At 42.4% G+C, this 72,089-nt stretch overlaps 4 protein-coding genes across 5 annotated transcripts in view; all 4 read left to right on the top strand.

The window, feature by feature from the left end:
• LOC311060219 (melanopsin-A-like) overlaps positions 1–237 on the top strand; it is a gene marked incomplete at both ends in the record, with an annotated part of 34,638 nt that extends 34,401 nt beyond the window's left edge. The window contains one exon of the mRNA XM_084078352.1: positions 1–237. This exon is cut by the window's left edge and continues 6 nt beyond it. Within this exon, the coding sequence (XP_083934478.1) occupies positions 1–237 (237 nt within the window).
• Positions 238–7,239: 7,002 nt separating this feature from the next.
• ldb3b (LIM domain binding 3b) lies at positions 7,240–24,985 on the top strand. Of its 2 annotated transcripts, XM_084079218.1 has the most exons (10): positions 7,240–7,379; positions 7,575–7,963; positions 13,676–13,827; positions 14,574–14,652; positions 19,186–19,208; positions 20,588–20,785; positions 21,727–21,750; positions 23,230–23,399; positions 23,821–23,857; positions 24,279–24,985. In XM_084079218.1, exons 2-10 carry the CDS (start codon positions 7,868–7,870, stop codon positions 24,373–24,375), a joined length of 876 nt encoding a protein of 291 aa, XP_083935344.1. In that variant the 5' UTR covers positions 7,240–7,379; positions 7,575–7,867; the 3' UTR covers positions 24,376–24,985. The 2 variants fall into 2 exon arrangements, with proteins under 2 accessions (XP_083935344.1, XP_083935345.1); XM_084079219.1 differs by lacking the exon at positions 21,727–21,750.
• Positions 24,986–31,315: 6,330 nt separating this feature from the next.
• LOC311059569 (uncharacterized protein) lies at positions 31,316–38,876 on the top strand (the record flags this gene model as incomplete). The annotated part of the gene is made up of 6 exons (XM_084077577.1): positions 31,316–31,538; positions 31,683–31,766; positions 32,666–32,797; positions 33,429–33,717; positions 33,846–33,915; positions 38,820–38,876. Exons 1-6 carry the CDS (start codon positions 31,331–31,333, stop codon positions 38,874–38,876), a joined length of 840 nt encoding a protein of 279 aa, XP_083933703.1. The 5' UTR covers positions 31,316–31,330.
• A 356-nt stretch (positions 38,877–39,232) lies between these two features.
• Positions 39,233–52,474, top strand: sncgb (synuclein, gamma b (breast cancer-specific protein 1); the record flags this gene model as incomplete). Its single annotated transcript, XM_084078465.1, has 5 exons — positions 39,233–39,353; positions 45,825–45,866; positions 46,081–46,205; positions 50,983–51,024; positions 52,366–52,474. 5 exons carry the CDS (start codon positions 39,233–39,235, stop codon positions 52,372–52,374), a joined length of 339 nt encoding a protein of 112 aa, XP_083934591.1. The 3' UTR covers positions 52,375–52,474.
• Positions 52,475–72,089: the final 19,615 nt, after the last annotated feature.

The following is a 72,089-nucleotide window of genomic DNA, read 5'->3' as shown; positions in this document are numbered from 1 at the left end:
AACGTGATGGAGGAGAGGGGGTCAGCGATCACCATGATGTCGTCGTCCTCCTCCATCATCGTCACCTCCATGTCCAGCCCCTCCCCCTCGCACAGTCAGCCCTGTTTCTGTGCCAAACGAGACGTCATCGGACCCCCCAAAACCGGCCGGACCTCCGTCTCCGTCGTGAAGGAACCCCTGGAGATAGTCCAGCTGGAGGCGCCGTTGACGCACCTCATCACCAGACACAATCCTTAAGACCAACCTTGATTCTCAACCTTTTTTTAATTCAAGGACCCCCAGTTTGATATCCGTTAGGCCACGGACCCCCCATTTGATGAAAAGCTTGTATCTACTGTAAAATACTTTATTTAACTCTGAGAGTGTACGAAAGGAACCAAATGGACCCGTAAGGGGCAGTGCCCACAGAGAACGCCTTTTGAGCTGAGTAGCGTTTTGGATATGTCCATAGCGCTCACACACAGTGTGGATATCATGTCCATAGCGCTCACACACAGTGTGGATATCATGTCCATAGCGCTCACACACAGTGTGGATATCATGTCCATAGCGCTCACACACAGTGTGGATATCATGTCCATAGCGCTCACACACAGTGTGGATATCATGTCCATAGCGCTCACACACAGTGTGGATATCATGTCCATAGCGCTCACACACAGTGTGGATATCATGTCCATAGCGCTCACACACAGTGTGGATATCATGTCCATAGCGCTCACACACACAGTGTGGATATCATGTCCATAGCGCTCACACACAGTGTGGATATTATGTCCATAGCGCTCACACACAGTGTGGATATTATGTCCATAGCGCTCACACACAGTGTGGATATCATGTCCATAGCACTCACACACAGTGTGGATATCATGTCCATAGCGCTCACACACAGTGTGGATATCATGTCCATAGCGCTCACACACAGCATAATATAACTGTTCCATTGTTCCAACCTAACAACCATTGAGATGCTCAGGGCCGGATTAACCCTACGTGGTGCCCGTTGCTTCGACCCGGAAAATTGCTTCACCAGCAGGTGCTGCCGACGAGCTTCACCGTTTTAACGCTTCCTCAGCAGCCACTGTTTAAATATTTCAGCGCTCTTTACCCGATATTACAGTCTTCTTTCACTCTTGCCCTGCCGTTTGGTGCCATATTAAATAGCTTAGCTGAAACAACGGTAAACGAGGGCTTCTCGCTGAGACGCGATGCCTGGCGCTGGGAAGAGGAACGTACCAGCTCCGCTTTATCGTAGAAGTGCATGGCATTACTGGTGCTGCCAGCTCAAAAGGCGCTCTATCTGGACATGGCCCCTAGGGGTCCATTTGGTTCCTTTTGTCCACAATCAGAGTTACAGTGCCATAAGGGCCCATTTGGGCCCCTGGTGTTGCCCGGACGAAACGCGGAGAGCCAGTGCTTAAGACTGCGTGCTCGTGTGTGTGCGTGCCCACGTGTGTGCGTGCGTATTCTCATGACCTTTCCTTTTCCACCGCAAACCTGGACTTTGCTCCTTTTTTGTCTTTTTTTTGTACCAAAACTGTGAACGTTGTGTGTGTGCGTTTGTATATATCTGTGCGAGTGTGCGCATGTGTAATGATGAATATGTGAGTCTTAAAAAAAAAGAGAAAAAGAAAAAAGTGTAAAGTAGGGATTAAGTGGTTGACATTTTCCAACCTGATCGATTGTTGGACAGAACAAACGAAGCCTGTGAAACTAAACAAACGCAATGTGAACGATCGATGGCGTTGTGTTCTGCAGATGTCGTGTGTCCTCACTGACTGTGGCTCTCTCCGCATTTGAGGATGTGTGAATAGGAATCCAGTTGAGATGTTTGGGTCTGTGGTTCTCAAACTTGTTCATGTCATTAAGGACCCCCAAATTGATGTGCATTTGGCCACAGACCCCCATCTAAAGTGTGTGTCAGGGAAGGTACTCCCATAAATATTTTGAAAATAGCCGCTGTACAAGCTCACAACGTGTCACGATGCGACGCATTGTGAACTTGTAGGTCTGCTTTTTTAATATAGTACAAAATAGGGTTATAGAGGTTTTATAGATTTTGATGAGATCCATTTTGCTGGTGACACCCTGGTACCCCTTCAAGGACCCCCGGGGGTCCCAGGACCCCACTTTGAGAAGCAGTGTTGTCCACACAGAGGACGTGACAGGACAGGTCAGACAGCTCTGTCTGAGTTCCCTCCCTCTGACTCAATGACTTTTCCATTCCTGGTCAGAGTGCAGGGTGGCTGTTAGATACATCAGCATACTTGTACTGTAAATGGGTCACCTCGATGACCTCTTACCAATATCTGTGTGTGTGTGTGTGTGTGTGTGTGTGTGTGTGTGTGTGTGTGTGTGTGTGCGTGTGCGTGTGCGTGTGTGTGTGTGTGAGTGTGTGTACAGGGTCACAGGTTGTTGTTTGATTAGTCCAAAGGGCAGCGTTAAGTGGTTTACTCTTAATGCAGCCCTGGCCCACTGCCCTAAACACACAATGTCACTCTGATAAGCTGTGTGTGTGTGTGTGTGTGTGTGTGTGTGTGTGTGTGTGTGTGTGTGTGTGTGTGTGTGTGTATGCGTGCATGTCTATGAATGTATGCCAGTGCTTATAGCATTTCTTTTAGCATTTTGTTCATGTGTGTGTAACTACTGTTACACTTGTTGCTCCATGTTGTTGTCCTGTATGATACAGGCTGCGGACAAAATAACCCAGTTTACGTAGCGTGAGGCGCAGTGAAAGAAAATCGAGTTTTGGATCGGCTGGTTCGCCAGCCACCACCACAGCTTCAAAACATTACGCACACGTCTGGATAACTACATGACACGTGGATTGAACCACTTTGTAGAAACAATTCCTCGACACTTTAAGGAAAATTCAGACCGTTTGTGATTTTTATAAATGCTTAAACGTATGCTTTGTTGTATGATGGTGTGTGCTAAAAAAAAAAGGTCATCTACTACAAGGCTATTTTTGGCACACGACACGATCATACAGTATAATGACGTTTAAATGGGGCTTAAAGACGCCATGAAATGTTTTTCACACTTTTAGAGCATATCTGAGGTCATGATGGAGATATGTTTAACAGCAGATGACAAAAATGTAAAGAAAATTATGTCAAAAGTCCAAACTTAATGACATCCTGTCAAACAAAAATGTAATGTGTGATCATGGTTTCATTCCCCCGTGTGATTCCCATAGCTCATGTTCTAGTAGGTAGACTGTGATTAGCTGAGACACAGCCAGCCTCTGTTTGACGAGGATTTTCACATTAAAGGTAGCAAAAAAAAAAAGCCATTTCATGACATCTTTAAAACTGTTTACTCGTCGCAAATCTTTGGTCTGAGCACACCCGTGAAGCTCCAATTGTTGTTTTCCTGTGCATTGTTGTTCCCTCTCTGAGACATAAACCACTTAAACCCCCAGCATCCAAATTCTATAGGGAAAAGACCTTCGCGGAAAATAGCAGATCGACAAGCTTGTCGATCTGCTATTTTCAGCAAAGATATTTAATGTAGTGTGAAAACAGAAAAGACAAGCCTTGAGGGACTCTGCTCCACAGCGAATGGGGTTTAAGTGGTGAAAGACTGCTGCGTCCTCGACTATGATTGTATTCAGATGTTGGAAGAATCAAAATGTGACTCTATACATACTGTATGTTTATGTTGTAAAGAATGATGCACAAACTGATTTGAAGTCTTATAAGCGAAGGCAGTTCACCTCTGATTTTTTTACTTGCTTGTACGCAGTGTGTCGTGCACCGAAAATAGACGGATCTGTAAGCTCACAATGTGTCGTAGCATGACGCGTTGTGAGCTTGTAGATTTGGTATTTTTGGTACGCAACATCGCCGAGCAACCAAGTACAAATCGGACTAGGGCCGAAACAGAGCCACCGTGTTGCCCGTTGTCGTGCAATACTGTATACAATGATGAAGATTGTGTGTGAAGAACAAGGGTTAATGTTAGTTTTACGATCAAATCAATGATAAATAAGTGAATAACTGAATATATATAAAAACAAATTATGGTATAATGATGCCAGTATGGCACAAAAAAAAACTATTTCAAATAGACATGATGTTCTAATAAGATGGTTTAATGTTGATTTTGTTATGGATGTTTCTTTGGTGTTTTTATTTATTTTTCTAAATAAAAGTATTAATTAATGCTCTACTGTCTCTTTGTGTCTCTTGATGGCCAATACATATATTCTGCAAAATAACTTCTAAATCAATTATTGATTTTGGACCATCAAATATATTACATATTCTTGAACTATTTTGCCATTCAATTTTCTTCTAAATAATTTCCATTTGATAGTGAGACTAATCCGTAATAAACAATAAGAAATGAAATAAACAATAGTATAGGACACTGTATAAGTGGAAATGGAGGTGAAGTTAACATTTTCATTCATTCACCAACAGAAACAGCATATAATAGAGACTTAGAGACTATGGACATTGAAGAGCACGCAAACATCTCCATCCTGCATAATAAGCACTGTTGAGGTTGTCCTTGAGAGAGACGTCTGGAGAGTCTTGAAAGAAGAATGTTCTAATGAAAAGAAAAGCTTCTGCAGGAGTGTTTTGAACCTGTGTTCCAGCCACCCAGGCATCCATTCCTGGAATCCTGGAATTTACGTAAGCAGCAAAGTTCCATAAACACAAACAAACACATTGTGCTGTAAACCACTTACCATAAGCCCTATACTTTGTGGTGTGATGCATATGGAAAATAGCAGATCTACAAGCTCACGTGTTGCATGGCTATAAGTTTGTAGATCTGCTTTTTTTTCCTGCCTAAATTGACATGCAGCTTAAAATTGTAAAATGTGACTGAAAACACTGACCAGCACAACAGATGACAGCTACAACATGCTGAAATGACGTGGTGAAATGGTATCGTTCATCACATATCTGATGGAGAATAATCTGGTGATGACGAACAATCCAGTGATGAAGAATAATCTGGTGTTCTGGACATAGGCCTGCTGTCATGACTATGGCCCCCTCTAGAGGCTAAGGGTCAGTATTGATGCACGTGGGTGGGTCAATGTGTAAGGGGTTTGCACTGTGCAGCATTCTTGTTCCTCTGCATGCCTGTTTGTGCGTGAGTGCTTGTGTGCGTGTGCATGCATGCCAGAGAGAGAGAGAGAGAGACAGAAACGCCAAGCAGCCATGTCCCTGTATGAGTATGCCTGTTTTAATAGTTTAAAATCTGTCTTTCTCTCTATCTCTATCTCTCCCTCTATCTTTTGCCTTGTCAGTCTGTCAGTCTGTCTGTCTGTCTGTCTGTCTGTCTGTCTGTCTGTCTGTCACCGAGTGCCTCAGATGAAGGTAATAGAACAGGATATTTTCCGTCTCTGTCACAGAGCTCTGTGAGGTCACTCTACATTACTGCATTACTGTGTGTGTGTGTGTGTGTGTGTGTGTGTGTGTGTGTGTGTGTGTGTGTGTGTGTGTGTGTGTGTGTGTGTGTGTGTGTGTGTGTGTGTGTGTGTGTGTACACACTATAAGCATGTGCATATGTTTGTGTGTGAGGCGTGATACTCAGAGTTTATGTGAATGGGTAACCCATTATGGATTTATGGTGTCTGTGAAAAACAATTTGAGATTGTTTAATAGTGGACTTTCCAAGGCCGATACTGATGTTTTTCTTCTTTTTTTTTTAAAGATATCCATTCATTCTCTGTTGTCAGGGTTCATTCCGTAGGGGGCGCTGTGGGCGAAAAGCAGCAAATATGGTTCTAGGAAGGGATCATGGAAAAGTGCCAGGAAGTGACGTACTAGGAACAGCTATAAAAGGTCCAGGAAGTGAGGTGTACGGGGGTTCCATTTTGGTTGTGAAAGAGTATTTGGTGTGGTTTGAAAAAAACTTTAAAGCCTACACTGTAATCCAAATCAGAACTTAAAATCATTGAATATTGTGGATGATAAACTTTAAGACCTGGAAGCTTGGTCGAAATTAAGAAGATGTGGTGGTGGATAGAACTGAAACAGCTGAAAGGAACACAGCTGAATTTTTGAGTTTTTTTTTTTTTGTCGGATATTACTGGATTACTTTGGAATATATTTTCATTGGAATCATTCAAATTACTTTAAAGGAACATTACTTTTTAGCAACAGGGGTCTCCCTGTCTCTCCAGCTCTTTAGTAAACAGAAAATGTTCAGGTGGGGATACCAATTTTATCCAATCAGACTGAGACCGAAAGAAAAACTCCCGCACACTGTATGTCTGACAAACAAGTGCAATTGGAAGTGATGCCCCAAATAAATTAGCAGATAAAATTGGAACTGGCACACTATCAAATTGAAGCTGATAAATGGGTACTCTCTCCTGAAATTGGCAACTCACCTGAAATTGTATTTTCTGTTTATAGAAGAGCTGGAGAAACTGAACAAACAATCCACAGCAATAATTGGGCTACTACCAGAATATAGAGCTTTAACTTTTAACAAAATACTTTTTGTTCCAACCAAAACATATCACTTACCCTACCTTTAATATAAGGCCCACATGGCTTTGGCATCCAGGGTTGAGGGTTTTATTTCCTGCCTGGTGAATTTTTTTACGAACACACAATGTTCCAACTCCAAGCACATTTCAAAGTGCTGTGGAATTATCTAGACAGCCATGTGCACATACTGTATACTGCATTCAGACAGATAGAAAGCACCTACAAACACACGCTCCGTAGCATGTGTGTCTGTACATATAGCCTTGCACGTGTACATACACGCACTGACGCACACACATCAACACCAGGGCATGCACGCACTGTATACACTGTTGGCACCTGGGTGTGTGTGTGTTTTGAGGGTGGGCTGGGGGGGTCATCATCTTACTAGAGGGTCAACTTACAGTAATGTGTTGTTTCCTCACCCAGGGATATCTAAAAGAGAGAGAGAGAGAGAGAGATGGAAGAAAAGGTGGAGAGGGAGAGAGAGAGAGATAAAGGGACTGAACAATGGAAAGTGACGTGAACACTCTGAGAGACTGATTACGAAGAAATGGTGGTGACACAATCTGACCGCAGAGAGAGAGAGAGAGAGAGAGAGGGTGAGAGAGAGAGAATGTGTTGCAGTAAGAGGGGTCTATATTGGCGGCATGAATCGGCACCGAGGCATTCTGGGGCCTCGTGTTACTGGCCTTATAAGGGCCAGGGGCCATGGGTCTCCGCTCGCCACTCGGCTATTCTTAGTGTGTGTCCCTCACCCTCAGCGCCCTGCCACTGTGCATACAGTAGCTAACTCCTCTTCTGCTTATTCACTAGCAACTTTTAACTGCTGGTGCTTTTTTTCCCGTTTGTTTGTTTGTTTGGTTGGTTGCACTGAGCTCTCTGCTCAGAAGTTCCTGCAGGAGTTCCTCAGGGGTAAGAGTTTGAGTTCAGAGGTTCTTGCATGGGTCTGGGAGGGAGTAAGGGATAGACATGGATATTTGAGGTTGTTTGGGACTGTGTTGTGGTGAGGACTGACTGGCCACTCTTCAGTCCAGTTTGGCTCTGTGACGGCTTACTCACGCTCTTTGTGTGTGTGTGCGTGTGTGCGTGTGTGTGTGTGTGTTACAGCTAAGAGGTTCCACGGGCATCTAACCCACCCCCCATCGCCACCCTACCAAAGATACCCCCCCACCCAACCAACCCCACCCCACCCCAACCCCGGGTGTTTGTCCTGAGCGCTGGGAGCAGACGGTCGAGAGAAGGTTGCACGCGGTACTGAGGAGGTCGAAAACAGCCGTCGGCAAAGGGAACAGCGGAGTAACAGGCAGTAACAGGGAACGGGGAACGGGAAGCAGCAGGAGAACATATAGAATTTGAAGGGAATTGCCGGAGGAGTGCGGTTGGTTTGCTAATAGCTGAAGATGGCCGCGTACACAGTGACTCTGAACGGCCCCGCGCCATGGGGCTTCAGACTACAGGGAGGAAAGGACTTTAACATGCCCCTCACCATCTCCAGGGTAAGGACCACACAGCTACATATTTATATGTCAATATTTCACATTTCATACAATATTTAAAACATGGTCAAAATCATGTTTTGGACACATGCACCTGTAATGTGTGCTAGTGTGGTGTGTGTGTGTGTGTGTGTGTGTGTGTGTGTGTGTGTGTGTGTCTATCCATATGCATGTGTGAGGGCGTGTCTGCATGAGGATATAATTATATATAAACGTATATGAGTGTCTGTGAGTGTGATTACGGTATGTGTGAGTTGCATTGCGGTTATGTAATGTTATAATACCTGGTGACGTGTGTCGTCATCAGGTGTAACACTATAGGAGGAGAGTTGAGGTGGAATGCGGGCTTACTTTTAGTACAAAAACTCATTCTACAAAGTTTACCCTGTTGCTTTTACTCAAGTCACAGAAAGAGTACCTGTACGGAAATGTACTCATGCACTGTGAGGTAATTCAAAGCTTGTTAAAAAAATACTGGGGTACTTTGCAGTATATTCTCTCCCATACCTCCCTCTCCTTCCTTCTCTACCCCCCCCCCCCCCCCCCCTCTCTCTCTCTCTCTCTCTCTCTCTCTCTCTCTCTCTCTCTCCTGGCTGGTCTGATGGCATATTTACGGCATTTCCTTTAAATAGCGTGGGAGGAAAGCTAGATAGACAGGGATTGAGAGATGGGGAGAGAGGGGGGGACGGGGGGTAATGACAGCTTGTGTTACCTTTGGTAAGCTTTATTCCCTTCAGTTGTGCTCAGTTTCAGTCCTCTGGACCGGTTCCTGGACGGTTATTTAACCACTTGAACCCCCAGCGTGCCTATCTTCTGGGGGGAACATTAGGCCAGAAATAGCCGATCTACAAGCTCGAAACGCGTTTTGAGCTTGTAGATCGGCTATTTTTTTGCCGAAGATATTTGGTGTAGACGGAAGAAAGTGATCAAAGAACAGTTGTAACTCAAATCCGGTTGTTGAGACTATACAGAGTTTAAGTGGTTGATGTTGATGCAAAGTTTCATCATGGCTGAATGGATGGATGGATCTACAGTATGGATAGACATATTTATGAATGGATGGATAGTTGGATGAATGAGTGGATGAACAAATAGCTGGATGATGGATGGATAGAGGAACCTACAGATAGGAGGAGTTCATGGCTGACTAGACAATAGACAGATGGATCGATGGGTGGGTGGATGACTGCTGTGGCCCAAAGAGTAATGGATGAGTGGGAAAAAGTTGGAGAGACAGACAGACAGACAGACAGACAGACAGTGTGATCTTGACGTGGTCAGTCTGCAGCTGTGTGACATAATCCTGCTGGTACGCTCACACAGTAAAACACCTCAGGTGTTGTTTATTTAACTCTGAGTTTGTTTAATTCCTCCGTGTTTGTTCAGCTCTCGAGTTCAATCGTTTCAGCGTTCCACTGACGTTGCTCCACTTCCTCATTGTTGTTCACATACATACTGTATGGATGACACAATGTTCATTGTTGTTTATGGCTTCATATTTGTGTGTGTGCGTGTGTGTGTGTGTGTGTGTGTGTGTGTGTGTGTTTGTGTGTGTGTGTGTGTGTGTGTGTGTGTGTGTGTGTGCGCGTTTATGCGTGCTTCAGTGTTTATCAGTGAGCTAGCGTGTGTGACATTGGTGTCATGCTGGGCTGTCAATTCGGGCCTCCCCGACATCTATTAGTTTATAGTTTTGTCATCCAGCAAGGGCCTCAGGGCTTTGATCCGTTTCCAATATGACATCGTATTGTTGGATCTGCTGCGTTTATCCTCTCGGCTCTGACAGGCACACAATAAAACATGGATGCTTTAGATGTGACAATTCAGGGTGACATTACAGTTTGACACTATGCCCTGGCGTCGTTTTGGATTTCAACATACATCATTTTCCAGGACCTAATAATGGACTTTGGAAAGAAGAGGAGTGAAGTCACTAAATTCCTCACATCTTGTTAGCCGGACTCGTGATTATTGCAATGGGGAAGCTAGTCTTACTATGTAATGGACTGAAGCAGAGCGTATATGTTCCTTGGTGTCATGTTGGGTAACTGCAGTGAAGTAACCTAGAATATTTGGCTCATTTGTTGAAGCTAGCTGTCAGGCAGTTTGCAGATGTCAGGGAATATGTATACGACTCGCGTTAATGATACAGTGTGCTTGTCATTCATCATGTTTTCCAACGCGTCCCCAAAGCAATATGCGAAGATTGGTCTTGAAGTATATGATTCATGCGAAAAGGTGTGTGTGTGTGTGTGTGTGTGTGTGTGTGTGTGTGTGTGTGTGTGTGTGTGTGTGTGTGTGTGTGTGTGTGTGTGTGTGCGCGTGTGCCTGTGTGTGTGTGTGTGTGTGCGCACGTGCACACGTGTGTGCGTGTGTGATTTCTCTTGAGTCGACAGCCTTGTGTCAGTGATACATTTACACACAATCCCGAAACATCCGTCTCCACACTTCATGACACAACCAAGCGCGCACGATCACATGCGTGCCCAGTGCTCACCCACACAAAGAAACTCATACATATTTTATGTGCAGTACAAGTAAATAGTATAATGAATGGACAAGCAAAACACCAATTTGAGGTGAGCAAAAAAGCCTCTTTTTTTATCCATAAAAATAACTATAGGGAGACTGAGGAATTGATGGGTGATGCAGGTGAAGAGAGGCACATATTGGAGGCTCAGGTGGCAGAGAGCAGAGGCACCGTTGTGTATACTGTATGTATATATACGTATTACATAAGTAGCACGGTACAGCGAGTACAGTTCTATACACTGTAGGTAAATAAAGTCCAGAGAGAGAGAGAGAGAGAGAGAGAGAGAGAGAGCTCTCAAGTGAGTGTCAGTAGCAGCTGACAGCATTGGGGGACGGGGGGGTATGGGGGGCAGCGCAGGGTCACACAGAGCGAAGTGGCAGGCATTTCAACTGTGACACTTATTTTTAACTCCTTTAACGAGTTGCCTGTAAGCCTAGACTAAAGTATTGCTACCAGAGATGCTAGCCTACTCTGTACCGCTGTCCCACTCCAAACCACAGCTCACTAAAACATGATTTATACTCCCATCCATCACACGACACATCGTTGCTTGCGGAAAACAACTTGTTTTCAAGCTGCTAACTTGAAAATCGTTTCTTTTCAGCAAGTGACACTATCGTACTTTGAACTATGAAATTAGGTTTAAGGGCCTTTACACTCTGGGGGCGTGACAAATAAACTGTAATGCAATGCTTGCAGTATCTGCAGTGCAGAAGCTTAAGGTCTTTCCACACCGGGAGTGTAAATAGCTTAAATGATAAAACAATAATGAATTGTTGGGAAATATTTCACATCAAACTATTCATACAGGTTGATACTTTTATTCACGGTGAAAAATCAGCTTGTAAAATCTGCTTTTAGATTGGCTATTTCCACTATTTTTGAAAATGTATGAACATTTTTCAACCGATAAATTGAAAAGAATGCAAACGATTCTGACTATTATGCAAAATTATTTTGATTATGCAATAATTGCGATCAGGCCTATACTGTACCTGAGAGGCCCAGAACCCTTCATTGCATCCTAGCTGCTCTTCACCACTCGTTCTTTTTATTGTTACATCTCTTACAAGTACACAAGCGTAAGATTATTTGGTGTTGGTCCCTCAGCATTGTAGCATCAACAACAACAATAGTAAAGGGATAATAAAAAAACAGCAACAAAAGTAAGACAGAAGACATGACCTCTTATTCACTTGAATATAAGATCTTTCTCACTTGTTAAGATAAGATAAAGCTTCATTGATCCCTGGGGGAAAAGTCAGTAGCAGCAAAAGCAGTGACAATGAAACACAGATACCCCCCCCCACACACACACACACACACACACACACACACACACACACACACACACACACACACACACACACACACACACACACACACACACACACACACTTTGAGTGGCAGGTACACCCATGCACTCACTCAGAGACTTGCTCACATCATGAACTATATGCGTCTCATGCACCCAACAGCACCACACTACATGTCATCATACATACCTCATACCGCAATGGAAACAAGCTGTAAGAATGTATGTGACATATGATTTTATTTCAAGATCAATAAAAACATCAATCAATCAATAAGAAGAGCATATACAAAAGTAAAGAAAGTTCTGTATAGGCCTACATGAATTTTTAGCATACAGTATGGCTGAATGAAAACGGAAAGAAATATTTCTCTATTTAGTTTAAGTGTGTGTGTGTGTGTGTGTGTGTGTGTGTGTGTGATTGGCACTACTGTATGTATTGAGATAACATACACATAGTTTCACGAGATGCAGGTTTTAACTTCAAATCTCCTTTTGGAAATAATTAGTCACATTTGTGGCAGTGATTAAATTAGGTTTAGAGGGGGAAGTATGACAGTTGTTCAATGCTGCCTGGTTGACTCAACATGACACCATTGTATTCAGTTAACTAGAACATCAATCCAGGCAAAAGTTCACGATGAATATTAATAATTAACATTGCTTATTCTTAAAGAATGGGGCTCATCTGTGAATGTTTGAGAGCAGGGTGGTGTCTGGATTCAGGAGATTACAGGAGATCACATGCAGACAACACAATTCCAATGCAGAAACTAAATATTGCTTAGCCCATGGGGGTTCCCAAACCCCTGGGCTTTTCCATGCAGAGGACCCCCAAATAGCATGGCTGCGTCAAAATGGCATAGAAAATACCACCACCACTGCCACCACCCCCCACACTTTGAAAACCAGTGACGTAGCCCTATTTTAGTGCCACTGTTATAGCTACTTTAACTCATTCTGTATAGCTTCTAAAGCCATAACAGTCTTTATCGACTAGCGAACACATTTGGTCAGCGTTTCCGTATCAAACTGTCCTGTTTGATAGCAGTGAGCTTGATAAGAAGAGACTTTGCGTATTAGCGCCGCGCCTCCACTTAGCCTATTGGCTTAACAGAGATTTTATCCAGCCCTCCGGGGTGGCATAGGCCTCAGGGATTTTTTTAATGATGCTGCCTCAGCATTGATGTTTAAGGCGTATTTAATCTAATGCATCTTCATTGCTGAGTTGCAACCTATTACAGTTTGGAGAGAAGAGTTTGGAGCTGTGACACACTGTACACATGGTCTTGTGTCACACAAACGAAGGACTGAGGTGTGGATTCCAACTCAACAAAAGTGTTCTCATTTTAACACCTTTCAAAGTTGCATCCCCACTCTCAGCTGTTTGAGGACACACTTTGGCCAAATGTACAGTAAATAATTAGTATTTATGTGTGTATATATAATTGTATATATAATTGTGTGTGTGTGTGTGTGTGTGTGTGTGTGTGTGTGCGTGTGCGTGTGCGCGGCTGGGGACCCCCTGGAAGCTTCTCAAGGACCCCTGCTTTGGGGGTCCCCGGACCAGACTGTTCTGTTGACACCCACCAGTGGTGTAAAGTAACTACTAACGTACATGTACTCAAGTAATGTACTTAAGTACACTTTTGTGGTGTTTTTGCTTTACTGGAGTATTTCCAAAAAACGTACTTTTGGTACTTTAAGTATATTTCGATGCCAATACTTTCATACTTCGACTCAAGTCAATTTTGAACAATATATTACTTGTAACGGGGCATTTTTATATCGCGGTATTGATACTTTTAATTAAGTAACAAATGTGAGTACTTCCTCCATCACTGACCCCACCCCTCTCCCTCCATAGATAACTCCTGGCAGCAAAGCCGCGGGTGGCAGCCTGTCCCAAGGTGACGTCATCTCTGCCATCGACGGCGTCAGCACCGACGGCATGACGCATCTGGAGGGTCAGAACAAGATCAAGCAGGCCATGAACAAACTGGATCTCTCCATGCTCAAGTAAAGTTTTACTTTAGTTTAGGTTCTTTGAAAACAGTGGTGTAAAAGTCACTTTTACTCAATTACTGTACTCGGGTATGCTTTTCAGGAATTTTTACTTTAGTATTGAAAATTTCCAAGTATTGAAAATGTCCAATTTTCAATACTTTTACTTCTACCCCACTACATCTCAGAGGCAAATATTGTACTTTTTACTCGTTACAGTATTGATACTTTTACTTAAGTAAAAATGTTAGTACTTTTTCCACCACTGTTAAAAAGTCATTAACACAAGTTAAAACAATTTGAGGATATAACACAAATAGTCCAATGACTTATTTCCATTGTGGTCCTCTCACACACAACAAGTAAATATCATCTTAAATCAACTTAAATCATGTACAATGTGGCCTGCAATAAATAAACTAAATATTTCAGACAAGACAACATTACATTTAAACTGACCTGCAACCAACAGCCCTTCATATCCTAACCTAAAAAACCTGAACTTTGGATTTTTTTCCAATAAACAAGACTTTTGTTTGAAGTAAGTTTAACTGAAACATCCAGGCTGTTCCATTGGGTAGTCCCAGCCTACGTGAAAGAGCCCTTCTCAGCTTGACCATTAAATTTGACAAGTGATATGTTTGACTTGGCTTGTCATATAAAGTTTTATTATCATGCTGTGTCGATATAAAAACCCACCAGGCGTGTTGGCAGTTTGTACGTTAAGGGCGTGTTTTGTTCTGTTCTGTTGTGTCCCTCAGGTCAAGACGTGCCGCTACATTTCCCTCATCAGCACCCTCCAGAATGGACTCTCCTCTGCCAGTTATCCCACACCAGAAGGTATCAACTCAACACAAAGTCGATTCACTCACGTACAATAACAACAATACGTAACACTTCCCCAATACCATACCTGCTTTAATGCGTAGAAAAACATCACATTACAACAAGCCAGTTAGACAAATCCATACACAAAATATGCAACTGTATTATGTTTCTGTTGTTTTCTGTTCATGTTGAATGTATGATGTTTTATGTTTGAAAGAATGCCACAAGAATCTCAAGCAAGATTTCAATGGCTGAATCCTGCTGCCCTCTAGTGTATAGTATTCAAACTGCAACGGCACCTTTATTGAAAGGCAGCTGGGGGGAGTCGGATGTCAACAACAAGCCACAAATAAACAAAAGAGGGAATAAATGTCTAGCAGGCTGTCTGCATTGCCTGTAATAGGCCTTCATCTGTCCAGCTGTCTGTATCTCTTTTTGTCTGTGTCCATTAGGGCTGCACAATATTAGGAAACCATGCAATATGCGATGATATTGCGATGACGATATGACTCACGATCGATAAGTTAACAAATATTGAAGTACATGCAGTTTGAATGTCTTTCTGCCTGAGGTTTGCTGCTTACATAGAATTCCCAGAAATGAAAAGCCTTACTGCAGTGGTTCTCAAACTTTTTTAATTTCAAGGACCCTCATAACTCTGAGAGCAAATGGAACCAAAAGGACCCATAAGAGTCCACTTGGTTCCATTTGTACAATCTCAGAGTTACAGACCTGTAAAGGCCCTTTTAGAATATATACAGTATACCATTTAATGCAGTTCAAGCAGCCTTTTGTGAATTGAATGTTGATATTGATATATTGTGCAGCCCTAGTGTCCATGTTCCTTAGCCTAGGATCCAGCCTGATTAACTACGCTCGGCTGATTTTTTTTCTCTCACTTCGCTTATCAGTCTGGCCAGCCTCCTAATATTGACTCGTATTTTAATGACGTAGGCAAGTCAGGAAGTGACTCGAGTTTTACATTGGACAACACTGGTCCCGCCCCCCCTACAGACCAATCCGAAGCCGCGAGTCGTTTTCACTCGTTTGCGCACGGAGATAGGAGGCTTTCCAGACTGTATAGCGAGTGAGAAACAAAACCCGCCGAACGTAGCGAAGCAGTCTGGATCCCGGGCTACATGTTCCCTCTCTTCCTCCTTTTCAAGGAGGTTGAACAGGAGGTAAAAGAGGATGCCGCCGTAAAAGAGGATGGTCCTCCTACAACCGAAGACGAACCTGAAATGGAGCAGCCGGTATCTTGCGGAATCCGTCTGGCCAGAAGGCCCTCCACTAAGTACCTCTTCCAGGGCCAGGCACCGGCGAAAAAGCAGCCAGAACCGGAAGCCACCGCACTGCCCCCTCCTCCCCCGACCCCGAGTCCGACCCCGGTCAAACCCCCCGCCTCCCCTCAGCCGCCGGTGGTTGCTACGCCCGGCCCGCCACGCGGGCAGTACAACACGCCCATCGGCTTATACTCTGCCGAGACGCTTAGGGAGATGGCTATGATGCAGGGGAAAGTAGGAGAGGCTGGCGGCAGCAGCAGCAGACTGTCACTACCAGGGTAGGTGACTTAAGGGGTTTAGGGAACGGCCTCCGATTATGTCACAGAAGAATCTCTTAATAAATTCTAACTCGGGGCAGCCTACCAACACACCTGAGCTAACCTCCACGCAAACGCAGCGGGTTGGTGATGTCACTCTGCACTTGACTTTGCAGGTTGTGTGTTTTAACACAGTATCAAGTCACAGGGTGCAAAGCGTTCCCCTGTCCTAACTGTAGGTCACGCTAAGATGAATTGGGCAGAGGGCATGCCATCATAACACCACCCACCACGCACCTATCATCCCTCCCTCCCTCCCTCCCTCCCCCCTGTCTGAGTTCATATTAACAGTCAGCGACCGTGATAAAATGGACACTCTGAACTTTCCGTCGTTATCTCCGGGACGCATTCCTGCCACGCGTGTGTGTGTGTGTGTGTGTGTATGTGTGTGTGTGTGTGTGTGTGTGTGTGTGTGTGTGTGTGTGTGTGTGTGTGTGTGTGTGTGTGTGTGTGTGTGTGTGTGTGTGTGTGTGTGTGTGTGTGTGTGTGTGTGTGTGTGTGTGTGTGTGTGTACGCGCGCGCGAGTGTGTGCCCCTGTGCACTATTCCTGGAACTCGCGCAGGAACACTCCTTGGCCCGCCTCCAGGTAACCCGGAGCACGGCAGGCTGAAAGGTGACCTATTGGGCTGTAAGGTCGTCTGAGGAGCTTTGTCACAGCCGCATCACCGCCTCATTATGGAAGCTTGACCTCCTGTGACCTCATCGCCTCATTCCATCATCTTCTTTTTAGTGAATAAAGTGTTATTTTTCACAATGTAATGGTAGAGCAGTGATTCTCAAATGGTTTTTAGCCACTTACTGGACTAGGCTTAGTTAACTGGGCCTGAATTGGCTCTGAACTTCGACTTCGCCTACACCAAATCTCTTCACCAACAATAGCCGATTTACAAGCTCACAACGTGACACGTTGTGACCTTGTAAATCGGCCATTTTTGGCTATTTGAGATCCTATGTTTGGGTAGGACCACTACTGGTCGACTAGAGGTATCGCATGATGCACAAAGCGCAATATCTCCCAAAGCTAAAGTTGGCGTTCCGTCTTAGCTCAGCGGTAGCCATTTCATCCTTCGCATCAGTCGCATGACCCGGCCATTCTCAACGGCAGAACTTCCGGATGGTCTGTTTCAGTTGCATGGGGAAGGTGGGGTCTGTTTCAGTTGGATGGGGAGTGCGGGGTCTGTTTCAGTTCAAAAGTGTCATTAGAGGTCAGAGTCCTTGGTAGATCTATTAATCCAAGTTATGTTTGACCAGTCGTCTGTCGCTCTGAGCAATCAGCAAAATCTGAAGCCGATACTGGCTACAAGAATGTCTAATGAAATAGTGTACGCGCTGAGGTACAGTACAGTGTGTTTACACAGATCAGCTGGAGGAAAGGTGGGGGGGCTTTTCTCTGAAGGAGTGCTCAGCTTGGAAGGGGAGGAAGGGGGGAGTCAGGGTGGGAATAATCGGCGAGGTTGATTGAGGCCGAGGGGGGGGGGGGGTCAGTGACATATGCTCCAGTATCAATCTCCACTAATCCCTCTGGCCACTGTAAATGTTCAGCCAGACTGTACGACTAGAAGAACATACCACCACCACCACCGATGACGATGATGACACTTTCATGCCCCAATGGTCGGTTAACCACTGAAGCGCTCTTTTATATTTCGTCGTACGACATAGCACACCTGCAAGCTCTTTTTGTGAAAATACAGGAACATTTGGGGACATTTTTGAAAACTTTTGACACTAATTATGATGACATTCCCAAAATAGGGACTCCAGGTCTAAAGTGGTTAAAGGGCTGATCCTCATTGTGGCGCACACACACGCACACGCACGCGCACGCACAGGGGGAACAGCTGCTGGTCACCATCATGGAATGTTCCTCTCTGGTTACCCACCATCTTGCCAAATCCCCTGGATGTCCCAGAGATAGATCCCATCTCTATATGCGTACCACCACCGGCACGGAGCCGTCCCATGTGCACAGGGACATCCACGACGTGCCGTGCACGGTGCCATCCACGTGCACCATGGTCTTGGCCCTTACCTACAGTACACTGCACACGTGCACATATGTGTGACCCATCATGTGATTTCCAAAATAACTGGGAAAAGGGATAGTGTGACTGTGTTGTATTTATGTGTGTGTGTTTGTGTTCATATGTGTTCTGGCCACTCCGTGTGGATAGGTTATCCGGTGGTAGAACGTAACTAAGTTTACTTTGTTTAAGTAAAATGTTGAGGTACTTGTGCTTTATTGAGCATTTTCATAATTTTCATCCACTTCCACTATATTTGGAAGGCAAATGTTGAGCACGTCATTAATTACATTTAGTTAGTTTTCAGATTGAGGTGAACCAAATGTTTTAAGTTTAATCAACAACTACTTTGGGATGTATAGATTAAGTAAAGATACAGCTATTGATGACAAGCTGCATAGCAGTATATAATGTAGTTAAAATACCACCACACCCCCAACATAAACTACACATTAATGCATACATAATTATAATGCAATATTTAGTAATATAAAATGGACTATTCTGCATTATTAGTATTTATTTTAAGTAGATTTTGACCTTAATACTTAAATAGAAAATTGAATGCAGGAGTTTTTCTTGTAACATTTCTATTGTATAGTTAGTTAGTATTTCTCCACTGTGGTATTTCTACTTTTACTTGAGTACTTCTTCCACCACTGCTGCTGTCATGTGACAGAGGTGCCTCTGCTCCTGTCAGTCACTTGTGAAGGACGCAGGGGACTCTGGGAAATATTCCAGCGCTGAGAAAAGCCAGCTATTCTGGCCTGTAGCTGGTATTACAGCACCGTACTGTTGGGACACATTCCTATGATGCAGAATGATTTCAAACGTATTATTTTAATCTATTGCGCTATCTCGCTCTCTCTCTCTCTCTCTCTCTCTCTCTCTCTCTCTCCGTTCTTCTCTGGCGTGTTATAGGTCATTGCAAACACAGCTGCAAAGTCAGTACCATGAAATATTGCAGTGCTGAATGTGCATGGACTCTTGCTCGTTTACTGTGTGTGTGTGTGTGTGTGTGTGTGTGTGTGTGTGTGTGTGTGTGTGCGCGCGTGTGTGTGTGTGTGTGTGTGTGTGTGTGTGTGTGTGTGTGTGTGTGTGTGTGAGAGAGAGAGAGCAAATGAGATGAGTGAGAATCTTTAAAAGTGTGCATTCCTTTTTTTGCATTGGTTTGCATTTGTAGAACAGAATCTGATCCACTGTTGTGTCAGTGGTGTGTGCTCTGCTGTGAATTGTTTCTATCCCATTTGGGGATGAAACTCCACTGTATGCTGAAGTCATACGGTGCTTAACATGCTGTTCTGGCATGTTGAGAGCGCTGGCGGTTCTATTTCAGTGCCTATGCACTAATAAACCACCAATTTGTGATGCATCATTAACTCGTGTACATCTGGCGGCCTTTGTATGTCAAGCATAATGTACATGTTGTGTGAACGGGTTCATATTCATGTATATTAATGCATGTGTGTGTTGAACCAGGATATCAGACATGTGTTAAAACACATGTCTGTGTTGTACACGCATATTGCACACAGTGATATGTGTCAGTATGGGGTGGCGTGTGTATTCTGTCATTTTCTGGTTGATAATTGCATATTGTGACCTGGTGTGATTGTCGTGCTGGCAGTTCTAAACCATCTGCATGCATTTGGTTTTTAAAGGACTTTGGGCCACATTGATTCTAGGGTTGCACTAATGCCCTGTCCAATTATTGGTGTTGATACACAATAAATTAAGCTTATTTATTATGTTTGTCAAACATGCAGTTGCATGAGAGGAATGCTGTAGAATACAAATATTTGACTTTGCTGAATCATTTAGAAGTTTTGTGAAACTGTGCTGTTTAAAAGATGTAGGTTAGCTAATTATCATAGATGAGTCAATGTTCTAGCTATCCGTATGACAGTCCTTTTTCATTATTATTTGACTGCTAATTAGCGCTAGAACATGTTAATTTGGAAATTGCAGTATCCATATTACCTGCAGTGAGCCATATACAGTAAATTCATAATTTGTATAATTGAGTAACACTGTCAGGAGGCCCTATACACATGGTAGGTACAATTAACTATGAAGTCATACAACAGCTCCCTCTGCCGGCCTGTCCCAGTACTACACCTGATCGCTGCAACCTCCTGGCTGCACCTCAACGTTGTCTGTGCTCTTGTATTTCTCCCCCTTTCCATTGGTCTCTTCTGGGCTCCGGTGGTCTGCACCATTTTGACTGAACCACCCCCACCCCCACTCCACCACCACCCTCCTTCTCCTGATCCCCCCTCTTGATCACTTGACCACGCCTCACCTCCCCCCCGTCTGACTCCAGTGTGGAGTACACCCCCAACTTCAACCCCATTGCCCTGAAAGACTCTGCCCTGTCGACCCACAAGCCCATCGAGGTGAGGGGTCCGGGGGGCAAAGCCACCATTGTTCACGCCCAGTACAACACGCCAATCAGCATGTACTCTCAGGATGCCATCATGGACGCCATCGCCGGACAGTCACAGGCAAAGGGACACGAGGGGTAAGTGAGCACTTGGGGGCCATGCCGATATAATGTAGTCCTAGTTCCAGTTCTGTGTTCCTTCTCCCACGTCATGTAATCCACAGGCAAACTGGTCACTTTTCTGCTGGTCAGACCCCGGTTTGTAGGTCTGTTCACAGGGCTTGGACCAACATGATTATTTTGAGAGTCTCGTGAAACACATTTTACAGTTTGACTGCATACACTACCATGTTCATGGTTCCATTCCAACACCTGTGTTTGTGCTTCTCCTCGTTTGTCTGTGCCAATCCCCCTGTGTCCAACTTTGTCCAGGGGCGTCATTTAAAAAAAATGAGAAAGGTTGACAGGGGAAAGTGACGTATAGGCTAATGCATTTATGGTTGCAGACAACAGTGTATGTCTATACTGTAAGTATATAAGCATAATATTTTGAAAGTAATTCTGTATTCCCAATGACATCACATGATTGTGATTGCATACAAATAGTATCTCTAGGCTACCGTAGAATCAGTATCACATCAGTATCATGGTTAGTCATGGTCAATATGAACATATCATGTGACTGACAGTCACGTTATGCACAAGACACGGCCAAACACACACACACACACACACACACACACACACACACACACACACACACACACACACACACACACACACACACACACACACACACACACCGAAAGATAATCAGCTCATTCAGCACAAAATATGTGATTCAAATCAGCAAAACAGTGCAGAGGTGGCGAAAATACAGTATGCATAAAATAACAACACATTTTAGATGAAATGCATCCATCCCCTGGGACCCCAAAATGACGCCCCCTGACCTTGTCACTCCCTCCCCCCTCCCCTCCCCCTCCATGCATGTTCATCACTCACTCAATCAATCAACCAATCACACGTTCTCCTTCCCATTCTTTCTTGTTCCTGGTTGATTCATGTTGTGACCTCAGTGAGGAAGTGGGCTCCCCTCTGGCGTAAGTACTGCGGCGCTCCTTATCTCCATCCACACTCACCTCATACATGGACCCCTGCGTGTCCCATATATCAGTGGTTCTCAGTGGTGCTTTTTCATGTCCCCCAAACTGACATGTATTTGGCCACGTACCCCCCATCTGAAAGTGTTGTGTGTGCCGGAAGAAACATTTTCAAGATGAAAAAAGAATAGCAGATCTACAAGCTCATAGCGTGGCACGAAGTGACGCGCTGTGAGCTTGTAGATCTGCTATTTTTGAATACCCAAAGTATAAAATATTGTCAAAGTGGTTAAAACTATGCGACGCTGTATTAACTACTTTTTGCTGGGGACCCCCTGGTAACCCCAAAGAACCCCCTGGGGGTCCCCGGACTCCCACTTTGAGAACCAATGCCATATATGTCTCATTTTGTCTCCTTTGTGTCTTGGGTTTGCGAAGAAAAAAGGCTTGTGCATTGTTGGGTCATGTTTGTAATGTTCGTATGTATGTCTTGTGAGCTAATATCCCAGTTCTGTTGTGATATTGTGAGGGTTCTAGTCAAGTATGAGGCATAGCAGGAGACATGATCTATATAATGTCCCATAACTGACTAACCCCCCCGAGGTTTGCGTGATGTCTGTATCTCTGAAGCGGTTTTGTTGCATCGTCCTGTTGTGGTGTTTTGGACTGGTATACTCTTGCAGATCGGGACGCTGTCGTGAATGATTTCAATGTCAGATGACCCGGGTTTTTGTTCAGGTTTATGGAGGACCTCCTTCTTACAAAAATAACCTTTTGGCCTTGCAGCCTTCGACGGTTTGATGGGATTTCATGGCATGGGAATGTTCTGAGTCGCCGATCGATCGCGGGTCTCTCTCCACCGACGACCCACCTATACACTCCCCAGCTACACCGAACTTCACACTGAACTAACTCTAATGTCTGATATGTACTCACTTTGCTAACATCCATCACAGACTGCTGGTCCACAAGTAAAATCCTACAAAGTTAATTTAACTCCGAACAGTGCACACACACAAAGACGCACTCACCTGTGCACACACTGTCATAAACACACAATACAACAAACATCCAGTCTAAAGCCTAATTTCTGCTATGGTGTCCTGGTGCAACGGTCGCACGACGGTGACTTTGTGCGGCAAAGTCTAAATTAGGCTTAAGAAACATTTGTATATACACACGCACACACACGTAACTGAGTGGGTGAGAGGTCGTCTGGAAATTGGAAGGTAGCCGATTCGACCCCCTGCTCGCCCAGTCTAAATGTCCCTGAGCAAGACACTTAAGTCCCAACAACTCCCCCCATGCGCTCAACACAGCCATCTGAGCAACCATCAGCTGGTTGAAGCTGTAAAAGCAATTTCCCCTCCCACAGACACACACACACACACACACACACACACACACACACACACACACACACACACACACACACACGCACAGAGCGTGTGCTCATAACAGTGTGTTTCCGCTCCCCAGTGGTGCCTTACCCATCAAGGAGCCAGTGGTGGACTGTGCGTCTCCAGTGTACCAGATGGTGATCCGGCCAGGCGACCGGAGCGAGCAGATGGCTGAATGGGCCCGACGTGCCGCCAACCTGCAGTCCAAGAGCTTCAGAATGCTGGCCCACATCACCGGCACCGAATACAGTCAGTTTTACTTAAACGTTTATGTTTATGTTTATTTTTTAGCTTTCAGCATGATCACAGATTTAAAAAGAGGTGGCATTATTATAAATATTAATATAAAACTTCTATCTCAATATATCAATAGTTCAGAATATACGATTTGCAGTTTATCTAAAAAATCTAATGACCTAAAACTGAAATCTAAAATCATTGAAGAGTCTGCACATTTACAGTATGGGGTTGGAGTTCACCCATATTCTTTCTTTCTTTCTTTCTGTCAATTCCTTTCTTTCTTGCCTTTCAACCATTCTTTCTCTGTCAATTCCTTTCTTCTCTTTTCCTTCTTTCATTTGATTTTGTCCTCCCAGTTTGCCTGTTTTCTGTTTCCTGCTACAGCCCTGATTGCGTGTGTGACCGTGTGTTCATGTTATTTTCCTTATAGTGCAAGACCCAGATGAGGAGGCCCTTGCAAGGTCGAGGTAAGACAAATTAAGTGAGAGTAGCTGGAGACATTTCAGAAACCTTTGAAATGATTCATATTACGGTATATGAATCCATTCTGCCATGTTACGATGAAGTATAAAATAGGCCTTAAAGGTAGGTTAAGTGATACTTAATAATTGTTAAATCGCTCTCTATTCTGATTGTTCAGTAACAGGAATCTCCCTGTCGCTGCATCTCTTTTTATCCAATTTTTTATCCAACAATATCACTTAGCCTACCTTAAGTGGTTAATCAATTACAAAACACAAACACAGCCTCTGTCTGAATAAAATAAGTATGTGCAACGACCAGACCCCATCAGAATGGTGTATAAAAACGTAAAAATCATCAAATTAGGTCCGCCACTGTGTGTCAGTGTGCTAACGACTCTCCTGTCCTCTCTTACCGCCCCACCAGAGAGAAGTTCGAGTCGGAGGTAAAGGGCCCTCGCTTTGCCAAACTGAAGAACTGGCACAACGGACTGTCTGCACAGATTCTCAACATCCAGCAGTGAAGACGGTGCCGGAGGCGATCGGATCGGAACAGAGAAGACAAGAGGAGAACGAACATACAAGGGCAACACACACACAAGGACAACAAGCACATAGGAGACGGAGAGAGGAAAGAGAGGGAGGGTTTAACTCCTTAGGAATGTGAGTTAGCGTATTAGCCTAGACTAGTAGAATGTTACTTAGCCATTAGCGTGAGAGTGCTATCTGTTGTTAACAAGCTCGGTTTGAGCTGTACCTGTCCTATGTATCTATCTACACGACCTCGCTTCTAGTTTTGTTTTGTTTTAATTTCATTTATTTTTAGTTTTTTTCTTTTTGTTTTTTTTTGTTCTGCGTCTCTTAAATTAAAGGGAATTGTACAAAAAAGTATTGAAGAGAAACTGTAAAACTGACTGTGTATCTTTTCTGTCCCCATTCTGTACGTAACATACACAGATATATTATGTCCAATATGTCACAGAGCATGCTTGTGAGAAGAAGGCACGACGTGGAGACAAATTTACACACTCACACAGACACTTATCCACATGCACAAAATACTGTATGTAAAAAAATGCACACATGAAAAATGTACTGATGTCAATGTGAATAAATATTTTCTTTAAACCAAAATGTGGAGTGTTGAATGTTAATGAGCTTACACACACACACACACACACACACACACACACACACACACACACACAAACAAAATCTGGAAACCCCAATCTACACAGTGAAATCCTCAGTGTTAATTTATCTGTGAGAGTTACAGAAAAGTCAATTTGGACCTCCGGTGGTCCTCGGACTCGACGTTGAGAAACCGCAAAAACCTTCTAAACTAAACCCTACTTCATTGACCGGGGACCCCCAAGGGTCTGTACTTGGTCCCCTCCTTTTTATGACGTTGCTCTGAAAGAAATACAGGTGTGCCTTGATATTTTGACTTGCTCATTGGCGTGCCTTGTTGGGTATGAAAACTTTTTAAACCACTGTACTGCATTAATCACAGTACAGGTTTCTGTAACTACAGACTGGCTATGAGATTCACCCACAGCACACATATATACTGTAAGAAAGGGCAGGAAGGCCAGCATGAGGAAGTGTCTACATCCCATATTCTTCAGGTTTCCGGTTTTGAAAGCTAACATGCAGCAGACGGAGTGAATATCTGTCAATGATGCGATTACACAACAATTTTGGCCTTTTTATAAAGCTGAATCATCGTTTGCTGATAGTTATGCGATTACAGGCCATTAAAGGATTATTCCAAGCCTTCAAGATGAAAAATCATAATGATATAAAATGATATAGGCTACTGTACTCCTTTTATCAGTGCTGTCATAAAGATGTCAGAATGTCATTGATCAACTGCTGTATGCAGACATGCTGTCTTATTTAAACAAAAGACTACAGTGCATAGTCTAAAGTGCAAATGCATTTAATCCACTTTTGCTAGTTAAACGGTGCATAATCTGGGTGCAAATCAGGCACAATGTCCCCCCCCCCCGCATGGAACACGCTCAAGGACCCCACTTTGAGGACCACTGGTGTATCATATATAAGCATTTATCATCAAAGACTATGAGAAAATAGTGTTAAACCAACTCTTTGACAGAAGAGGCCAAATCCCATAGTCTCCAGGCAAGTTTTGAGCATTATTTCACGCAGTGGACAGTGGAGTGAAAATCTACTAATGATGCAATTACCCAACATTTTGGGATTTTATAAAGCTGAATCATAGCTGGGTTTATGCTCATATTTATGCGATACAGGCCATTAAAGGATTGTTCCAAGCTTCCAAGATGAAAAATCATAAAATGATATAAATCTCCTTTTAGCACTGCTGTCATGAAAGAGATGTCAGAATACCATTCATCAACTGCTGCTGTTTGCAGACATGCTGTCTTATGGAAATTATAGCGAGACATTCTGGCAGCAAAGTCCATAATGTTCAGTCACTGCCAGCGAGGCAGCAAGTCTGTTACAGACACAGTTTGAAGGTAATGTGTTTATTCGTAATAATGTTTTCTTCAATTAAAAGTATATTTAATTGAAGAAGAAACAATCTAAAGATTAAATTCAAATAAGATTTTTAAATAATAAACACACGCACACGCACGCGCACGCACGCACGCACGCACGCACGCACGCACGCACGCACGCACGCACGCACGCACGCACACACACACACACACACACACACACACACACACACACACACAGGCCAGGGACAAAGGTTAATATTTAAACACTGATCTTTTCCAATGTAGGTAAGTTCAACAGAAACATCAGCTTTTCCACTGCTGCTCTTGTAAACACAGAAACACAAACACACACACACGCACACGCACACACACACACACACACACACACACACACACACACACACACACACACACACACACACACACACACACACAGACATGCACATGCACACGCGTACACACACATACTGTAGTGATGATGATTATCTCACTTACTGGAACAAGAGAGTGTCTAATCTCACTGTGCTCTAGCCTCTAGCCTCTGTGAAATTTCTATATGTGTTGTATGTGTTGTGTTGCATCAGCCTGCAGAATTATGTCATGGAGCAGAAACAGAGGTACGGTAGTGTTCATGAAACTTCCTGTAAAGAAAGAAATATCTGAGCTGAAGTCCAGCAAGATACAGTAGTAGTACAGTAGTGAACGATAGTATTAATATTAATAATATATTTTATTTTATTATTATATATATATATTTCTTGTGTTTATTTATTTATATATACATGATACATTGATTGCCATCGCATCTTTCAGCTATAAATACTGCTTCCTATTTCAGTGAATAGAATTTTGTGGCTGAACAGTTTTTGCTGCTACGCAAAAATGTCAGATATCTCCTCCTATAATTAGGTTCAAGGTGTTTTAATTTCACATGCATGTACAACAACACAGCTACAGGAAGCTATTCTTGTAGGTGCAGTGCAGGTCAACATTAGGGTTGGGATCCGGAACCGGAAGGAACCGGAAGAACCAGATCCAACATTGAGGAACCGGAATCGGCTCCATCACATTTGGAACCGTTTCCGGGACTGTTTTTACCAGGTGCTCGAAGAGCGCCGGGTCTACAGACAAGCTGGGACATAGTCCGACACCTAAGTGACATAGTCCGACACCTAAGTGACACCTAAGTGTCATTGGCTGTCCTGGCTGTCCTTCACTCCTTTAAGCCAATGGCGACACGAATGGGGAGACGGCCCGCCCCCCGCAGTAACCGTGCTCCGCTCTGCTCCCCTCATTCACACTGACTGTAGTCTCGCGTAGCCAGACCCCACAGAAAATGAAAAACAGCGACCTCTGCTTTTCTGATATTCTGTGGAGTCTGGCAGGAGTATAATGTTAGACTAGAGCGCAGGGAAACACCGGTTTCATGTCTGCCTATAGCGCATCACTTCCGGTTGGTGCGACCATGTTTTCATTCCCACTAACAATATTTCTACACGGAACACTAACACCACTTCTCCCAGAGAACATGGATGGTTTTGGTTATAAGCCCACTTGTTTCTATGATGAAAGAGTAATTTAAAATGTGAATATCTTTCCGTGGTTTTGTCTGCTCCGAGGACGCTATTGTTAAATTAGTTTCGGCTAGTTTCGAGGGGGGGAGGGTGGATCATGGTGGATGGACACGTGAATCCCGCCCACTACATTTCATTGGGTAAAGCGCGGCCCACTTCCTGATCTGAAGGCACGCCCACTTTTAGCCAATGCGCACTGGTTAGGACGAACCGCTCCGACAGATTCCACCGCAGGTCGGAATCTGTTCTTGAGAGATTACACTGACTGCAACAGCTGTTGTTGCAGACAGTGCAAGTTTTACTGCAGCCTCAGGCAGGAGGAGGGTTAGCCTAAATGCTAGCGTGCTTCATTACACCTAGTTTGGCTATTAAGTTATTATTTGGCCATGTTCACACTGACTTCAATCTTCGCTATTGTTGGGAAGACCCGTGTGGTGTCAAAAAATGTTGCCACCACTTATATAAAAAACATTATAGCGTTTAGCGTCGCAGATTCTGTTGCCAGGTTTGGCGAGAAAAACAAGCAATCGGAAAAACAAGTAATCAGGTCTATGAAAACACACACACACACACACACACACACACACACACACACACACACACACACACACACACACACACACACACACACACACACACACACACACACACACACACACACAGAGCACCTGGTAGAATATGACTTTTCAAGTCATTTCTTTCTTGTTTTATCACACACACAATTGTCTGCTATACAATTACAATACCGGTGGTTCATAGCCTACTGGTGATGCTGAAAAAGCTCTGCTGCATTTTTATTGAGTCGTCAACGTTCCGATCTATTCAGATCTTCATCAGGACATATACTTGGAAATGGGCATACACACATACGTTTATATAGGTCATCATCCAAACACTGATAGGCTATAACCCCAATAGGGCAAGTGAGGTCACAACAGTCAACTCAGCTCATCAATTGGCTGGCTTTGCATAAAGTAAAAAATATATATAAACGGTGTGCAACCCATATAGCAATAAACATATTTACAGTACAGTATCCCAAGACTAATACATTATATATCAGGTAAAAAAAGCAACAGAACACAGTGACAAGCTATAGTATAGAACATCAGTGTTTTTTGTTTGTTAAATGAATATTCATTTAACAAACAAAAAACACTTCATAGCCTACATGATGTCCACCATAACTCTGAGTGTGTACAAATGGACCCTCATGGGTCCATTTGGTTCCATTTGTACACACTCAGAGTTACAGACCTGTACACAGGGTCCATTTGGAAACCCTATGGGAATCGTTAAAGGGAACCTCAAAGGAATGGGACCGTTAAAGAGGGAATCGTTGAGGAACCGGAATCATTAAAATCCTAAAGGATCTCAACCCCAGTCAACCTTGAATACCATTTCCTTTACTCTGTGTAATTGCTGTCATTATAAGTTATATAATAATTTGTTATTTGTCTAAAGTCCAAGTTCATAATTAAGAAGTATTCTAAGTCACATTTATGTGTATACTTTATGTCTTTTGTATCAAGTTGTTGTAATACTTTTATTTTGAAGTGTCAAAGTCATTCTGTGTCTCGTTTGGTCTGCTCTCATCTGAATGGGGTTCACAAAAGACTATTGCATTATGCTATCAAGAAAGCAAAGCAACAAGCAGCAAGGTGCAGAAGCTCCATGTCATGTTGGTCACAAGAGACTGTCAAAAGTTATAAGAAAGGTTACTGTCTAAAGTTATAAGAAGAGGTTATAAGGACCTGAAGACTGAAGAGTACTCCCTTTATGTGTAGCATGCAGCCAACGAGGTATTTGTTTGTTTGTTTGATTTGTCTGTATTTTACTCTGGTAAATGTCTATTTTACATGCTGTGCATGGTGTCAACTTATGTTAATGTAACATGCTTATTTTACGTTTATTGTTTAGTTTTCGCGGTGGATTTGGAGGGATTTGAAGTCGCCTTCAAATAATTCAGTAGCAAGGAAACCATTGTGTCTGTCTGTGCTTGGTGGGAGTTACACTGTGTCTCTTAGCACTGGAGCCCCCCGGGGTTGTGTGCTCAGCCTCCTCCTGTACTCTTTATTCACTCACTACTGGGAGGACACACACACACAGCTCAAACTCCATTTTAAAGGTTGCAGACCTATAATAAAACACATAGAAATGAAATAGATTGAAGTGTAAAGTGCACTGTGTCAAGTCCAAAGTGTGTGTGTGTTAAGTGTAAACATTTTTACAATGTCAACCACTGCTGTAGACAGCCCTTAAAGTGTGTCTATAAATTATATATACACACTTTAGAATTGTCTGAACGAAAAAAAATAACTTTAAAAGGATGCATCTTTTAAATTGTATGACATTCTTTGTTCTTAGATAAACGGAGAGAATAAATGCTGGACTATCCCTTTTAGAAAGAGTGCATCATGAACAGAACACATTGTGGTTCATGTCTATTGAAAAAATATCAGTTCTATTTTTAAGTGATCTTTTCATTTATGTGAAAATCTCAAGGCACACTCTAAACTCACACCGGATAAACAACCCTAATACATTTATTTGAATAATCCTGCAATCAGTGGTGTAAAGTAACTAAGTACCTTTACTCAAGTACTGTACTTAAGTACAATTTTGAGTGTTTTTTTACTTTACTGGAATTTTCAATACTTTTACTTCTGCTCCACTACATCTACAGAGTTACTTTGTAGATTTTGAATATTATTACTAAACCTACATTAACCACTTCAACCCTAAATACATTTCAGCCATTTGAAAATGGGTGATCTACAAGCTCACAATGCGTCGCATCGTGAGCTTGTAGATCTGCTATTTTCAAAAGATTTTTATACATTTGAAAACTTTGTGAAATGGGACATTCTGCATAATGAGTACATTCTACTTTTGGTACTTTAAGTACATTTTGATACCAATACTTTTGTACTTTTACTCAAGTACATTTTTAATTCCGGACTTTTACTTGTAGCAGAGTATTTCTGCATTGCAGTATTGATACTTTTACTTAAGTAAAATATGTGTACTTTTTCCACCACTGCCTGCAATATAATTCAATATATTTACACCCACTCTTCAGAGCCAGGCCATACAGTACAAGTTTGCCAGCTCTTATCATGTACCACATGTTGGAGTTCTCAGATGGTCCTGGAAATTATGTGGCTGTAGTGTCCAGTTTGAAGATTAACTTTCCACTACATGGGTACAATGACATGTCCAAGGAAGGGGAAGAGTATAAAAGCTGGCTGCATGATATCTTCAGTGACTCTGGTTTCAGGATGAATAGTCGTGGGGCTTTGCTTGTTTTGCTGTTGTGTCTTTCTGGGGCTGGGGCTCAGGGAGAGAGTGGATCGTGGGTCAATGAGAGAGAGAGCAATGTTGAAATCTGGAACGAGCTGAAAGAGTTGAGGGACATGGTGGTGGGACAGAGAGAGAGGCTGAGGAACATGGAGGAGCTGAGAGACATTGTGGTAGAGCAGAGAGCGAAGCTGAGGAACATGGAGGCCAGGGTAGCAGCCAGCGAGGAAGAAGCCAAGGAGCAGAGGAACTTGGCGACCGATCTTCGAGTGGAACTGACCATCGCCAAACGCGAGATAGAAGGCATGGCAAAGGACAATACAGGTTAGGATGGTTATGTGGTTCCATCACTTTTGCATTTAGTTGATTCCATTTATTATTATCGCTGTATTGTTATTCCTTTTTCTATTACTGTTTTACTTGATTTTGCTGTTTTTCATTGTTTAACTAATGTTGTGCTTATTTCAGTTTCAGCCCACCATGCTCAGCTGTCCACTGCCAGTGAGAACCAATTGCAGGAAATGTTGCCCTTTTCTAACGCTTTCTTGAAAGGTAAAATCATGTCTTTATTACGTAGTTAAAGGGGCTACACCATGAATTAAAAAAATATATATTATATATAAATATTGCCCCCTAATACGTTTTAAACAGGTTGTAAGCCTAAAAAACATCCAGATATTTTTTCTCACAATCTGACTGTCTGTCATTCCAAGCTTTTTCAGCTGCAATACCAAAACGTCCTATTGGGCAGGGGGGAGCTACTGAGCAATTCTGTCTGGCCATCGTCAATGCAAAATCAGTGCAAGTGACATCACTTGCACAGCCATTCTGAAATGGCCTGTTCAGACACGCCCATTCAGGAAATCCATGAAATGAGCATGAATGACTGAATGTTAAAAAAAATATTGTTTTGGGTACAAGAGACACTGGGGAGCCCAAAAAATACTAAAAACCTAAAAAAAAAAGAAATTCATGGTGTAGCCCCTTTAAGTAAATTGGACTATTGCACTCATACTGGGTCCTACTATACTAGACCTTTAAAAAGCTAGAAAGAGAGATCAAATCCCACTTTTTTTTTACTATTCTGGCATTGTGTTTTATTTAATAAAAATAAAAACCTACTTGAATGCAGCTTTGAAGACTGTGACTATCTCAGAATGCCTTTCCCACTCTTACTGAACTTAGTGAACTAAGATCCTTCTGTAGACATATTGAATATTCACAAACTCACTCATAAGAATACCACTAGATTCAAGAATGTTTGATGGAGTACTGTAGCAACTTTTAAGTTTTATTACTGTGTTTGTGGAAGCTGATAGTTGGACAAAAGCCACTATACTGCTTGACAACACATGTATTAATTGCAGATCTACAAGCGCACACATTTGTTGTATGATGAATAGTATAATTTTGGCTTTTATAATAATTTGATAATGCTCCTGTGTTGACAGACACACAAATAAAGGTGGCCTTCTATGCTGGTTTGTCTAATGCTGGGGTTGTTGGACCATTTGATTCCGATACCACTGTGGTCTACGGGAGGCACATCACTAACGTCTACCAGGACTATGATCCACAAACAGGTAGGTGGGAGTTTAGTCGGATACAGGATAGCTGGGCACTAGGGACATCTGGGCACCTCGATGTAAAATTGTCTATTTTGTTCAAAATGGTAAAACAAATGTATATATTTGAAAAGTTGTCTATGTAAAGTATACATGATGTGAACATGCACGGTACATCATTATTAAAGACTTAATTTTATCCTTCAACTTCTTGTTTATGCCCCAAAACTGGATATACAGGTTTTGACCTTAATTGTTGAATGTTTAAGCATGTTCTAATCACTTTACTTTACTTTTATTTATTTTTAACGTTTTGGGGAAAATAGCCAATTTAACACTGAGGTGCCCACTCTTCCTTGGTCCTGTCACATAATTATCTTCAATGGTTTTCAGACATATATTTTTTGTTTTTTGGACAGTAATCTAAATAAATCTTTAATGATTTCCCCATGGAAATCAGTAGTCAGGATAGGGTGAGAGAACTTAATTTCATTGGTTTTAACTTAAGTAACAGCTGTGTTTTAAAATGTCACCATGATCAAAGAATTTAACGCTAGTTGAAACAGTTGTAGTTTGTAGTTATTCAAACAGTTGTATTCAATGTGTAATGATGTGCGTGCATGTGTGTGAATGTGTGTGTGTTCTCTAGGTGTCTTCACAGCATCACAATATGGAGTCTATTACTTCCGATTTACTGCAGCCTTCTCTGTGCCAGCGTCATCGGAGCATCAGTGCATCCAGATGTTTAGAGATACACAGAGTCTCACTTATAACTGTGGCTACAGTAATCCTGGACAGGTTGAGTACATATCTAACGGAGCCATCGTAGAGGTGGGGCCTAAAGACAGGATTTACATGCGTATACCTGCTGGCTGGAAGCTCCATGATAGCGTAAGCGGCCACAACATGTTCAGCGGTGTTCTGATCTATAACAGGCGGTAATGTTACTCATAGCATTGCCTTAACCATTATACTACTGACCACTACCTACAAGGCCCTCAACAACCAGGCTCCCCGCTACCTTTCTGAACTCCTCCAACGCCATGCCCCCCTCCCGCTCCCTCAGGTTGGGTGATGCCAACCTCCTGGATGTCCCCAAGACAAAGAAACGAACCTGGAGTGACAGGGCCTTCTCTGTGGCCGTCCCCTACCTATGGAACTCACTCCCAGCTCAAATCAAAGCTGCCCCCACCCTCGCCACATTTAAAACCACACTCAAAACCCACCTTTTCACATTCCCTACCTATTCCCTAATCATAATACCCTTTTTCTACCTTTCAGAAAAGCACTATATAAATGGTATGTATTATTATTATTGTTATTAACCACTTAAACCCCCTGTAGTCTTAGAAAACTGGTCTTGAGTTACAACCTGACCACATTTTCCATCTACACCAAATGTCTTCGGCAAAAATAGCTTTGTGAGCTAGTAGATAAGCTATTTTTGGCTAATGTCCTCAGAATATGGACGCTGGGGTTAAAGTAGTTATAGATCTTCTATAATGCTCATTCACTGGTACTGGTAGCATTACTTTAAAGAGCTTCCATAATTCTCATATTCATGTGGTTAATTAACACATATTCAAAAGCATTGTTGTCTATTGTATGTTTTACTAATACTACTGATTATCTTTAAGACTATAGGCTATACCAGGGGTCTTCAACAGGGGGTCCTCAGAGTTGGGGGGGGGGGGGGCTCCAAATGAACCCTAGAATCCTTATTCTGAGGGAAACATTAGCCAAAAATAGCAGATCTACAATCTTTTTTTGGCAAATAGGTTTGGTGTAGAGGGGAAAAAGAGCAGACCAAGTACTGAGCCAACAGTCAAGTTTACTAAGTATCGAGTGTTTAAGTGGTTAAAGGTCTGAAAATAACATGAATCCAACATATTAATAGAAAAGATAAGTCAACAAACCAAAACACTTTAATTTACTCAACACTGATGATAGTGTCAAACAAGTCTATGAAGCTATCTATGAAAAAGTTTAATCTGCAAATACCCAATTGTATACAATATGTAAAGTGGGGGTCCCTGCTTCGTCTCACTCTCAGATGGGGGTCCTTGGCCTGAAAGACGTTGAAGACCCCTAGGCTATACATATCTTTTGTTCATATACGGCATGTGCATACATATGAGAAAACAACAACCATGTGTATCACAGAATATTCAATATGCATTATTGAAGAAGCATACAGTACATGTCACATTGACTCGTCCAGTTGATCATGCACTTATCACACGGTCAATTTTCCACTCAATAGACCCAGTTGGTCTGGGATAGATGCATAACTCGTCTGTCCCAGCAGGGGGAGCCACCATCATATAATGTAACATCGGGCAATAAGACCATAATGATGGAAGCACCAAACAACATTGGGCATGTAAAGGCATGGCAGCTGCTATACCTGCTCCCTGGTCAAAATTAAATAATTGTTAAAATATGTATTATGAAATGTCTCTGTGTCTATCTGTATTGATTATTGAATGACTGTAAAAGAACCAAAAAAGGCAAATCAAGATGACCAATTCCACAAGGCATTATATTTTCCCCAAAACTTGTATTCCCCTTATCTTGATCAAAATGGTATGTTCCAACTGTGGGGGTCAGTTGCAGCCGGTCAGTGAATTGCAATGAATTATTCTTAATAAACAGTTGTCATTATCTAGTGACAGGTAGTTGTCTATTTCGATAGAAAATATGTATTTAAGGGAGCAGTCATCTTTGGATGCATTCTTTCGTAATAGGGCACAGCAGTGGCGGCCATTTTGTGGTTCCACTCAAAAAAGCACAATCATTTTACCAAGATTTCCACAGATTTCCAAACATATTTATATCAATAATTTTAAGCATAAAATCAAGCCATCCAGGCTCCCGGTAAATCATGACCATAAAACATTATATATTTAAATGTATATGATATACTATATTTAATAAATACCCTTCGTTTTGCAGTTAAAAAGAAAAAATAATAATCACAGAGACAATAAGCCTCTCCCGACCTACTTATGGTCAGTTTCATGTCAGTATCATGTCACATGTCACATGATACATCATATGTAGATGCCCTAGACAAGTGTCCTAGCTAGACGAAGTGCAGATCTCTGCCAGGCCGGGTAGCCTAACCAAGACTGTCAGTTGTGGGGTGCAGCTTTCAGAACATAAGGAAGCTGCGAGAGAAATAATTTAGCCTGTATGAGAGACGCTGTAACTGTTTGAGTTTGTGGTGGACCCTATGGTGGCCTTCCTTTCCAGGCAGAGATACATTTAAAAAAAAGAGTCAGTTAATTACACATACATAAATAAAATATGTAACTGAATGCATACACCGAGATACACACAGAGCTTGCGTATCAGATAGCCTGGCCATTGAACCATGTCCTAAAGCAGGAAGAAGTTCATTTCCACTCTATCAACATGACTCTTTTAGCTACAACCATGTCAAACATAACAGCCTGTTGGGTCTCATATGGTAGCTCAAAGCAACTTTCAGAGCATCCTAAAATAGCAAGGACACAGTCAGGGGTCACTTCCTTATCAATTATTAAAGGGGACCATTTAAATATTCATTCCCAAATCTTGTATAACTTAGGGCATGTGAGTTTAAGTGCAGCATTCCAATTTGCACTTGTCGCAGATAGCTGAGGTAGTATCCATCTTGTTTAGTGTATTTGAATCATTTATGTGATGCTTAAAAGAGTAGTCCGCCCCAAAAAATGACCAGTGGAGTGTCCTACTGAGTCTCCTATTGACCGCAAATTGTTGTCTTGTTTGAATGCGACAAAAGCAAAAACATCTCCATGAATTCAAGGCTTCATGGGGTGTGTAATTAATAGAAAATAAGCCAGTTCTTGGGTGAACTACTCCTTTAATCGTAAGTATAGAGGATATGTATAGAAGTGGTTAAATAAACAGAATTTAAGGTGCAAAAAACAGTCACGCTGTTACTGCAGTTGAACAATGTTGCCTAATTCATGCATTGCCAAAAATACAAATCTACAAGCGTTACAATTACATCTGCAACACAGTGTGACAACGCATTAATATTAATATTATTAATAATAATATTGTGGTTGCCTATACCACGTCATACCCAAGATGTGGACACTGTTGAAAGTGGTTAACAATAAGGTTATGATTCAATACAAAATTTAAATTTGAATTAGCACATTTTTCTTTTTATATTCAAACGCTTCAAGCTGAATGAATCACTGTAGCATTGCATTTGTCATCAAATGCACCACAGTAGTGTGCAGGCAGGTTAACTGAAAAACAGACAGTAAGGGGGGGTGGTTATAGACGGGTGAAAGTGATGGAGTAAGGTTGGCAAGAATGAGCAAGAGAGACACAGAGCAATGATATTTCATTATTTATTTTGGCCATGAAAGTCCTGAGTTGTGCCTTTTATGGGAAAGAAATCTGTTGAATCAAAGTGCTGCGTCATGATGCCATCCCTGTGTTGGTCACTAGAGGGGAGTGTGGCTCCAAGTTATAGCTTCCCCCATTGCAACAGCCCTAATTCTATAACGACACATAAACACTAGTATTGCATTTACTCCTGTTTTTTTTTGTTAGTTTTGGTTGTTTTTTGTTACTTGTTTTTACACACAACTGTGAAGATTTTATTGATTTATCCTCTGATGTATTTTTCCTTTTGCTCTCCCTGTCAGCGTCTCTTTAAACATTTCTGGAGATCTGATTGAGCTTCATGTCTGGGTCAAAAAAAGAACGGTGCATGCATATTGTTGTCACAATAATCTCTCACACACCCGTCCCCAAAAAAAACCTGTGTTGCTGAATGGCCATAATTTGACAGATGGGGAGGTGGGGTGGGGGTCTTAATTAATTGTCACTCGCTCAGGGAGAGGATGACAGTGCATTTTCTCATCTCACCAAAGGGAAAATGGCTGCCAGGGAGCCCACACTAATGCTTAATTTATTCTGGATGAGCTATTTTTGGCACTACAAAATATTAGACAGGTTTCGGTCCCTCTCAAATCATGTCTTTGGGACATGCCCTGATGGTGTGTGATGAATTATGCTTTCTGAAGATTAAATAACACCAGTTGGCAGTATAGTGGAAGAAGTACTCAGATATTTTACTTCAGTAAAAGTAGCAATACCAGAATATAAAAATACGTACAAAGCCCTGTGTTCAAAATGTTACTTGAGTAAAAGTACAAAAGTATTGGCATCAAAATATATTTAAAGTACCAAAGGTAAAAGTACTAAAATGTTTGTAAAATAGCAGATCTACAAGCACACAACAGGTGTTGTGAGCTTGTACATCGTCTCTTTTCAAATAGCCTATATGTATGCAATAGGGCTAAAGTGGTTAATGTATGTTTTATATTATAATAATTTATACATGCAAAGTAACTAGTAACTAAAGTTTTCAAATAATTGTAGTGGAGTTAAAGTACAATATTTGCCTCTGAGATTTAGTGGAGTAAAAGTACTGAATATTGGAAATACTTGTAAATGTACTAAGTTACTTTACACCACTGCCAGGCCGTTATATTTTAAATCACATATGAAAGGGTTGTTGTTATTTTCTGCTCCTCAAGCGATGATGATGATAACATAAGCCGTTCTCCTGTCAGAACACTTTACATATCATCACAGAGAAAGCTGTTTGGGAGAGAGAGGCTAATTCTAATCAAATATGCAAACGGTTAGTCTTGGGGTTTATGCTGAGGTTTGAGTGGGCAGGTTAGAGAGAGAGGGGGAGAGAGAGAGAGAGAGAGAGAGAGAGAGAAAGAGAGAGAGAGAGAGAGTGATGGAGAGAGAGTGATGGAGAGAGAGGGAGGGGGAGGGGGCCTATCAGCTGCAGCGTGACTTCGAAATGCTGCAGCATCCAGCATGTTCTCTATTTCTCTCTCCTCTCCCGTCACAAGCACGCCTGCTGTTCTCTCCTCCCCTCTCTGCTCTCTCCTCCCTCTCTGCTCCCCCCCTCTCTCTCTCTCTCTCTCTCTCTCTCTCTCTCTCTCTCTCACACACACTCTCTCCCATCATCTCCGTCTCTCCCATCTCCTCTCAGTCTGTGTGCTGTAACGTTGCTGCTCGGTCCTCTCAGCCTCTCATTGCAGCACTATAACGGAAGGAGGAGTCACGCGACTATATCCACACACTAGACGTGCACGCACACACCTCTCTTTCATTCACTCACTCGCAGACACACTCACTCGTCTCTCCCACACGCACACAGACACACACACACACACACACACACACACACACACACACACACACAGTCACAAACACACACGCGCACACACACACACACACACACATAACCGCACACACTCACTCACACATACACACACCTACACACACACACACACACACACATACACAGTCTCTCTCTCTCTCTAACAGCCAGCCCAGCCAGCACACTCAGCCAGCAGTAGGCCCGTTTCGGAGCAGGGGAGCCCACTATAATTGTCGCCCAAGATGGATGTACTGATGAAGGGGTTCTCCATGGCTAAGGAGGGAGTGGTAGCCGCCGCGGAGAAGACCAAGGCCGGCGTAGAAGAGGCCGCCGCCAAGACCAAGGAAGGGGTGATGTATGTAGGTATGTACCTCCATGGTTCACTGGGACAAGGAGCACTGACATGGGAGTCCTCCTCTCTCTCCTCTTGGGATGGATGGATGGATGATGGCTGGATGGGTTCGATGAGGGATATAAGGAGGAGGAAGGATGGGCAGAAAACTGGTGCAGAACTGGTGCAGGGGGAATGAGAGAGAGAGACAGATATAAAGAGAGAGGCAAAGAGAAGAATTAGGAGGGTGGGAGGGGGGGTTAGAAGGACCAACAGGAGAGCTGTTAGCAGAAGGGTTGGTCCGGCAAAAAAGCCCATCCCAGTCCCATCTCGGTCGGCAGTGTGGTGCTGATGGTGGTAGAGGGTGAGCCGGGGGATGAAGAAAAGAGAAAGAAAACAGTGAAATGGAGGACAGAGTGAGTGAAGGAGCCAGGAGGAGGAGGGGGGGCATTGCAGGATCCTGTGGTGAGACGGCTCTCACCAGACCTATATCTAGCGGGGGGGGGGGGGGGGGTTGAGTGGAGGGCGCTCCGGGGAATGAGTCAGTGATGGCACTGGACTCGGCTGAGTGTGTCTAACGTCTCAAGGTTACCCCCTGCGTCACCGCTGGGCCACCGAAACCGAAAAGGGGGCGGGGGCGGGGTGGGCAGTTTTTTTGGGGGGGGGTCAGTTCTATAGAGCAGGCAGGCAGTGTCTGCAGTGTGGCGGAACAGCTATGATAGAACAGCTATAATAGAACAGCTATGATAGAACAACTATGATAGAACAACTATGATAGCGCGCAGTCGAAAAGTCTGGAGTGACGACTTGACTCCGAGAGTGTGTCACAGGGTCTATTTTTGCGCTGTCTGCGTTAAACCTATACGCTCCGGAATCGACTTGTGTAGTGTCCGTCCGTCCGTCCGTCCGTCCGCCCGTCCGTCCGTCCGCTCATCTGTCTGTCCGTCCGTCTGTCTGTCCGTCCGCCCGCCCATCAGTCTGTCTGTCCATCCGTCCGTCTGGCTTAGTCAAGACAGACTAGTGACTCTTACAGGAGGCCCAGTGTGTCAACAATAAAAAAGACACAAGTGATGACGTGCATGTGCGTGTGGCGACATAGTGGATTTCATGGGTGGCGGGTGGGGGGGAGGTAGCAAGCCAGGGAGGGCATGGAGATCAGCTGAGCACTGCAGCAATCTGCTCTCCCATAAACCCCCCCCCCCCTCCAACTCCTCTGTGCGTGTGTATGTGCGTGTGTGTTGTACACATGTGCCTGATATATGTGCATGTACGTGACGCTGCAGCAGGATTTGCCGACCAGTGCAGGATGCTGTGATGACGAACTACCTTCCTCCCACACAGACATGCAGAGGAGAGGAGAGGAGAGGAGAGGAGAGGAGATGTAAGAAATAACAGCCCTTAGTAAACAGAGGGAAAATATTAATGGGAGAAAATAGATTGTGAGACAGAGAGCGGTGGGAGGAAAGGTATTATATCATAGAATCTGTGAGCTTCCAGCCCTGTGGCTCGTGCCTGAACAGATGGAGAGAGAGAGAGAGAGAGAGAGAGAGAGGGAGAGGGGGGGGGGGGTGATAAACTGAGAGAACATCATTAAAAGTGTGTCAGTGCGTGGGCATGGGCGTGTGTTCATGCGTGTGTGCATGTATGGAGGTTAAACGGACAGAAGGACAGGTGGACTAAAACGTTAAGTATAAGGAATAGATAGAGAGGAGGATGATAGAGATTGAGGGGGATGATAGATGGATGAATGGATGGATGGATGGATGGATGGATGGATGGATGGATGGATGGATAGAGAGAGAGAGAGGTCGGCTAGAGAGATAAATGGATAGATAGAGAGGGGAAGGATAGAGAGGATGGATGGATAGAGAGAGAGAGAGAGAGAGAGAGAGAGAGAGAGAGAGAGAGAGAGAATAGGTCGGATAGAGAGATACATGGATAGATGGATGGATAGAGGGAGAGGGGGATGGAGAGAGAGAGAGGCGGATGGATAGAGGTAGATGGATAGATAGAGAGGATGGATGGATAGAGAGAGAGGAGGATGGATTGAGAGAGGGGGATGGAGAGATTGAGAGAGAGGAGGATGGATAGAGAGAGGGGGGATGGAGAGGGAGAGAGAGAGAGAGAGAGAGAGAGAGAGAGAGAGAGGAGGGTGGATAGAGAGAGGGGGGATGGAGAGGGAGAGGAGGATGGATAGAGAAGAAGGATAGAGGGGGGGTGGGGGGCTATAATCACTGAAGTGGGGCGGGTCAATGGTCCGATCACCCAGCTGTGTCCAAATAGAACCCCCGTATGGTGGTCCATTAAATGGACCATTTTGTACACACTCCGAGATACACTGAGGATTTTACAGTGTACACTAGATTGCATACTTCAGCAAGAACCTGCGTGCGTGTGTTTTTTAGTTAATTCTGCATTGCCATTTCACAGTACACTGACCCTAGTGGATATAGTATGTTTTATGGTTAGAAATAAAACAATTCCACCCGGGGGCCATACTGACTCACCAGTCTCCAATGACAGTCTCTCGAATCATAAAGGTTCCCGGTTCGACACCCGGCTCAACGCCCACTCTACGTGCCGCAGTGTCCCTGAGCAGGACAGCGTCCCCGTGCACTCGTCAAATCAGTAGCCATCAGCTGGGTGAAGCTGGAAAAGCAATTCCACCCTCCCTGGGTGCCAGAAAATACTCCCCCCGAAAGAAAATGTACTCTTGTGTACAGTACCTGTACTGTATATGGGATGTAACAACTCTAATTTTGAATCTTGAATATAAGTACCAACATATATCCATAAGAAGTATAGACTTTTGTCGCTGCCGGGCAGAAATCTCGTATCTCCATATTTCAACTTTACTTAAATGAATACTCTTACTGCTCCTACTCTTGCATGATGAATCATGCAAGAGTCACGCAGTCAAGTAGCCAAAATAGCCAATCTACATGTTCATAATGCGTCGCCATGCAATGCAAGATTGTAGATCTGGCATATTCTAAATCTGAAAGGGGATAGTGGTTAAGTGTGTTCATAAATAAATGTAATTTTCATAAAGTTTTCGACCCGCGACCCAAAGTGACGCTTTGTTACAATGCACAGGGCTCGATGGCGAGCTTGGAGGCCCCGGCGGTGTTGAATGTCGACCTGTAGTACAAGAATAGCTTCCTGTAGCAGTGTTGTACGTGTGAGTGTAATACACCTCCAACCTAATCATATACTGTATGGAGATGTGTGTCAGACATTTTTGCGTAGCAGCAAAAACTGTTCAGCCCACAAAATTCAATTCACTGAAATAGGAACCAGTATTTATAGCTGAATGATGCCACCGAAATCAAATGTATTATGTCGTTGCTGTTGGCCAGAAATCTTGTAACAACAACACATTACTGTTATTATTTATTTTGTAATATTTTCTTTTCCTCCCGAAAATGAATGGCCTTCTTCGTCATTCAACAGGATCCAGCAAAAGCAGCGAAAATAGCCGATATGCAAGTTCAGCTTGAGCCTGTCTGTGGGTTTTATAAATATTGAACCAATTGAACCTGTCAAGTACTGTAACATTCTGGACGTACAAGGTTTACACCCGACAGTGACGTTGTATAGTTATTATATTAAAAAGAAACTATAATAATAATACTAACATTAATAATAACATGTCTTGTGGTGTGAGATATCATTCACTGTTCTACTACAACTGTATCTTGCTGGACTTCAGCTCAGATATTTTTCGGTCTATCATTACATAATGACAGGAGGACGTTTTTTCATGAACACTATCACCTCTGTTTCTGCTCCGTAACATAATTCTAAATTATAATTCTGCCATGAATGCAAGTCAACTTAATACGTTTGATTCAGATAGACGGAAGAATGCTACAAACAGGCTGATGCAACACAACAGATATCTCACAGAGCCCAGTGAGAACAGAGACGCTCTCCTTCCACTGAGTGAGAGAATCGTCATCATCGCAGTGTGTGTGTGCGTGCGTGTGTGTGCGTGTGCATGCGCGTGCGTGCGTCCGTGCGAGCGTGTGTGCGTGCGTGCGTGCGTGCGTGTGTGTGTGTGAGAGAGAGAGTGAGAGAGAGAGATAATACATGTGTTTGGATCTACTGCAGTACCCATCAGCCCAAGCACGTGTCTCCTGTGCCACAGGGAGCGTGCCGAGCGAGGGGTGGGGTGGAGAGAGGAGGAGGAGGAGGAGGAGGAGGTTGGGATGAAAGTAGGAAGCGACAGGGAGAGATGAAGCAGAAAGAGGGGGGTAGTGTACTGTATACTGTAGTTTGCTGTGAACTGAAACAGTATGGAGGACCCTGACACTTCACCCACTGCCGGTGTATAAAAACGTGACTGATTTGAAAAGAACACAAACACTTATTATACAGTACTCAATTGTCATATGACGAATAGTCTCGCGAGCCAGACTGCTGCCTGCCTCCCACAATTTTCAAATGCTTCCGTCATACAGTCTGGAGCAAGAAATCTCTGAAAATTATCACGCGCCTCCTCCCCACTTCCGTATCATCTTTTGTCCTACTATGAATCAAAATGATCTAAGCATAATATAGCTTGCTGCTTATCAGAAATGGAAATTCTAAAATAAAATGTTAAGATATTTTTTAAATATATTTTCATGAACGGAAACGCCGAACAAATGACAGCTTCCGGGTGGTGTAGTTCCAGACTTTTACAGTAAATAGCATTTGGAAATTGTGGAAAACAGCGATCTACAAGCTCACAACTCATCATCACACTGCACCATGGTGAGCGTCACAGGGCAAGCCGTGCCCTATAAAGGGGACGTTGCAAGCACACACTGCACAGCTGCTTCCAATAATCGATTGTCATCAGGCCCAGTTTGGAGGTGATGTGTCTGTTCAGACAGTATTGTAGGCTATGTTCTTATCTGTACCGTATAATTTTATCGTAATTGTTTTGCGAATTAATTGACAATGCATGGAAATGCATTGCAAGTTTGTTTGGTTTTACAGTACAACAGACTAACTCATGGGCCGTGGTTGGTTAGCCTTGTTGAGTTGATGGATGCCAATTACTAATCAATGTGGGTGGGTCTCACCTGACCCAGGGGCCTTGAAGTGCAAACAATGTTCAGTTTGACTTAGGGGTAACAAGTAGACAACACCAAGGCAGAGCTGCCAGGGCCTTGGGTGAAAAAAAAGTTCTTAAGTTCTAGGTTTGTTTTAGTTTTTTCTTAGTTTAGCTGTCAAGTGTTCATGTCTTAGTTCAATTTCTTTTTTTTGGCCAGTCTTATTTGAGGCAAATGACTACGAAAAAACTGCATTCTTGGACTTTGTCAATTATTGGACACACTGTTACAGTGGGTGCTTATGTAGATTTGCAACAGATTGATGAACATTTTTGACCTTTTTTTTTTAATACAATGACAAGCCCAAAATAGGGACAGCAGGTTGAATGTGGTGTGGATTTGCTCTTCCCTTCCCTCCCGTGTGTGTGTGTGTGTGTGTGTGTGTGTGTGTGTGTGTGTGTGTGTGTGTGTGTGTCTCTCTCTCTCTCTCTCTCTCTCTCTCTCTCTCTCTCTCTCCATCAGCTTCAGATTATATAAGCATTTAATCAGTCTGGGGTCATAATGGAACACGCTCAGCAGTAGGTTAGGGTGGTAGCTACTCAGAGGTGTGGTGAATCCAATTCAAACACGTTTACAAGATGTATACAGCTGCACAAAATAACATATAATTTCATCCAGATTACATTGGCAATATACAGTAAAATGTATTCCAATATCAATCACTGTTGTTTCATTGGATTCAGTGAATCCATTTAGACCTGGAACCCCATTATGTAACTATACCTTTCAAGCCGGGAAGCCCTTTTGGGGTTCTTGTTGCTATGTACAGTATATAGCAAGCAAAATTGTTTTTTCAGAAGACCTAGGTCATGATTTAGAAGGCGTTTTTAAAGTCAGCCGCAGGTCTAAATGGGTTGAACAGTAAATGCATTTCTCAGTGTCTCGTCTGTGTTTACAAGTTGATCTATGGGATAGAATTGGAGCTCTGTGGCTGCCCACTGCTCATCATGGTCAAATGCAGTGAGGCATTTCCCCACAGGGATCAATAGAGTCAATGTGGGATAATAACGTTATTGTGTGGTCTAGTCCAGTGGTTCTCAAACTTTTTCAAGTAAAGGACCCCCAAACTGACACATATTGGCCCACGGAGCCCCATTTGAAAAGATATGCCAGGGACCCCTAAAGAGACGATTTTTATGGAAATACAGCAGTGATTCTCAAACCTTTTAATTTCAAGGACCCCCAGTTGATACCATTTCATCAGTGTTAATTTAACTGTGTGCAAATGTAACCACATGTAACCACGTTTTCTATTCCTAACTATCAATCATTTGGTTGGGGAACCACTTGAAGGACCCCTGGGCGTCCCCGGACCCCACTTTGAGAACCACTGGTCTAGTCTGCTCCAGAAGATGACATGTGATTCACATGCTGATAGTATCTATGTTTTCTCTTCCTCAGGCAGCAAGACAAAGGAAGGAGCTATGTCAGGAATGAACACAGGTACAGTAAGGCGTGTGCATGTGCGTGTGCGTGTGTGTGTGTATGTGTGTGTGTGTGTGTGTGTGTGTGTGTGTGTGTGTGTGTGTGTGTGTGTGTGTGGTGTTGTATGTATACAGAAAGTGATAAAAAAAAAGAAAACATTTAACGCAGTAAAATCTGCAGCTAACAAACAAGGTGTAAAGGAGGATTAAAAACAGCACTCTATGTTTTACAGTGGCCAACAGGACCACCGATCAAGCCAACATCGTTGGGGAAGGAGGGGTGGCCGGAGCCGACATGACACAGGCAGGCGTGGAGGGGGTTGAGAACGTAGCCGCGTCAACCGGAATGGTCAACCAGGTCAGTCCAACATGGGAGCATGAAGGAGCATCCCTGGTGATCCTTTCATACTGACTGTACAGTAGCCTAGATCTGATAATATTGCAATGCTTTTTACAATTAGTGTTAACAATATGGGAATTCACAACCACTGACTAACGTAAAAAAAAAAGTGTCCTCAAATTATTTTTTTTAAATCTTAAAAAATCTTTCAATCATCCTATATTCAAATTGTCTCAAGGGAGGACCAGCTGGCCGGTGGCCCAGCACAGCCACGTCACTCTGACTCAGACATAACCATAAACAGACCCCATACGCCCATATATGCAGACAAACCCGATACGGCGTTTCGCCCATATACCGTACAGTATAGGCATTTCACCATGACTCAGACATAACCATAAATATGCCCATATATAGGTATATATGGAGATCCGGTTGTCCAGAGCCATAGGTCCGACCACTATGCACATAATATGGTCATGTGCATAAATATGGGACCGACCGACTTCAAACTTCTTCAAGGACTCGAGCGAGTTGTTTGGATATCCGGTTGTCCAGAACCGCCGATACAACCAATATGCCCATAGGCTATGTGGGCATGCCAACATACAGGGTATGGGCATATACTAATGATGATCAGGGATCTCCATATATGGGCATAAAAGGGACACGGGTACACACAGACATCTCCATATATGGGCACCAATGGGACACAGACAGACGGGTACAACGGGTACTCGGACAATCCCCCGACACTAGACTGAGACATATTGGTCGGATCGGCGGTGTGACGTAGGTGTGAGGGATACATAGCGGCCTGCCCTGAACCTCTAGCTTTCAAACATTGCAAAAATAGCAGATCTAAAAGCTCACAACACGTCATAATGTGACGCGTTGTGAGCTTTTGGGTCAGCTATTTTGGAAGTGGAAGTGAGCTGTGTGGGGATTTTTTCTGTAATATCAGATTATCTATCAGAATATCTATCAGAAAACACTCCATGAAGAAAAATATCCGCTGGGTGAAAATTATCAGAAATATCACTCATTCAAATATCAGTATCAGGTCCAGAAATTCCATATCAGTCGGGCACTAAGCACTATCCACACAAAATCAGCCACTAGATGGCGTTTTTTCCCTGCAAAACACCAATTCAAGTACTGCACCATCTATCTATTGATTATACTGTAAAGTACTATTATACATACCACTATATAGGTAGTATCATGTCACATGAGCTTTAATCCACCTCCATCATTGAAAGCTATATGGGTAAAATGATGAAAATTGTAACGGCCATTCAATACCATGATATCATTGCCTTTATCTAGGTCAAGGTGAACTCTATTGTCCTATAACTAGGACATTTGGCTTGGACCTTCTCCCACCTGTGCTGCCTGCAACCGTGAAAGACAAACATCCCTATACAAAAAACGTACAAAGAAGTTAATAAAGAATATAATTAAAACACAAACAACTGAATAAAAAACAAAGGTCCTCGAGTGTCCGTCCTGGCCTCCTTCTTTTACTTATTTTGACATTGATTTTGTCAATCCATTTATCTGTTATGGATAAATGAACAGTCTTGCATAACCAGTGTGAACATCATTTTGTGAAATTGTGCTTTTTTTCTGCTTTTATTTTTATTTCATTCTAACTGTAGGTTCAAACTATGTATTAGGTTTTGAAGGGGATGATATTCCCTTGTGGGATGACATTCAATAGCCTTCTAATAATTTGAATCCTGTTTTTATAGGGATGTAGGTGATATTTCTTTTAGCAATCATTGCTATAGTGTTTGCTCAGTAACAAACATTCAAAATGTTATTTTCTGTTTATAAAAGAGCTGGAGAGACCCCTGTTTCTGAACAAATACTATAGTAATAATTACTGTCAGAATATAGCTTTAACTTTGTAACAAAATCAAAACACCCGTTTTAAAGGCATTGTGGATTCGCTCTGTGAATTCGTCTATAGACAAATCTACAGACGCGCTGCCTGTATGCAGTCATAACTGCGGTGTCAAGCGGCTGCGGATTCGTCTATACCTGCAGTCATCACCAGCCACTGGAGTAGTGTGGTCATGTTTACCTGCACAAACACACTGCCCTCTCGCTGTATTTTGGTGTTTGTTTAAACTTGCCCGTCTACCGAAACAAACAGTGAAAACACCAAAATACAGCAGGTACTCCACCACACTACTCCAGTGGCTGATGACTGCTGGTATAGAGGGAACTGATGGGTAAAAAAAACATATTGTTTTGTTATGTAAACACGGGGCAAAGTTACACACTATGCCTTTAAGCTTTTTGATGTTATATGTTTTAGCTTCTGCTTTGTTTTAACAGCTATATATTTGATGTGCTGTGTGATGTCATAATGTTGTGGTGGCCCGTCTTGTCTCATTCTGTCCCATTGTGTTGCTGTTGTTTTGCTAATCAGTTTGTTGTGTTCATTTGTTTGTTGTTTGTCTGTCTGTCTCTTCTGTGTTGCCCTGATAGGAGGAGCCCGTATATGAGCCTGTATATGAGGTGCCTATTATACAGAACTTTGTGGAGGGTCAGACTGTCTGTAGGTCATGATTTGGGTGGGCTTGGGTTGGTTGGTGGGCCCAGGAGTTAAAGAGGGCTTACCTTGCATGCTAGCAACCTAACCTATTGTGGTCAATGGTACACACCAAACTAAGTGAGCGTCATAAGGACAATAGAGATATTCAAAACACAATTCATATCGTAGCTTATTGTGTTCACTCACATGTAGGGCTGTCCTGCAATTAAATACATTCTTAGCCCTGCAGCATACCCTAAACAAAGTCAATCCATCTACCACTGTATCTGGTGAAATTTCCAAGACAATTTATGTAGTACATCAGAGGTTGACGTAAATAAACAGCAGAGCTCCAGGTGGTAAAATCACTGTGTCAACACTATTAATATACCAGTGGTTCTCAAAGTGGGGTCCAGGGACCCTCAGGGTTCCTTTAGGGGGTTCTAAATGGACCCTTACAGGTCTGTAACTCTGAGAGTTAAGGAAATGTAAAAGTTTGAGAACCACTGCAATGTACTGTGGGCGAGTCTAGCATTCAGAACTCAGAATGGAGCTGCAGCAAGTATAAAAGAGTGTTTGTCTTTGTTGGTGTATGCTGCAGGCTTTAGTTGTCTAATTGTCATAGGAATCTGTCGATTAATCAGATCTTAAATCTGTCAAATTGTGTTTGCTGCATACAATCATGCAGAGATCAGCCTTTTCAGGTTGAGTTGAATTGAATACTTTAATGTTGATTTCTGAATGGCTAATGTCTATCGGAATTTACAGACTGACAGGATTTAAGAGTAATATCTAATTGATTAATCGACTATGAGGACAGCCCTAACTCAACAGTATTGTAAAAGGCTTTGGATAAAAGCCTTCAACAAAAGTAGAATACTAGCTTATAGAGAATAACCTTTTAACTTTTTCTAACATATCGCTGGCACTTCACTCTCAGACGCTCACTCATTGGTGTGCATGGTCTTATAAACAATTTAGGAACTAAACCTTCTCAAGTTCCATGTCTAACCTTGATAACCCTCTCTGTCAGGTGGTACGTATACCCTCCCCTGCATCCCTAGTATAATGGATGAGATACAGAATATATGCATATAGCATGCACCAAAATAGCATACCGTATAGCTACCGTATAGCCTAGTACCCAGGCTTTTCTTTTATGCACAGGGCAAATATATAAGTGAAGATGTATCCCCCCACACACACACACACACACACACACACACACACACACACACACACACACACACACACACACACACACACACACACACACACACACACACACACACACACACACACACACACACACACACACACACACGCACACATGCACACACACACACACACGCACGCACACACACACACACCAGCAAAAGTGTTGGGAACGGGAGCATGACTACATTCCCTCAGCCCTCACCCTAACCATAACCCATTCAATCCGGGAAAGCATCTGTGTCATTTTAGATTTATTTGGCTATTTTTCAAAAATAGCAGATATACAAGCTCATAGAGCGGCACTCTGCCGTGCTATGAACTCGTAGATCTGCTATTTTTGAAAAATCATGAAAATGTTTACTTTAAAGATATATATATATATTCACATTTTCACGATAAAAAAAGCAGATTTACAAGCTCATAGTATTCTGCTATTTTTTAATAGCCAAAGAAATCTAAAATGACAGAGATGCGTTCTCGGATCGAATGGGCTAACACCAACCCTAACCCCGAACATATAGGGATGACTCCTTTGGAACTACAGGTTGAGGATGCAGAGCATTGTCATGAGCATGAAATAGCGTACAAGTTGATGCACCCCTGCTGCACACACCACTAATCTCTACTCATCATAACAATGGCTGCAGGAAATCTATACACTCTTAGCAAAAAAAGCAATGAATGGGCGAATGCAATGCAAATTGTAAAGCACTTTGGATAAAGGCACAATGTACTGGAAATGCACCATTATACCATTTTACCTTTTTAGGGGCCATAATATACTGCATGAAGCGAGCTATATCACCTTTGTCAGCTCTGTATGCAGTAGAACCTTTGTTGAGAGTGTGGCATTGACTTCTGCAGTCCTCTTGCTTAATATAATTAATGAAGCATAAAGCTTTAGTACAGTAGAGTAGATTGATGCCCCAGGAAGATATAACCGTAATTTAGTTTCCCACCATCCTATCCTCTGATCTCGCCTAAATTAACTCCACCTGATTCTCATGTCAGACTGTCTCTCTGTCTCCTCAGGGGGAATATGGAGGGATGGAGCAGGGAGGAGAAGGAGGAGAGGTAAGGATTCTTTTAGCTATTATAGTGGCGTCACACCCTATTATGTGGGCAAGGGAAATGATGAAACAGGTGTCAAAACAAAGGACGCGCGCATACCATATCCTGCTGGGCTGGGTGATGGATCAAAACGTCAACTGTGGAAAAATGATAAAATCCACGCTCCAGTATGGATGCTCCCATCGTGGATTTTGTATTTGTGGTAACGCGAGAGGCCGAAAGGAATTGATGTCATCTGAGTGTGTTGGAGGTGCAAACAAAGACACTTCTTGTGTAGTCTCGCGTCACCAGACAACTATTCCACAATCTCTGAATGCTATATAGAGTCTGGAACTCCACTTCCCGAAAGCTGTTTAACGGAAGTTGTTCAGACCGGAAAGACATTCGACTAATCACGACGCAGTGCCCGCGGACCTGTAGTCCCAGTGGAAACAGAACCGAGGCGGAAGCATAGCCATAGGAGCGGTAGATTCATGTTATTAGTGCGAGGATTGTTTATCACAGAAAACTGAGAAAGGTTTCATGGAATTAACGCCGAAAAAACTGTGAAAGAAGACACTAGTAGACATAAACGATGTTTATGAGATTCGTTGATTCCAGTCGGACTCCTTTGCGCCACTGCACAATGCTAAAACGGAAGTGGGTAGGGGAGGGGCATCCGCTTTCCCCTTACACATTATCAGAGCTTCCGAGTCCCAGACTGTATGCCGGAAACATTTGTAAATTGTGGGAGGCAACAGTCTGGTAACGCGAGACTACTTCTTGTGTGGATTTGGCCCCTTGTTGAGGCTCGGGAGCTTGAAATAAGAATATTCAGACGTCCTGTCTAGATGGTGGTTGTTGCAGGTCTCTGCACCCCAATACGTGAACAAAGTTTAGCACTATGGAAGCAGACAGATCTGTCTCACAAACGCAATGTTGATGCCCGTGTTGTTTGCCCCCGAGACAATAATAATAATAATGATAAATACCCGGCCGTATGTGTGTCTCAAAGTACAAGCTCACGGCACGTTGCACTGTGATATGTTATTAGCCTCGCGTAGCCAGCTGAGTGCTTTTTTTTTTTGCACTTGCAGATTCGTCTGGTCCCAGGCTAATGTGTTATGAGCTTGTAGATCAGCTATTTTGAATATTTTGAATATTAGAATAGGGCTTAAGTGGTTAATCACTGTGTGGTCCTTAAGCACATTAATAAGACAAACAAACAAGAAATTCTTTATAATTATTTCCTGATTTAATTCCTTTGTTCTCCTTTCCTTTCCTTTCCCATTCTTTCTTTCTTTCTTTCTTTCTTTCTTTCTTTCTTTCTTTCGCTTCTCTCTCTCCTCCTTTTCCTCCTGCCAGGGGTATTAATACATCCAGCGCCCCTTCCAACCCATCGTCTACGGCGGTCCAGTCCGGTCCGCTCCCTCCCCTCGCCTTCGCTGTGCAGACTTCAGATGTTCAACATATTTTTTTGTGACTTTATGGAACCAAGACGACAGAAACAGACTCTTCCAGTTATCCTGTCCAGTTTCGCTTCGCGCGCCCTCCCACCCCCCCTCACTCCCTGATGCCCCCCTCCTATTGCCCCTCTGCCTAGCTTCCTCCGCCACCCACGTCCTTGTTCCCAGTGTTGGTGTTGTCATAATATGAACCCCAGTGTTGTTGTCGTCCCACACCTGCCACCCCCTGCCCTTTAAAGGAGACCTGCACACGCACGCACACACACACACACACACACACACACACACACACACACACACACACACACACACACACAAACCCCCTTTTTCATGCACGCACGCACACATGCAGACACTAATACACACACACAGTCACACACACACACACACACACACACAAGCAAAGAAAAACACTGACATGCACTACACATGCACCGAGAAACATACGCAGGCACACATGCGTGCGCAAACACACGCACACAACAACACCCACATACACACAGGGCAGATGAAAGGGGACTGTAGTCACTGTTTAGAAGAATTTCTGATTCTCTGGGAGTGTGTGTGCGTGCGTGCATGTGTGTGTGTGTGTGTGTGTGTGTGGGGGGGGGGGTGTATGTGAATGCCTAACATGACAGACAGCACAGCTTGCTGCGTTGAGATGGCAGGGCATGAGATGGAGCGACTTTGTGTTAACATGTCTGTGTCTGAGCATGCGTGTGTGTTTATGTACTGCATGTGTGTGTGTGTGTGTGTGTGTGTGTGTGTGTGTGTGTGTGTGTGTGTGTGTGTTTGTGTGTGTGTGTGTGTGTGTGTGTGTGTGTGTGTGTGTGTGTGTGTGCATGCATACTTTGCTGGGGCACAACAATCAGGAGAATGCTCCAGACACTACTGTATAGGGAATCGTGCAATGAAGCCAGATTGTCATGTCGATATTTTGTGTGCGCGTCTGTGCGTGCGTCCGTGTACGAGTGTGCGAGTGTGTGTACGTGTGCGTGGTGTGTGTTTGTGTGTGTGATAGTTTAGGTAGGTCAAAGTAGACTGCATGAAAAGACTTATGTAGAGTGACTTGTCGTCGTGTCATAACCGTAGAGTAGCAGCTAGCTTGTCTATTTAGCTTTTGTACAGCTTAGCGTCGTCTCTAGTCTCTTGGTAATTAGTCACGGGGTCGTTACAGTCAGCTGGGAAGCAAATACTCTGTTGTTTCTGGTCGGGTTGGTACAGTAGCAACTGAGTCAGAGTCAGTTTGAGGTGAGAGAGAGAACGGGGCCTATTTATTTATTTTTTTAAATAGGCCTTAAATGGTTAAAACTACTGAAGCAATATTTCACATCTCGCCGTGCGACAACCTTGAGTGTATGACTTTGAATTCGACCGTATAGGCTCAGACATTGGCCTGGATTCTGCCCGGTTTAGCCCAAGATTAATGTATGGTTGGTCAACGTTTTTTGACCAGTGGAGGCCAAACGACGACACGCATGGACGATCTGGTCCGCGTTGTTTAGTTTTCACTTGCTGTTCTATTGTGAGTCTTTGTGTGTCGTCGCTTCTTTCGTCTTTTGTGAAACCGGTTTGCATGACGCTGGAAGAAACAAGCAATATTATGGATGTGTGGTAAAATACAGTCAGTCAATCAGTCAGTCAGTCAGTCAGTCAGTATAGGCAGAGGCTTGGGTTTTTATCATATGGCTCTTTTCGACTACAAGAACTAAGTGAAGCGTGCTGTGCCGTTTAACGACATTCATGGGTTCTGGATTTCCATTTATACACACTCATTTGGGCCCTGCTCAGGAGGCAGTCCTAACCCTGAATTCTGGCAAGGCAGAAATCAGAACTTGTGTTTTATTTTTATAGTGAAACTAGCCAATTGGGTATTTTTGTGACGTACCTCCCCCTGCAGGGGTGGTACTGGTTATAATAGAAACTTTTTTCCACGTTCTTTTTATAAATGTATAATTCTTTACCCCTTTTCCTCCCCAATTTAGTTAAGCCAATTAATTCCTCTCACTGTTCGGCACTACTGGCTCACCTGCTCGTGAGGAGCCCCCACTGGGAGGATGTAGAGTCTTTGTCCTACTCCTCCCACTCAACATTCCCCCACTGACAGGTTCCGCCCCAGCCCGTAAGAGTATGTGCAGTGACAAATACCACCCTCCCCACCCGGTGTCCCTCCCTGGAACACAGGCCAATTGTGTTCGTATAGACGCCCCGGCTTATAGAAACATAAACCAAAAAGAAACATCACAGAACTGTACGATATCTGGAAGGTTTCTGGTTAAGGAAGGTTCTGTGTTACCCCTTGTCGTCGAAAAGAACCCATCTATTGGGATATGTGTGTAGTCTCTGTACTAAAACCACCTATGGAGCTTTGTTACAGTACATTACGTTGCGTCGTATTTCGTTTTTCGATTCTCGCTGGTCAGGCCCACTCTGAACCTGAGTGATCTGCAGCTCCTGTCCACAAACTGTCTCGGCAAATGAGAAGAGTCAGTAGTCCTATAAACTCACTGTGTCCCCCCGCCCCCCAGCTTCTGGTGACAGTGCAGGTTGTGGGTGGGTGTGTGTGTGTGTGTGTGTGTGTGTGTGTGTGTGTGTGTGTGTGTGTGTGTGTGTGTGTGTGTGTGTGTGTGTGTGTGTGTGTGTGTGTGTGTGCGTGCGCGTGTGTGTGTTTGCGTGTGCGTGTGGTGACATAGAACCGGTCCAACCAGCCAGCAAAGTGTGTGTATTTGTGTCTGAAACAGGTCTGTGTGTTTTTATTTTGAGGCCAATGGAAACTGCTGACTGCATGTTGCCTTATCAAGCAAACTGACATTCACACACACACACACACACACACACACACACACACACACACACACACACACACACACACACACACACACACACACACACACACACACTAAAATACACAATCACAAACTCACGTCTCTCTGACCTACATGAATACAAATTCACGGACACACACCCTACTGCACACTATTTCACGCACCATGTTTAAGTTGGCATCAACGCAGACTTGCTGATTTTATAAACATTACTGGTGGAATAAAAATGGTTTTGTTGAAATCCAAATCTTGTGTATCCAGATTTCCTTTGTCCATCTGACTTAACCATTTTAAACCCTATGCTGTATATACTTTGTTGAGGGAATGACGTGACGCTCATATGTTTTGTGTCCATATGGTTGATACATTTAAAAGGGACAACATGTTAAGATAAACACACAAGTTACTTTCATACTATTCTATTCTTTTTGAGGACTTCAATCTAAAATATTGTATTCAATATTGATGGAATATTTGGAGGAATGATACTGACCATGATACTGTCATGATACTGACCATGATACTGACATGATACTGACCATGATACTGACCATGATACTGACATGATACTGACCATGTTACTGTCATGATACTGACCATGATACTGACCAGATACTGACATGATACTGACCATGATACTGACATGATACTGACCATGATACTGACATGATGCTGACCATGATACTGACATGATACTGAATGAATGAAACCTTTATTGCCCTTACGGGAATTTGCTTTGCACACAGAGAGCACACATAAATACTACACAGACTAAAAACATGACATGAGCATGGTAATACATACATCATAAAAAGCTAAACACTGCATGATCGTCAGGCACCATACTGCAAAACAATCTTAAAATAAAGACTTGTCTTTGTTTAGCAGCTGAATGCTGCGTGGAACAAAGGACGTAATGCTTCGCTTAGTTTTTGCCAGAGGCATGCCGTACCTCCGCCCTGAGGGTAAGAGTTTATACTCAGACCATAGTGGGTGCAACTGATCAGCTATGATCTTTTGTGCTAGTCTCTTGGTATACAGATCTGACATGTATGAGATACTGCACATTACTTCACCAGTTATCTTACCTCCTAATTTAACCACCCTGTCTAATTTGTTCTTATTCTGCAAACTTAGTGCTCCCCCACAGCACTGAATACAGAAAGTCAGTAAACTCTGGATGCAGGTCTTATAGAACAGTATCTGCAGGGTTTTAGCCACTTTAAAACTTCTAAGTTTCCTTAGGAAGTACAGGGTTGTTGAGCCTTTGCAGATCTGGCATTGGTGTTAGCGTTCCATGTGAGTATGACCATGATACTGACCATGATACTGACATGATACTGACATGATACTGACCATGATACTGACATGATGCTGACCATGATACTGACCATGATACTGACATGATACTGACCATGGACATGATACTGACATGATACTGACCATGATACTGACATGATACTGACCATGGACATGATACTGACCATGATACTGACCATGATACTATGAACATGATATTGACATGATACTGACATGATACTGACACGATACTGACATGATACTGACATTATGAGCCGTTATTACATTATGAACTGTTATGTGTTTGTGTTGAACCCCACGTGCACGCCCAGGCACATTTGCTGCAAAAAATACAAACATATTGTACTTACTGTAAGTAAAAGTATCAATACAACATTGAAGAAAATGCTCTGTTACAAGTAAAAGTCTGTTATTCAAAATTAATTTGAGTGAAAGTACATCAAAATATATTTAAAGCACCAAAAGTAAAAAGCATTCATTATGCAGGATGTCCCATTTCACAAGTTTTCAAAATGCATAAAATCTTTTGAAAATAGCAGAACAAGATCACAACGCGTTGCATCGCAAAGTGTTGTGAGCTTGTAGATCAGCTATTTTCAAATAGCCAAAGTTGTAAATAGGGCTGAGGTGGTAAATGTATGTTTTGTAATAATAATCCAAATCTACAAAGTAGCTAGTAAGTAAAGTTTTCAAATAATTGTGGTGGAGTAAAAAGTACAACATTGTAGTGGAGCAGAAGTAAAAGTATTGACTTTTGGACTCCAGTAAAGTAAAAGTACCTCACGACTGTACTTAAGTACAGTACTTGAGTAAATGTACTTTCCACCACTGGTAGAGAGTGGGTACTGTCTCTATTAAAATAGAGCAGAAATCCCCTAAATAATCCTGAAACTAAAAGTTGAAAAATTTAATAAAGAATTGCCAAGCAAATTATCTTAAAAAACTACACACTGACTTCCAGTGCAAAATGTAAGCTCTATAAAGTAAAATAATAAAATAAAAACACAAAAAACATTGACTTCTAGTGTAAAATGTAACTTCTATAAATAAATAAAAATAATATGTACAATATGCGACAAACAAATGCTCATGTTATTTCCTTGACCTTACTTGGAACCTCTCTTCTGCTTCATCTCTTGAATGGCCTGGTTCAACTTCTTCTCCAACTCCGCCTTCTCCACCTTGGTCACGTTGTACAGCTGCAGCACCTCCTGGTGCTCGGCTTCCATATCTTTCATTTCTCTTATGTTCGCCATCAAGCGTCCTTTGATGTTTGCCATTTTGGCCATTTCCACTTCAAAATTGCTCACCTGTCTCTTAAACTCTGCGTTGTCCTCCCTGACCTTCACTTGCAGCGCGCCAAGCTGTGCGGTCAGACGCTTGTTCTGCTCTTTCACTTCTGCCATCTTCGCCGATCTCGACTCATCTTTCTTCCTCATGAGCTGCAGCTGTTCCTCCAGCTGCGGCGCTGTGTTTTTAATTTCAAAGTATTCCCCCTTAATGTACTTATATTCACCCCTCAGAATAGCGATGCGGCTATTATATCGCTCCTCTATCTCTCTGACTTCTCTCCTCCTACGGAGGTCCTGCCCTCTCTCTCTCAAGAGCTCATTCTTCTCATACCTGTCCTTGGCTTCTCTGATGTGTGTCTCAAAATCCTCTCTCATTTGTGTTAGTTCTATGTCGTGTTGCAGTTGTAGATCTTTTTCCAGGCCTTCACAGGCGAGCTCCTGCTCCTTGCAGTCCACCTTGAGATCGCGGACACGCTTACGGAGCTCGGTTTCCAGCTCTGCGTGCTCCTGCTGCATCAGATCAATAGACTGTGCGCATTTTGCTTTCTCCTCACAGAGATTCCTGTGGTGATCCAGTTTCGTTTGATTCAGCTGCTGCTTGTACTCGTTGAGCTCCACCAGGTGGCCCTCTTCTGCCTCCTCGACCTTTGCATCCTTCAGCACCAGTTCAACCTTTGCCTTCTGCTGAAGCTCTGCTTTGCACCTCTTCCAGAAGTCACGGATCTTGTCCTTCTCAATTCGAAGGTGGTGCTTTTCCCTTTTTAAAGCATCCAGCTCTTTTCTAAATGCCTCACATTTCTCTTCCGGTGTGGCCTCCGGTTCTTTCTTGCCTTTTTTGGGTGGCATTGTGTTATCTTGGCCAAAGACCAAAGTAACATGCAATAATAATTAACAACTAGTTTGCTATTGGACATCCTTATGCGCCTTGAGTGTGACGCCATGCGGAGCACAAACCATTGCCCAAACATGGACTTCCGATGGGACTATGGTGGAGGTTTGGTAAGCAGGTGTTTCCCCTGACTATCCAACCTTCATCAGTGTGTGAAACACTCACACGCACACACACAAACAAACACACGTTTATCATCAACTAAGGCAAATGGAACAAGAGAAATTGACTGCTTGTGTCTGAGTGCGACCGTTCGCTTGTTAATGTTTTGGTATTCTTTATGTTTCTGAGGACACCGCACCAGAAGAGTCAGAATGCGCAGTGGTAACAGAAATACAATAATTACCAACGACTCCACCATAATCTCCCCACACGTCCATATTTGGGCAACAGTTTGTGCTCTGTGTGAAGTCACACCCAAGGCATATATAGATATCCACCGGGAATCTAGGTCTCTCATTTACTGCGTGTTAGTACGATTTTATCTGGTATTTGACAATGCCTCCCAAAAAGGGAAAGAAAGATGCCGCACCACCTCCACCCGACGCGGAAGAAGAGCTTCTTGTTCTTCAAGAAGAAATGGAAAAAGAGAAGAAGGATATGAACTACCTCAGGATGGAGAGGGACAAGATCCATGGGTTCTGGACGAGCTGCAAAGCTGAGCTTTCAAACACGACAAAGGTTGAGCTGTCGAAAAAGGACGCAGACATGGAGGAGGCAGAGGAGACCCACCGAGTGGAGATCAACGAGTACAAGAATCAGCTGAATCAATTGAAACTTGAGCACCACAAGTCTGTCTGCGAGGAGAAAGCAAGAGGCGCACAGTCTATTGATCAGATGCAGAAGGAGCACGCGGAGCTGGAAAATGAGCTCCGTAAGCGTATCCGCGATCTCAAGCTGCGACGCAAGGAGCAGGAGCTCGCCTGCGAAACCCTCGAAAAAGAACTCAAACTGAAACACGATGAAGAAATAACAAAAATGAGAGAGGATTTTGAGAGACAGATCAAAGACACCAAAGACAAGTATAAGAAGAAGGAGAGCATTAGTGAGAGAGCGCAGGACCTCCGGAGGAGGAGAGAAGTGAGAGAGACAGAGGAGCGATATAACAGCCGCATTGCCATGCTGACGGAGGAATATAAGAACATTAAGGAAGAATACAACAACATTAAACACAGAGTTCCGGAAATGAAGGAACTATTACTATATGAAAAGAACAAAGCGAAAAGAAGAGAAGAGAAGATGACGGAGGTGGTAGCCATGTACACACGTCTGTCTGCAGACCTCAGCGCAATGAAAAAGAACGTCAAGGCCCAGGACACTGAGTGTAAGAAACGGCTGCGCCATTATGAACAGGAAATCACCAACATGGCAAACCTCAGAGCACGTTTGGCAGTCAGCGTGAAGGAGATCAAAGACATGGAATACAAGCACGAGGTGCTGTTGCAGCTGCACGACGAGCTGACTAAAGTGTACACTGACCTAAAGAAGAAGTACAACCAGGTTATTCAGGAGATGCAGCAGAAGAGTGGTTTTAAGAACTTGCTGCTGGAACAACGGATGCTGGACGCCCCGCCGGGCGACCAGGAAAAGACGTGAGATCAGTTTAAATGAGGTCCAGCAAAGCAAGATCTCTGCACTCCAATGAGAAAACATGTCATCCTTCCCAAGCATACTTATTAACACGCACATCGACGGTGGGTGCTGGGCCAATAGAGCGTAATATGAAAGGAGGTACGGTCTGCACACCACTTTTAGACAAAGGATTTACTTTATTATAGCAGCAACGTTTCGATCTCACAGGATCTTCATCTTCGTTAGCATATCCTTCATCAGGTCCAGTATATACTGACCGGATGAAGATCCTGTGAGATCGAAACATTGTCGCTATAATAAAGTAAATCCTTTGGCTAAAGCTGGTGTGTGGACCCTACCTCCTTTCACAAAACATGTCATCATTCCCAAAGACTTGACGCTTTGTTATCTACAGCAGTGTTATCTCAACTCTTAATTTAAAGGACCCCCTGTTTGATATCCATTAGGCCACAAACCCCCCATTTGATATAATTTTTTTTATAAATCCTTGTGGCCCAATCTACGCCATACAATCCTCTGTGTCATTTTAACTCAGAGACAGTGCGGATGGAACCAAATGGACCCTTATGGGTCCATTTGGTTCCATTCATGCAGTCTCTGAGCTACAGACCCCAGTGATCTACAGATACTATCAAAGTAAGTACCATCAAAGTAATCCTATTTTACTTTCTCTTTCTTTGGATTCAAATACTAACAATCAACATGCCTAGATTAGCCTATGACAGGGTGGGATGGGTGGTAGAAGTGGCTACCTCATGCCTTTCTATACAATGTTGACACTTGGGCAACTTTTTTGTTATTTTTTGGGCGGGCGGGCGGGCGACATACATAAAACATGAACTGGGTCTGATTAAAGCAAGCAACAGAAAGGTATAAATGAACCTTTTTTGTTTTTACGGCGTGACTCCTCAGAGGCGAACCGCCTCTGAACCAGAAGAGGGTCTGTGTTGGCGTGCGTGCGGGCGTGCGTACGTGCGTGTGTCTGTCCATATGGGGTTAATCTCAGAAACCACTGGACCGCCGGATTTCTTGTGCACACTGCTAGTAGGCCAAGGAATTAATTCCTCACACATGTTGTTTTCTTTGTTTGGCATTTCTGCTGTTTTGATAGTGACAGGGAGGAAAACATGCAGCAAGGAGCTGCATGTTAAAATACATTTTTATTGTATTTTTACTTTATTTATTTATGTTTTTTTTATTTATTAATCCATCACGTCAAGCCCCTTTGTTATTTATTTTTATTTAATATTACTAGAATAGATGGTGCAGATAAAACGTAATCAATTCCTTAAGAATGTAACAACAAAAAATGCTCATTCAATGTCTAAATAATGTACATTACAATGCTATACGGCAACATTATTCAAATTGTAGGGCTTATCAAAAGCAGATTACTACTGTAATCCCTACTAGTGCAGTACTCAGACAATGGGCAATGGGGTTTGGCACTAGTAGATTAAAATACTAGAATCCATTTTTACGGCATGACTGTAGGGAGGTGGGACATCCAAAAAGGGCGTGTGTGTTTGTGCACGCGCACGCAAATCGGAAAGTGCCCAAGTTCTCAAACTTGCCGCGTGTCTCATCTGATCCCGAGGTGTGCCACGTCAAACAACGATGTACACATCGGCTTCCCTGATCGGCCAACTGTAACCGTCGGCTTCACGGATTGGTGGAGCGTCATGTCACATTTGTGCCGCTTAGCCGCCATAAGTCCCTGATTGGCCAACCCGTTCCATGGCCGAGCTTTAGGGTCAAAAAAAAAAGTCACTACCAATCAACTTTAAATTGCCTGAAACGTACTCCTAACAGGTTTTTGGGGGGATTTTTTTTTTTCGTTTCGGTAGTGTCACTACCGAAACGGAAAAACATTTACTAAGTCCAGAGCTCGATGAATGTTAGGGACCAAAAAAAAAGTCACTACCAATCAACTTTAAATTAACTGAAACGTACTCCTAACAGGTTTTTGGGGGAAAACATTTTTTTTTCGTTTCGGTAGTGTCACTACCAAAACGGAAAAAAAATTACTAAGTCCAGAGCTCGATGAATGTTAGGGACCAAAAAAAAAGTCACTACCAATCAACTTTAAATTGCCTGAAACGTACTCCTAACAGGTTTTTGGGGGAACCATTTTTTTTTCGTTTCGGTAGTGACACCATTGTGTCACTACCGAAACGGAAAAAAAATTACTTAGTCCAGAGCTCGATGAATGTTAGGGACCAAAAAAAAAGTCACTACCAATCAACTTTAAATTGCCTGAAACGTACTCCTAACAGGTTTTTGGGGGAACATTTTTTTTTTCGTTTCGGTAGTGACACCATTGTGTCACTACCGAAACGGAAAAAAAATTACTAAGTCCAGAGCTCGATGAATGTTAGGGACCAAAAAAAAAGTCACTACCAATCAACTTTAAATTGCCTGAAACGTACTCCTAACAGGTTTTTGGGGGAACAATTTTGTTTTTGTTTCGGTAGTCACTACCAATCAACTTTAAATTGCCTGAAACGTACTCCTAACAGGTTTTTGGGGGAACTTTTTTTTTTTCGTTTCGGTAGTGACACCATTGTGTCACTACCGAAACGGAAAAAAAATTACTAAGTCCAGAGCTCGATGAATGTTAGGGACCAAAAAAAAAGTCACTACCAATCAACTTTAAATTGCCTGAAACGTACTCCTAACAGGTTTTTGGGGGAACATTTTTTTTTTCGTTTCGGTAGTGACACCATTGTGTCACTACCGAAACGGAAAAAAAATTACTAAGTCCAGAGCTCGATGAATGTTAGGGACCAAAAAAAAAGTCACTACCAGTCAACTTTAAATTGCCTGAAACGTATTCCTAACAGGTTTTTGGGGGAACAATTTTTTTTTTCGTTTTCGGTAGTGACACCATTGTGTCACTACCGAAACGGAAAAAAAATTACTAAGTCCAGAGCTCGATGAATGTTAGGGACCAAAAAAAAAGTCACTACCAATCAACTCGGTAGTGACACTCGGTAGTGACACCATTGTGTCATTACCGAAACGGAAAATAAATTACTAAGTCCAGAGCTCGATGAATGTTAGGGACCAAAAAAAAAGTCACTACCAATCAACTTTAAATTGCCTGAAACGTACTCCTAACAGGTTTTTGGGGGAACAATTTTTTTTTTGTTTCGGTAGTGACACCATTGTGTCACTACCGAAACGGAAAAAAAATGACTAAGTCCAGACCTCAATGAATGTTAGGGACCAAAAAAAAAGTCACTACCAATCAACTTTAAATTGCCTGAAACATACTCCTAACAGGTTTGTGGGGGAACAATTCTTTTTTTTTCGTTTCGGTAGTGTCACTACCGAAACGGAAAAAAAATTACTAGGTCCAGAGCTCGATGAATGTTAGGGACCAAAAAAAAAGTCACTACCAATCAACTTTAAATTGCCTGAAACATACTCCTAACAGGTTTTTGGGGGAACAATTTTTTTTTCGTTTCGGTAGTGACACCATTGTGTCACTACCGAAACGGGAAAAAAATTACTAAGTCCAGAGCTCGATGAATGTTAGGGACCAAAAAAAAAGTCACTACCAATCAACTTTAAATTGCCTGAAACGTACTCCTAACAGGTTTTTGGGGAACATTTTTTTTTTCGTTTCGGTAGTGACACCATTGTGTCACTACCGAAACGGAAAAAAAATTACTAAGTCCAGAGCTCGATGAATGTTAGGGACCAAAAAAAAAGTCACTACCAATCAACTTTAAATTGCCTGAAACGTACTCCTAACAGGTTTTTGGGGGAACATTTTTTTTTTCGTTTCGGTAGTGACACCATTGTGTCACTACCGAAACGGAAAATAAATTACTAAGTCCAGAGCTCGATGAATGTTAGGGACCAAAAAAAAAGTCACTACCAATCAACTTTAAATTGCCTGAAACGTACTCCTAACAGGTTTTTGGGGGAACATTTTTTTTTTCGTTTTCGGTAGTGACACCATTGTGTCACTACCGAAACGGAAAAAAAATTACTAAGTCCAGAGCTCGATGAATGTTAGGGACCAAAAAAAAAGTCACTACCAATCAACTCGGTAGTGACACTCGGTAGTGACACCATTGTGTCATTACCGAAACGGAAAATAAATTACTAAGTCCAGAGCTCGATGAATGTTAGGGACCAAAAAAAAAGTCACTACCAATCAACTTTAAATTGCCTGAAACGTACTCCTAACAGGTTTTTGGGGGAACTTTTTTTTTTTTGTTTCGGTAGTGACACCATTGTGTCACTACCGAAACGGAAAAAAAATGACTAAGTCCAGACCTCAATGAATGTTAGGGACCAAAAAAAAAGTCACTACCAATCAACTTTAAATTGCCTGAAACATACTCCTAACAGGTTTGTGGGGGAACAATTTTTTTTTTTTCGTTTCGGTAGTGTCACTACCGAAACGGAAAAAAAATTACTAGGTCCAGAGCTCGATGAATGTTAGGGACCAAAAAAAAAGTCACTACCAATCAACTTTAAATTGCCTGAAACGTACTCCTAACAAGTTTTTGGGGGAACAATTTTTTTTTCGTTTCGGTAGTGACACCATTGTGTCACTACCGAAACGGGAAAAAAATTACTAAGTCCAGAGCTCGATGAATGTTAGGGACCAAAAAAAAAGTCACTACCAATCAACTTTAAATTGCCTGAAACGTACTCCTAACAGGTTTTTGGGGAACATTTTTTTTTTCGTTTCGGTAGTGACACCATTGTGTCACTACCGAAACGGAAAAAAAATTACTAAGTCCAGAGCTCGATGAATGTTAGGGACCAAAAAAAAGTCACTACCAATCAACTTTAAATTGCCTGAAACGTACTCCTAACAGGTTTTTGGGGGAACATTTTTTTTTTCGTTTCGGTAGTGCCACCATTGTGTCACTACCGAAACGGAAAAAAAATTACTAAGTCCAGAGCTCGATGAATGTTAGGGACCAAAAAAAAAGTCACTACCAATCAACTTTAAATTGCCTGAAACGTACTCCTAACAGGTTTTTGGGGGAACCATTTTTTTTTCGTTTCGGTAGTGACACCATTGTGTCACTACCGAAACGGAAAAAAAATTACTTAGTCCAGAGCTCGATGAATGTTAGGGACCAAAAAAAAAGTCACTACCAATCAACTTTAAATTGCCTGAAACGTACTCCTAACAGGTTTTTGGGGGAACATTTTTTTTTTCGTTTCGGTAGTGACACCATTGTGTCACTACCGAAACGGAAAAAAAATTACTAAGTCCAGAGCTCGATGAATGTTAGGGACCAAAAAAAAAGTCACTACCAATCAACTTTAAATTGCCTGAAACGTACTCCTAACAGGTTTTTGGGGGAACAATTTTGTTTTTGTTTCGGTAGTCACTACCAATCAACTTTAAATTGCCTGAAACGTACTCCTAACAGGTTTTTGGGGGAACTTTTTTTTTTTCGTTTCGGTAGTGACACCATTGTGTCACTACCGAAACGGAAAAAAAATTACTAAGTCCAGAGCTCGATGAATGTTAGGGACCAAAAAAAAAGTCACTACCAATCAACTTTAAATTGCCTGAAACGTACTCCTAACAGGTTTTTGGGGGAACATTTTTTTTTTCGTTTCGGTAGTGACACCATTGTGTCACTACCGAAACGGAAAAAAAATTACTAAGTCCGGAGCTCGATGAATGTTAGGGACCAAAAAAAAAGTCACTACCAGTCAACTTTAAATTGCCTGAAACGTATTCCTAACAGGTTTTTGGGGGAACAATTTTTTTTTTCGTTTTCGGTAGTGACACCATTGTGTCACTACCGAAACGGAAAAAAAATTACTAAGTCCAGAGCTCGATGAATGTTAGGGACCAAAAAAAAAGTCACTACCAATCAACTCGGTAGTGACACTCGGTAGTGACACCATTGTGTCATTACCGAAACGGAAAATAAATTACTAAGTCCAGAGCTCGATGAATGTTAGGGACCAAAAAAAAAGTCACTACCAATCAACTTTAAATTGCCTGAAACGTACTCCTAACAGGTTTTTGGGGGAACAATTTTTTTTTTGTTTCGGTAGTGACACCATTGTGTCACTACCGAAACGGAAAAAAAATGACTAAGTCCAGACCTCAATGAATGTTAGGGACCAAAAAAAAAGTCACTACCAATCAACTTTAAATTGCCTGAAACATACTCCTAACAGGTTTGTGGGGGAACAATTATTTTTTTTTCGTTTCGGTAGTGTCACTACCGAAACGGAAAAAAAATTACTAGGTCCAGAGCTCGATGAATGTTAGGGACCAAAAAAAAAGTCACTACCAATCAACTTTAAATTGCCTGAAACATACTCCTAACAGGTTTTTGGGGGAACAATTTTTTTTTCGTTTCGGTAGTGACACCATTGTGTCACTACCGAAACGGGAAAAAAATTACTAAGTCCAGAGCTCGATGAATGTTAGGGACCAAAAAAAAAGTCACTACCAATCAACTTTAAATTGCCTGAAACGTACTCCTAACAGGTTTTTGGGGGAACAATTTTGTTTTTGTTTCGGTAGTCACTACCAATCAACTTTAAATTGCCTGAAACGTACTCCTAACAGGTTTTTGGGGGAACTTTTTTTTTTTCGTTTCGGTAGTGACACCATTGTGTCACTACCGAAACGGAAAAAAAATTACTAAGTCCAGAGCTCGATGAATGTTAGGGACCAAAAAAAAAGTCACTACCAATCAACTTTAAATTGCCTGAAACGTACTCCTAACAGGTTTTTGGGGGAACATTTTTTTTTTCGTTTCGGTAGTGACACCATGTGTCACTACCGAAACGGAAAAAAAATTACTAAGTCCAGAGCTCGATGAATGTTAGGGACCAAAAAAAAAGTCACTACCAGTCAACTTTAAATTGCCTGAAACGTATTCCTAACAGGTTTTTGGGGGAACAATTTTTTTTTTCGTTTTCGGTAGTGACACCATTGTGTCACTACCGAAACGGAAAAAAAATTACTAAGTCCAGAGCTCGATGAATGTTAGGGACCAAAAAAAAAGTCACTACCAATCAACTCGGTAGTGACACTCGGTAGTGACACCATTGTGTCATTACCGAAACGGAAAATAAATTACCAAGTCCAGAGCTCGATGAATGTTAGGGACCAAAAAAAAAGTCACTACCAATCAACTTTAAATTGCCTGAAACGTACTCCTAACAGGTTTTTGGGGGAACAATTTTTTTTTTGTTTCGGTAGTGACACCATTGTGTCACTACCGAAACGGAAAAAAAATGACTAAGTCCAGACCTCAATGAATGTTAGGGACCAAAAAAAAAGTCACTACCAATCAACTTTAAATTGCCTGAAACATACTCCTAACAGGTTTGTGGGGGAACAATTATTTTTTTTTCGTTTCGGTAGTGTCACTACCGAAACGGAAAAAAAATTACTAGGTCCAGAGCTCGATGAATGTTAGGGACCAAAAAAAAAGTCACTACCAATCAACTTTAAATTGCCTGAAACATACTCCTAACAGGTTTTTGGGGGAACAATTTTTTTTTCGTTTCGGTAGTGACACCATTGTGTCACTACCGAAACGGGAAAAAAATTACTAAGTCCAGAGCTCGATGAATGTTAGGGACCAAAAAAAAAGTCACTACCAATCAACTTTAAATTGCCTGAAACGTACTCCTAACAGGTTTTTGGGGAACATTTTTTTTTTCGTTTCGGTAGTGACACCATTGTGTCACTACCGAAACGGAAAAAAAATTACTAAGTCCAGAGCTCGATGAATGTTAGGGACCAAAAAAAAAGTCACTACCAATCAACTTTAAATTGCCTGAAACGTACTCCTAACAGGTTTTTGGGGGAACATTTTTTTTTTCGTTTCGGTAGTGACACCATTGTGTCACTACCGAAACGGAAAATAAATTACTAAGTCCAGAGCTCGATGAATGTTAGGGACCAAAAAAAAAGTCACTACCAATCAACTTTAAATTGCCTGAAACGTACTCCTAACAGGTTTTTGGGGGAACATTTTTTTTTTCGTTTTCGGTAGTGACACCATTGTGTCACTACCGAAACGGAAAAAAAATTACTAAGTCCAGAGCTCGATGAATGTTAGGGACCAAAAAAAAAGTCACTACCAATCAACTCGGTAGTGACACTCGGTAGTGACACCATTGTGTCATTACCGAAACGGAAAATAAATTACTAAGTCCAGAGCTCGATGAATGTTAGGGACCAAAAAAAAAGTCACTACCAATCAACTTTAAATTGCCTGAAACGTACTCCTAACAGGTTTTTGGGGGAACAATTTTTTTTTTGTTTCGGTAGTGACACCATTGTGTCACTACCGAAACGGAAAAAAAATGACTAAGTCCAGACCTCAATGAATGTTAGGGACCAAAAAAAAAGTCACTACCAATCAACTTTAAATTGCCTGAAACATACTCCTAACAGGTTTGTGGGGGAACAATTTTTTTTTTTTCGTTTCGGTAGTGTCACTACCGAAACGGAAAAAAAATTACTAGGTCCAGAGCTCGATGAATGTTAGGGACCAAAAAAAAAGTCACTACCAATCAACTTTAAATTGCCTGAAACGTACTCCTAACAGGTTTTTGGGGAACATTTTTTTTTTTCGTTTCGGTAGTGACACCATTGTGTCACTACCGAAACGGAAAAAAAATTACTAAGTCCAGAGCTCGATGAATGTTAGGGACCAAAAAAAAAGTCACTACCAATCAACTTTAAATTGCCTGAAACGTACTCCTAACAGGTTTTTGGGGGAACATTTTTTTTTTCGTTTCGGTAGTGACACCATTGTGTCACTACCGAAACGGAAAAAAAATTACTAAGTCCAGAGCTCGATGAATGTTAGGGACCAAAAAAAAAGTCACTACCAATCAACTTTAAATTGCCTGAAACGTACTCCTAACAGGTTTTTGGGGGAACCATTTTTTTTTCGTTTCGGTAGTGACACCATTGTGTCACTACCGAAACGGAAAAAAAATTACTTAGTCCAGAGCTCGATGAATGTTAGGGACCAAAAAAAAAGTCACTACCAATCAACTTTAAATTGCCTGAAACGTACTCCTAACAGGTTTTTGGGGGAACATTTTTTTTTTCGTTTCGGTAGTGACACCATTGTGTCACTACCGAAACGGAAAAAAAATTACTAAGTCCAGAGCTCGATGAATGTTAGGGACCAAAAAAAAAGTCACTACCAATCAACTTTAAATTGCCTGAAACGTACTCCTAACAGGTTTTTGGGGGAACAATTTTGTTTTTGTTTCGGTAGTCACTACCAATCAACTTTAAATTGCCTGAAACGTACTCCTAACAGGTTTTTGGGGGAACTTTTTTTTTTTCGTTTCGGTAGTGACACCATTGTGTCACTACCGAAACGGAAAAAAAATTACTAAGTCCAGAGCTCGATGAATGTTAGGGACCAAAAAAAAAGTCACTACCAATCAACTTTAAATTGCCTGAAACGTACTCCTAACAGGTTTTTGGGGGAACATTTTTTTTTTCGTTTCGGTAGTGACACCATTGTGTCACTACCGAAACGGAAAAAAAATTACTAAGTCCAGAGCTCGATGAATGTTAGGGACCAAAAAAAAAGTCACTACCAGTCAACTTTAAATTGCCTGAAACGTATTCCTAACAGGTTTTTGGGGGAACAATTTTTTTTTTCGTTTTCGGTAGTGACACCATTGTGTCACTACCGAAACGGAAAAAAAATTACTAAGTCCAGAGCTCGATGAATGTTAGGGACCAAAAAAAAAGTCACTACCAATCAACTCGGTAGTGACACTCGGTAGTGACACCATTGTGTCATTACCGAAACGGAAAATAAATTACTAAGTCCAGAGCTCGATGAATGTTAGGGACCAAAAAAAAAGTCACTACCAATCAACTTTAAATTGCCTGAAACGTACTCCTAACAGGTTTTTGGGGGAACAATTTTTTTTTTGTTTCGGTAGTGACACCATTGTGTCACTACCGAAACGGAAAAAAAATGACTAAGTCCAGACCTCAATGAATGTTAGGGACCAAAAAAAAAGTCACTACCAATCAACTTTAAATTGCCTGAAACATACTCCTAACAGGTTTGTGGGGGAACAATTATTTTTTTTTCGTTTCGGTAGTGTCACTACCGAAACGGAAAAAAAATTACTAGGTCCAGAGCTCGATGAATGTTAGGGACCAAAAAAAAAGTCACTACCAATCAACTTTAAATTGCCTGAAACATACTCCTAACAGGTTTTTGGGGGAACAATTTTTTTTTCGTTTCGGTAGTGACACCATTGTGTCACTACCGAAACGGGAAAAAAATTACTAAGTCCAGAGCTCGATGAATGTTAGGGACCAAAAAAAAAGTCACTACCAATCAACTTTAAATTGCCTGAAACGTACTCCTAACAGGTTTTTTGGGGGGGGGAAATTTACTAAGTCCAGAGCTCGATGAATGTTAGGGACCAAAAAAAAAGTCACTACCAATCAACTTTAAATTGCCTGAAACGTACTCCTAACAGGTTTTTGGGGAAAAAAAATTACTAAGTCCAGAGCTCGATGAATGTTAGGGACCAAAAAAAAAGTCACTACCAATCAACTTTAAATTGCCTGAAACGTACTCCTAACAGGTTTTTGGGGGAACAATTTTTTTTTTTCGTTTCGGTAGTGTCACTACCGAAACGGAAAAAAATGTACTAAGTCCAGAGCTCGATGAATGTTAGGGACCAAAAAAAAAGTCACTACCAATCAACTTTAAATTGCCTGAAACGTACTCCTAACAGGTTTTTGGGGGAACCATTTTTTTTTCGTTTCGGTAGTGTCACTACTGAAACGGAAAAAAAATTACTAAGTCCAGAGCTCGATGAATGTTAGAGACCAAAAAAAAAGTCACTACCAATCAACTTTAAATTGCCTGAAACGTACTCCTAACAGGTTTTTGGGGGATTCTTTTTTTTTTTTCGTTTCGGTAGTGTCACTACCGAAACGGAAAAAAAATTACTAAGTCCAGAGCTCGATGAATGTTAGGGACCAAAAAAAAAGTCACTACCAATCAACTTTAAATTGCCTGAAACGTACTCCTAACAGGTTTTTGGGGGAACAATTTTGTTTTTGTTTCGGTAGTCACTACCAATCAACTTTAAATTGCCTGAAACGTACTCCTAACAGGTTTTTGGGGGAACATTTTTTTTTTCGTTTCGGTAGTGACACCATTGTGTCACTACCGAAACGGAAAAAAAATTACTAAGTCCAGAGCTCGATGAATGTTAGGGACCAAAAAAAAAGTCACTACCAGTCAACTTTAAATTGCCTGAAACGTATTCCTAACAGGTTTTTGGGGGAACAATTTTTTTTTTCGTTTTCGGTAGTGACACCATTGTGTCACTACCGAAACGGAAAAAAAATTACTAAGTCCAGAGCTCGATGAATGTTAGGGACCAAAAAAAAAGTCACTACCAATCAACTCGGTAGTGACACTCGGTAGTGACACCATTGTGTCATTACCGAAACGGAAAATAAATTACTAAGTCCAGAGCTCGATGAATGTTAGGGACCAAAAAAAAAGTCACTACCAATCAACTTTAAATTGCCTGAAACGTACTCCTAACAGGTTTTTGGGGGAACAATTTTTTTTTTGTTTCGGTAGTGACACCATTGTGTCACTACCGAAACGGAAAAAAAATGACTAAGTCCAGACCTCAATGAATGTTAGGGACCAAAAAAAAAGTCACTACC

Source organism: Gymnoscopelus microlampas, assembly GCF_963454915.1.
Source record: "Gymnoscopelus microlampas genome assembly, chromosome: 14".
Taxonomy (NCBI): domain Eukaryota; kingdom Metazoa; phylum Chordata; class Actinopteri; order Myctophiformes; family Myctophidae; genus Gymnoscopelus; species Gymnoscopelus microlampas.
This window is presented reverse-complemented; position numbering and strand designations above follow the sequence as displayed.

Coding starts and splice junctions, on each gene's coding strand:
- ldb3b (XM_084079218.1), top strand. CDS start 7,868: ATGGCCGCGTACACAGTGACTCTGAACGGCCCCGCGCCATGGGGCTTC. Junction 7,964..13,675: donor TGCCCCTCACCATCTCCAGG/GTAAGGACCACA, acceptor CTCCCTCCATAG/ATAACTCCTGGCAGCAAAGC. Junction 23,400..23,820: donor CATCACCGGCACCGAATACA/GTCAGTTTTACT, acceptor TTTTCCTTATAG/TGCAAGACCCAGATGAGGAG.